A 62,005-nucleotide genomic window follows, 5' to 3' on the forward strand; every position below is an offset into this window, starting at 1 on the left:
CTTTGCCTGCTGACACAGATAAAGATATCTTAGCTAACTTTCCAGCACCATGTCTGCCTGTGTGCTGCCATGCTTCCTGCCATGATGATAATGGACTAAACCTCTAAACTATAAGGCCAGCCCCAATTAAATGTGTTCCTTTATAAGAGTTGTCATGGTCCTATTTCTCAGAAAATTAGAAAACAACCTTCTTCGAGACCCAACAATACCACTTTTGGGTATATATCCAAAAGATGCTCAATCATACCACAAGGACGTGTGTTCAACTATGTTTGTAGCAGCATTATTTGTCATAGCCAGAAACAGGAAACAACCTAAATGCCCCACAACCAAAGAATGGATAAAGAAGGATGTGGTACATTTACACAAAAGAGTATTACACAGCAGAAAAAAAATGACATCTTGAAAGTTTCAGGCAAATAGATGGATCTAGAAAACATCATATTGAGTGAGATAACCCAGACCCAGAAAGACAAATATCATATGTACTCACTCATAAGGTTTCTTTGTTGTTCGTTATGTTTTCAATGTGTAATCAACATACTCCTTCTAAGACACAAAAGTTGACATAAGCCTTGTAAGTACATACACTGCCATATGTTGTCCACCACCCACTTCTTGGGAACCTTCCATTCAATTCCTTTTTAAATATTTGGTTCTGTTTCATGTGGATGCTAATTCTACAGCCTTCTGAGTGTTAACCGGCATCCCTTACCTTCCCCATGTCCCAAGAGGTCTTGATTTGCACCTCTGAAAGAGCCCCTAAATGCCACTCTGAGGGAGGCCCTGGAGAGGCTCTGCTTCCTACCTTTTCCATTTTTAAGAAGCAGACAGGTCTGGGCCTCAGTTCTCTCATTGACTTTGTTCCTTTGCTCGTTACTATGTTACTATGACAAAATGCCTGAGAAAACAAACAGAAGACTTGGGAAGGGAAGGGTCTGTTTTGGCTCGTAGTTGGAGGATAGTCTATGGATAGACTATGGTATAGTCCTGGCAGCAGGAATGTCAGGCAGGTGGTCACCTTATATCCACACCCACAGAGCAGGAGAGATTAAAGCTGGAGCTCAGCTTGCTTTCTCCTTTTTATTACGTCAAGGCTCCTAGACCATGGCTTGATGCCAGCTACAGTTACCACAGTGGCTCTTCCTACCTCATTTAACCTAATCTAGAAACTTCCGCCTAGGCGTAGGTACCCAGTCATTTGCTTTCTAAGTGATTCTAGAGGCTGTCCAGCTTACAAGTGACATCAGCAATCACAGTGGGAAGAGTGTGTGGGTGCGAGAGGCTCTACCCGTGGTCGCAGGAATGTGAGGCAGCTGATCACACTCTCTTTCTCTTTCTGAGTCTGAGTCATCTCAATATAATTTCCATATCCATCAATTTCCTGAATTTTTATTATTTCATTATTTTACAGATAAATAAAACCCTCTTCTGTTTATAGATTTATCTGGCGAGGAACATCTTGGCCCACTCCATTTCCTTGATATTTAAGGACATCACATCTTGAGGAAGGTTGTCTATGCTGCAGTCTGGTTTGGAGATAATTCTGTATGACCCCCAAACTATTATCTCTCCAAACTGGCATTTGCTGAATACCTGTGTCCTCGTGTGCCTGCTCATCACAATCCCTTATGACTTTTGCATCATACCATCCCCTTATTATAACTCTTTAAGTAGCTGGTTATTTTCACTCCCCTCTGAGGAAGCACAGACATGGAGACAAATCAAGCTGTGGGCTGGGATGTAGCCGAGATGACAGAGTCCCTTACACGGCATGTGCGAAACCCTGGGTTTAACCATCACCACCACATAACCTGGGTGTGGCAGCTCACACCTGCTCTGAGGTGAAGGCAGGAGGATCGGGAGTTTAGAGTTGAAGGCAGCCTGGAGGACATGAGATCCTCTCTCAGAAAACAATAAGGGGGGGGGGGGGGCGAGGTCTGGTGAGATGGCTCAGAGATAAAGAACAGTTGCAGAAAACCCCAGGTTCGATGCCCGGAACCCAGACGGCAGCTCCCGATCATCTGGAACTCCAGTTCCAGGGGACCCAAAGTCCTCTTCTCAGCTCCTGGGACGCTAGGCATGCATGTGTGCAGGCAAGTGAAACACATGAAGTAAAACATGAATGCAACAATGAAGATGAAAAGTTTGCCTGTTCTCTGTAGCCAGCGGGGGCGCGCGGGGGGGGGGGCCTGGGGGAGGGGAGCTGGGCTGTGCTTCCTGGGCCTCCTCCGCCCCGTGCCGTTCCGAACAGGCGGTTTGGGTGCGACTACAAAAGACTCAAATGACAGTTCTCCCAAGGACTTGGTCTCCCGGTTTCAGGTGGAAATTGGCCTAAATCCTTTCTATCCTTAGATTACCCAACGTTTATCTCAGTAATCTGGAGCTGATCCTAGATAAAAAGTATGTAAGGTATTACCTTCTTACTTCAGATAAGGTTTGATCACATTCTATCTTATTTTCCCCGTTCTTAGGTCGCTGTTCAGCATGGAGAGTGTCTATACGGTGTTGTGGGAGGAATGGGACACAGTGAAGCTTTCCTGATTGGCACCGGGATCAGGCTTGAGTTCAGGACAAGACTTTGTCCTCTAACACTGCTGCTCTGAGATCAGACCAGATCGCAGATGTTAATGCTGGCCTTGAATCCAGTGACCTGCACAGGGACCATCATAGGACCAAAAAAAAAAAAGTCTGTGGAAAGGAAAAAAAAACAAAAAACATTGGCTAATATTTCACAATATCATATTGCTACATTTGTAACTATTTACACTTTGTAAATGTACTGGGTCAGCAAGGAGGATAAGAACCAGGGAGAGGGCTTTTCACAAGTACATCCTTATTAACTGGGTCAACTGTTGATTGCATTGATCTACAGCCAGGAAACCAAAATGAATGGCCATATAAAATGGGGAATATTTTGGTGTGGGAGGTCCTTCTGTCTGTGTGTGGCTTTTTATTGGTTAGTAAATAAAGTGCTTTGAGCCTATGGCAGGGAAGAACAGAACTAGGCAGGGAAAGCTAGGCTGTATGCTGGGAGGAAGAAGGGCGGAGTCAAGGAGATGCCATGGAGCCGCCATGGGCTGCGGGAGATTGATGCCTTGAAACTGCCGGTAGGCCACGACCTCGTGGTGATATACAGATTAATAGAAATGGGTTAAATTAATATGTAAGAGTTAGCCAATAAAAAGCTGGAGCTAATGAGCCAAGCAGTGATTTAATTAATACAGTTTCTGTGTGATTATTTCGAGACTAAGTGTCTGGGGAACCAACAAGCAGCGCCCTCCTCCAACAATATTTAGTAAGAGGAACTATGAGTTATAATAAGCAATTGACTAACATAGGTAGAACTCCAAAAACACCCAAACCTGTGCCTGAGTACTAAGGACACATTTAGTGAAGCCAGGGATCTTCCCCAAGGGTAGGATTTACACCTCACTAGAGAATGTTTGGCTACAGACACTCGTGGAAGCCCACAGAAGTGGATCCATTCCTCCTCAACTAAAGGTCAGAGAGTTTAAACCTGTTCTTGTGTCTTCGGGTTATTGACAGGAGATTTGACTTAAGGTGTGGCTACTAGCAAAGATATCTTGACCTAGGGTGTGGTTACTTGGTGTTTTTGGTATTTAGAGGGTAACCACTTTGTTCCTGTATCATGATAAAAAGATGTCTTTGGCTTTCTTCCCTGTCTTTGGATTGGGGTATTTAAAGATCTTAAGAAATAAACGTGGACAGATTCAGTATTCAGGTACTGTCTCTGTATTTTGTATCTTTCTTTATTCTACCTAACATTTCTAACCCACATGCCCCTACCCTGGAATGTACAAAACCATTGAGGCTGGATGCCAATGAATGTCACCCCCAAGTGTGGCCACGACAGACACTGGAAAAGGAAATTAGCCAGAACTCACTCAGAGGCTGGTAGGCAGAAAGTCATTGCTGGCAGTGATCACAAGAAATGCTTTCCTAAAATGCACTTAGGCTGAGATGGGATAACCAATGTCAGGTTGTCTGTGAGACTCAGTGGAAAGCCACCAACCAGGCTGCTACTGAAACCTGATTAAAAAAAACTGGCTCATTTCATGTCCACTCTCTAAGAGCTGCTGCCAACCACAGAGTAGGGGTCAGAAAAAAGAAAACAAAATCATGCAGATCTCAGAAGAGATGGTGTCTCAACTTTCCATCCTGTGTTCTACTGGCAATTCATAACATAATGCCAGAAGCAAAGGAGATGTCCTTATAAGGTTTTGTTCTACTATCTAGAGGCAATGAAATGTGAATTTGGAGCTGAGATGCAATAATTAATAACTGATGTGTGAAGTAAACTCAGCGTTAAATGTATTAGCAGAGTCTCTAGAAGAGTTTATTGCAGGGCTGGAGAGATGGGTTAGCATTTTACATCACCACACTGAAGACCAAGCTTCTCACACATGTGTCCTCAATGTACAAACCACACCCAAATCATAGCAGTCCTGATGAAGTTAATGGCAAGAGACTGAGGCAGTCTCTTCCTCTTGGTCCTATTTTCTTCCTGCTACTATCATGATGCTGAACCCAGGAAGAATTTAACCAGTAATTCTGTTCTCTCTCTCTCTCTCTCTCTCTCTCTCTCTCTCTCTCTCTCTCTCTCTCTCTCTCTCTCTCTCTCTCTCTCTCTGTGTGTGTGTGTGTGTGTGGTTTTGTTTTATTTGAAACAGGGCCTCACTAAGTAGCCTTGGCTAGCTAGTCCTGAACTCAGACTGATCTTCCCGACTCAGCCTCCCAGCTGCATAAAACCACAGTCAGTTCTTGACTATGCCTGTATCTAAAATTCACTCTAAAAGAACAAGGGCCAGTGATGAGTTGTAAACCAAGGAAAGAGCTTGGATTTAGAAACAGGTTGGGATTTTCATCCAATTTTATTACTTATGTCCTGGAATTTTAGGGTTTTTTTTTGTTTTGTTTTGGTTTTTCAAGACAGGGTTTCTCTGTAGTTCTTGGGCCTGTCCTGGAACTTGCTCTGTAGACCAGGCTGGCCTCGAACTCACAGAGATTCACCTGCCTCTGCCTCCCAAGTGCTGGGATTAAAGGCATGTGCCAGCACCACCGGGAGAGTTTTAGTTTCTTATCAGTAAGAATTATCTTACCCTGCTGGGTGGCTGTGATACACACCTTTAAATCTCAGAACTTGGGAGGCCAGAGTCAGGCAGATCTCTGTGAGTTCGAGGCTAGCCTGGTCTACAAGAGCTAGTTCTAGGACAGGCTCCAAAGCTACAGAGAAACCCTATCTCGATAAACCAAAAGAAAAAAAAAGAAAAAGAAAGAAAACTATCTTGCCCTAGTAGACTTAACTATATCCCAATAGCATTATAAAGATCACACCCAACATGTCCTGCCACTAATCCACAGACACAGGGTGCCCATGCAGCTACCAAGAGGCTCTCGGTCCTGTCCACCACTTTGGAAAGTCCAGCCCCTGCCCAGGCTGTCCCCACACCCATAGTATCTTAGAACACCTACTGGACCTGCAGGGTGGTTTGGAAATGCCCTGGAACACGCAACTTGGCCATCCACTGACTGCATCAAATACAGAAAAGTTACTGCCAAGACCTAGAAATGGTTTGCAGTGTGAAGAAGTTAAAAACTACCTTCTCCATGATGCCACAGCATAACCCCCTAACACCCATAAAAATGCTACAGAGAAAAAAGTATCACAAGATTACTAATATACTGTATATAGAATATAGCACTTGCTCAATAAGTCATGGCTATTATTAAATGGCAATCTCCATTGCCCAATCCAAATATAATAAAGTCATGGTTGATGTGCCATTAAAACCCTTTTGTATTTGAGAAATGCACTGCTGATGTATTTTTATAACAGATTAATACTTCAATGATAAAGTTACACAAACACCCACACACTGTTAAAAAAATTCATCTTTATTGAATGAACAATCCATAAACAGAAGTCAACTCTACATGGATCAATTTTCTCTTCACTTCCCACCACTTCATTTGGATTCTTGAAAACAGCTTTTATGTCTTTAGATACAATCTGCTTCCTTTCAGGTTGTTCAAAGCCAAACACAAAACACTGTATCATTTAAAGGTACAAAAATAGGTCCTAGGACACAACAGTGTCCCAGTGAAGAAGGCACAGCCCTGTTATCAGGTCTTCTGTATGGGCAATGAGAGGCTCGGAAGGTCCCTAGCAGTGGCCACAAAAAAAGTTTACTCCTTTTTGCAGAAATGAACAATTTGCTTACTTCTCTATGGTTTTTATGTACATAGTTTCAAATCTTCTGCAGAAACTAAAAAATGAAGCCCAACTACTGTGTCAACAGAAGCAGAGGTAGAGAGGAATATTTAGACATTGGCTCCCTAAAGCACTGAAGTTAGTTTCCTAGTATCATTTGTTAAAGCTGCCATTATAAAGTACTACACTCTAGGTAGCTCACAGCTAGGGAATTTATTGTGTCACTTCCAGAGGTCAGAGTTCAAAAGCAAGCATCGGGAGGGTCATGTGGTCTCTGTAGTCAGTAAGGAAGGATCTGTTCCAAGGCTTTGCTGGTTCCTGCTCATTCCTCGGTTTGTGGCCAACCATAATTTCCATCTTAGCATGGCATTCTCTCTATACGCATGTCTGTCTCTATGTTCAAATTTATCCTTTATTTGAGGACACTTATCATGTTGGATTAGAGTACACCTTAGAGATGACCTCATCTTGAATAGGTTGTACTTAAACACCTTGTTTCCAAATGTAGTCATTTTCACAGGTAAGGGGGTTTTGTAAGAATTTGAAGTAGACACAATTCAACCTGTAACTAGCACTATTTTCTTCCTCCTTTTAACTTTGCCAAACATGATGCCCAGCAATTCTTCATTCATTTGTTCAATTAACACTTAATTAACACATGCCAAGCTTTGTACTCGACATTGATGGCCCACAAAGACAAGCTGGACTCAGAGACCCTGTCCTTGAGAAGTTACACTTTGGAGGGAAGCAGAAACACATTTACTATATTGGTTAAGTATTGTTATTGAGGTAATATTAGGTATTGTAATAAAATGCTTTGTGAGTCTTAGTAACAGTGTGTCAAGTGATGTATCAGACACAGGATTGGAGGACTCAGGGAGGTGCTATATTTGTAGTAGAGGTAAAGAGTGTTTTCACAAATTCGGGAGCATTTTATTTGGATCCAAACAGGTATGATGAGATACATACTTTAGGTAGATCAAAGATGATTGCAGTGAACTATAGATCCCAAGAAGCATTCCTCTGTCAAAAGAAAATCCAGCACAATAAAGAGTAAGAAACAAATTGCAAACTCCAGGAGGGCTGGGGTTTTGTTGCTTGACTTAGCTGTTTCCTTATCTCCTTTGAACACTCCTGCTTCATTCAATAAGCAATCCCTATGCTGGCCCTAGTGGCACAGATGCCTGAAGTTGTACTTCTGAAGCTGAAGCGGGGTGTGTAAAGATATTCCTGGCCTACAAAGTAAAAGGCCACCGTAAGCAACTTAACAATATCCTCTCAATAGATAGATGGAGACTATATATATAGAGTATATGTATATATACTCTATATATAATATATATACTCTATATTATATATATATATATATATATATATATATATATATATATATATAATCTCATGAATAATATAGGACTCAGGGATGGGGACATGAGAATCAAAGTCATTCTCAATTCCATAGCGGGTTCAAAATAAACCAGTGCTACATGAGACCCAGCATGACATGTAGTCTATTGTTGGAAAGTCTGGCAAAGGTGCATACGTAGCCCTGTGTTCTAGTTAGATTTTAATTGTTTGGATAAAACACCATGACCGGAAACAACTTGGGCAGGAAGTTTACAGTTAATAATCCTTCATGGAGAGAAGTCAGGGCAGGGATTCAAAGCAGAAACCTGGGGACAGAGCTGAAACAGAGGCCATGGGGAGAGCTGTTTACTGGGTTGCTTCCCCTGGGTTTTCTCAGCCTGCTTTCTTACACAACCTGTCTAGGACCACCTGCCTAGCAGTGGCACTACCCACACTGGCTGGGTCCTCCCACATCAGTTATTAATCAAGAAAATGCCAACAGACTTCTCGACGGGCAACCTGATGGTGGCCTTTCCCAGTTGAGGTTCCTTTTCCCAGATTAACTCCAGTTGACAAAAAAAACTAATCGATATCCTCTAAATACACCTCGTGTAATAGATTAGGGTTGATAAACTGACGATGTACCGACAGTATTATGAAACGCCGGGAAGTGCTGAATTAGCTGGTACTGGACCAGTCTTGTCCGGAGCTTGTGCAAAAGTGCCCGCGCCAAACAGAAGAAAAGGCTAAAAGGGGGTGGCGTCCTCTCCTTCCCGAGCAGGGGACTCCGGTTCACGCCGGACTGCGTTGGTTCTCCTACTGTACGTACGACTCACCCAGCTCTGCCGGAACTCTCGGGGTACACCGCACTGGCCCCAGACCTCCCGCACACCGCTGGGCTGGGGAAGAACCCTGGGCGCGCTCCCGTGCCCCGGTCCCTTCGATCACACTGCCAGGGAGCCCGCGCTCCCGCGCCTAGCGGAGCGCGCGCTCGCGAGCTCCCCGCAGCCCCGTGCTCATCCGGGTCTCGGCGAGCCTCAGCCAATGGGAGCCGCTCCCCGCCCCCCGTGGAGCGGGGCCCACGCCTCCTGCCCCTCCCCCGAGGCCTGCATCCCGGGCGCTCATCCTGAGGGTGGAGGACACCCGCCGGGGCGGCGAGCCCGGCTCTCCGGCGAGCACTGAGGTCCGGAGCGCCCAGCGGCCTCAGCTGGTCCAGAAGCGCCCGGCACCGCCGCCACGCCGGGGTCCCGGGCCGGCGTAGTAAACACACTTCAGAAACGTGAGGTGCCGGTGGTCACGTGGGGCGCGTGCCGGCCAATGAGGAGCCGGGGGCGGGGCGGAGGCCGCTGACGCGGCGGAGTCACCCGGGCAGCCTCGGGACCGGTGACCGGGCCGGGCTGAGCGAAACGTCCAGCGAGCCGGCCTCGCAGCGCCCGCCGGCCGCGATCCGAGCTGCCTGCCCACTCCGGGGGCGCACGGGCGTGTCGGTCGGTCGGTAGGAGGCCGCTCGGGGCGAGCCACCGTCTCCCCCGCGGGCCGCCTCGCTTGGGCGAGGTCTCCGTGACGAGCCTCCCGGGGCGGCTGCGGCCAGCTCGGGCCGTCGTGGCGGCTCGAGCCCCGCGCGCTCGCTTGCGCTCCGGGGGTCGCAGGCCCTGGAAGGTATGCGTGTCCTCCGGACGCCGGACGCGGGCGCGGGCTCCTGAAGGACGTCGCCCGTGGACCACAGCGCCTCGGCAGCCTCCATTCATCTGCCAGCTGCGCGCTCGCCGCCTCCGCGCCCGGCCTGGGCGCCGCCTCCTCCCGTCCCCCCTCTGCCGTCCCTTCCCCGCTCCTCGTGTGCGGAGGTTCTCCTGGAAGCGCAGGTGTCGGTTATGAACCGGGCTTCCCTCCCTTGAAGCTCTCGGTAGAAGAAGTCGGGGTGACCCTCCGCGCCCCCCACCCCAGGCATGGGGGTGAACGCCGTGCACTGGTTCCGAAAGGGACTTCGGCTCCACGACAACCCCGCCCTGAAGGAGTGCATCCAGGGCGCCGACACCATCCGCTGCGTCTACATCCTCGACCCCTGGTTCGCCGGCTCTTCCAACGTGGGCATCAACAGGTGGCGGTGAGTCCAAGAGCGCTGGGGACACTGATCGCGGTGTACACGAATCGGGGCTTGATGAGTTAGTTACTAGCAGATCTGAGATTTGGTTTTTCAGTCCAGAGACCGAATTGCTTACGTCGTTTAAGAATCGTAGATGTGGTCATTGCTAAATGGTAGAGACTTCATATTAAATAGAACTCTCGACCTGGAACGCCATCGGTAAGTTATGTGTCTGATTTGTGAACTATAAGTCATCGGGAAATGAAACACTCCCAGGCCTCGATTCCTTTTGCCCATGAAAGGGTTGTAATCTTTACTGTTGACGTGTGTGTCTAGGTAACTCATAATGCGGAGAAAAGCCATTCATTTATTATAGCCAGTTCCAAATCCAGCTCTCTTCCCCCTTGAGGTTAGAGGAGGAAAAGCAAGGGAAAGGATTACCTGAGTTCTCTTTGCTCTGCGCGCGCGCTCTCTCAACTCCTTGTGGTTGACAAGATTAAGCACAGTTTTTTCTTTCGAGGTAAAATATAATCCTTCTAGGGAATCTACACTGGAAGAAACCCCTCAGGACTTTTTAGGAGATGTTCCTGCAAAAACAGGATAGATGATTGTGCGGCTGAAGGGCTTGGCAGATGTCTTGATAGCTTTGAATGGGAGAGACAGATATGGATGAAGTCAGCGCTCTTCAAGCATGTGTGGAAGAAAGAAAAAAATATATATAGTCCTTTAGGTGATGAGACGTGCTGCAAAGAGACGAGGTAAACAGGAGTAGAGATGGAGCCACAATCTAAAATACTGGTAGGTAGCTGGGCATAGAGCTCACTGGAAGAGTACTCGCCTAGGATGTGTGAGGTTCAGTCCTCAGAACCATGGGGAAAACTGTCAGTTGGTGTACAAATTGCAGAGAACGTGACAGCAGGTTTGAAACAAGTGATGGGATTGTAGCTGTCTAAGTGAGAACATTTCAGGAAAGGGGTGAGGTGCACTTGACCTTTGGAGGGAACAGCCAGTCAGAAGGACTGGAGCAAAAGGAGTGGGGGAAGCAGGGTAACGAGGTTGGAGCTGTAATAAGGGCCAAATGAATAGAGCTGGATTCGCAGTTGTGAGGTCTGCGAGTTTGCTCAGAGTGGAGTGGATTAGGAGCAGAGAAGTGGTGTAGTCTGACTCATTAGTGCACACTGCATCGGGCTGTGCACTAACCCCCAGCGAGGGACAAGGAGCGAGAAGACCTCTTAGGAGACTGAACTTATGCAGATGCGAGGAAAATGGCTCACACAGAATGTGCTGGCAGGTTGGCTGTGTGGTTGAGCAGAACAGAAGGGGCTTCTTCCATTGTCAGAAGATGACAGCAACCCAAATGTCCGTCAGCTGATCACTGGACTTCGTAATGTGGTGTATCCTTGTACTAGTTACTTGGCCGTTAAGGAAGAAACTATTGATAAATGCTGTAAAATGTGTAGGTGAACCATGAAAGCGTGCTAGGTGAAAGAAGCTAGTCATAAAATTTCATATATTATACGGCTGTGCTTATATGAAGTATCCACAGTGGGCGAATACACAGGGACAGAGGGCAGTTAAGTGATGACTTAGTTCTGGGGAAACTGGGACATTTAGACGGTGTAGCCATGGCACAGAGGTGATCAAAACATCCTGGGAAGTTACGGCTGCACACCTCTGCACAGCCATTGAACTGTACTGCTTCTCTCTCCAAGATGGAGCCCAAACGTCGCTTTTTCTGGTCTAGGGTGACGTACTCTTATGAACTCCACACTGTGTTTGGCGTTGCTTCTTATACATTCTTAGATGTACTGGTTTTGTTAATGAACATTTGGTATCATCTGGTTTGGGTTACTATAACAGAACACGTTACAGTGGGTAATTTACAAATAAAAGACATGCATTTCTCAGTACTAGAGTTTACTTTATAGATGGCATGTTCTATATGTTCTTACATTGTGACAGAAATGAAAAGGTTCTCACAGGCCTGATGATAGGATTAATCACACCAATGAGGGTAAAACTCTCCTAGATTGCCCCATAATACCATCACATTGAAGATTAGGTTTCATCATGAGAATTTGTGGGGATAGAACATTCAGACCATATCAGGTGTAATATGTGTTCGTTTCTCTCTTCCATTTAACAGATTGTACCTTCCTGAAGATAAGCTATAGTTTCATTTAATCAAAAACCAATTCCCTCTTCTTCCTATTCATGGAAGGCTCTTTTCCTAGGGGCTTTGCAGTGAATTCAACCATAGTCTCTGCTGTGAGGAGCTTCCATTCTTGTAGAGGACAGAATGTGTGTGAGGGGGTGTGTAATAGAGGAAAAATAAAGCAGAGTGTGAAAATGTAGACCTAAAGGAAGTGAGGAAACATGCTAGGCGGGGGTGTGGACTATTGGCTGAGGCTGTTTGTTTGTTTCCTTGCTGCCCAGACCCAAAATTACTGTCGGGGTTTTTGTCCTGCCCAGTTCCCACAGTCGTTATGTCCCAAAGAAATCACACAGAGGTCTACATTAGTTATAAATTGATTGGCCCATTAGCTCAGACTTCTTATTAACTCTTATAACTTATTATTCTTGTCTATGTTAGCCACGTGGCTCAGTACCATATTTTTGTGGCTAAGACAGGACTGCAGAGGAATGGGCTTCCTTCTTCCCAGAATTCTCCTGTTCTCATTGACCCACCTCTACTTCTTGTCTGGTTGTCCTGCCTATACTTCCTGCCTGGCTACTGGCCAATTAGCATTTATTTAAAATATATTTGACAGAATACAGATCATTGTCCCACACCACAAAATAATCACACAGAAACTATTAATTGTAACACTGCTTGGCCAATGACTCTAGCTTATTCCTAGCTAGCTCTTACATCTTAAATCAACCCATTTCTATTACTCTGTGTATCGCCACCAGGTTGTGGCTTACTGGGTAAGCTCTGGTGTCTGTCTCCTTTGGCAGCTACCTGGCTTCTCTCTGACTCCACCTTATTTTCTCCTCTATCTCTGCTTGGAATTCTCACCTAGCTCTATTCTGTGCTGCAATAAGCCCAAAGCAGCTTCTTTATTAACCAGTGGTAATAAAACATATTCACAGCATATGGACAGGAATCCCACATCACTGGATTGTAAGCAAAATTTCTATAAATTATGGATTTCCCAGTCTTTGGTGATCCTGTTATAATTGCACAAAATGTTCAAAAATGATAACTTTTTCCTAAAGTGTTTACATAGTGAATATTTTAGGCTTTGTAAACCGGAAGTAGAGTTTTATGTTTTACCCTTGAAAAATACAAAAATGGTTTTTATCTTACAAGCCATACAGAAGCAAGCAGTGGGTTGTTGGTGTGGACTGTGGCTTACAAATCGTTCTTAACTTGTTCCTTATTTTATTGAGTACTTTTGGCTTTGAATAGTGTTTGTTTTTATTTATCTGATTAATCTTTGCTTTTCCTCTTTCTTTGAGTAATGATTCCTCTTCCTGGTACTTTTCTTTGGAGGTACGGACAAGAGGTCTGCAGGCAGCATTAGGGATTGAAATCAGAGCCTCACACAGGCTACACATGTGCTGTATGGCTGAGCTACATTCCAGCCCGCTCTTTAATTTTCTGAGATAGGAGCTCACTAAGTTGCCGAGGTTTGCCTTGAACTTTGAATCCTTCTGCCTCAGCCTTCCAAGGAGCTGCAATTTCAAGCCTGTGCTACCTGGTCTAGCTTGTATGACTCTTCTATAGCACAGATGAAAACCTGCTTTGAGTTGTTAATCTTTGATAACAAAGCATGATCCCTTCACATTTATCATTGTCACTGACTTTAGAATTTTATTCTTGCCTTTTCCCCCTACATTTTTCTTTTTCTATTGAACATAAACAAGGGAGACAGAAAAAGATCTAATTGTATTGAACATGAGGAAGTAAGATACAGGAAATTGTTCAACTTGGAATAAATGAATATAAGTATCAGAATTATTATTTTATTGAACTGTAAAATTGGTGTTTGATGGGCAATCACATCATTACCTCAGTTGCTTAGCAGGACAAGTTGCTTAGTTAGTAGTGGAGCCCTTGCCTTATTTAATGCTCAGAACCACCCCCACAGTAGACACACACACACACACACACACACACACACACGAATACGCACCAGGAGTTTTACTCCTGAAAATAATAGCCAGGCATGATGGCACACTCCTTTAATCCCTACACTCAGGAGGCAGAGGCAGGTGGATCTCTGAATTTGAACCCAGTCTGATCTACAGAGTAAGTTCTAGGACAACACAGAGAAACCTTGTCTCCAAAAACCAAAATAATAACTAACTAAATGAATGGATGAATAAATAATACGCTTGTTCCCTTATCTACAGGGATACTTTCCAAGATGCTTCCAGGTGCCCCCAAAACACCACTGAATATATAAACACACACACACACACACACACACACATGCGCATATATCTTAAGAGGTTATTAACAATAATAAAACTGAGTAATTTTAGCAATATAGTTCAATAAAACTAAAAACCCATGAATTACTCATTTCTGGGATTTCTGTTTAGTGTTTTGAGGCATCACTTGACTCTGGGCACTAGGTACTAAAGCGAGAGAAGGCACTGATAGGAGAAACCTCTGTGGCCACTATTTCTTCTAAAGGTGGGTTCCACGTGAAAGTGAATAAAGCTGTTTAGAGAGAGAGAGAGTGGACAGCAAGAGAGAGGGGGAGGGTGAAAGAGAGGAAGAGAGATTGGGTGATTAATTTCTATAAATTTATAGTAAGAGCGAGCCCGGGATATCTGAATTCAGACAGATTTATTTGCCCAGGAGTCACAGGCCGTGTCAGTTAACCACCCTGATGTTCCGTCACAGAGGAGTGAGACTGCATATAGACCCAGCGTCTGAGAACCTGAGACAGGAGTGCTGAGATTTTGAGGCTGTCCTGGGCTACAAAGAGAAATCTAACTCCAAGAAAGAAAGAAAAAAGAAAAATATTGTGTTATGGGACAGTGGTCATTTATCCTGTCTCTTGTATTATTTTTAATAAAATGCTGATTGGCCAGTAGCCCGGAAGGAAGTATAGGTGTGACAACCAAGCAGGAAGTAGAGGTGGGGCAATGAGAACAGGAGAATTCTAGGAAGAGGAAAGCACAGTCTGCAGTCGTGACCCAGCCATAGAGGTAACAAGATAGCAAGATGTGACTGCCTTGTCGAAAAAGGTACCAAGCCACGTGGCTACCATAGACAGCAATTATGGGCTGATGTAAGTTCTAAGAGTCAATAAGAAGCTTGAGCTAATAGCCCAACCAGTTTATAATTAATGTAGACTTCTGTGTGATTCTTTGGGACTTAATGACTGTAGGACCGAGCGGGACAGAAACTTCTGTCAACAATAATGGAAGCTCATGTATTCTTGGTTTTCCTGTTATGATTATAAAATGATGGGGAGCTTTAAAAATTGCATCTGTCATTAAAAAATAGTTTTCACCTCAAAGGGAAGAAAAGAGTTTATTCTGCAGCCAAGTGTGAGTAATATGGCCTTGGAGCACAGATTCAAGTTGCCCCAATACCATGTTTTACTACGAAAGTAATTACACGAGATTTTATTAGTTACAGAACAAATAAAATCATAAATCAAGGAATTTAACAAGCACCGCTGGGGACCACAGGAAATTTCACAGTTGTTAGAAGTTTCAGAGTCTAGCTGGGGACATGCTTGGCTTTTGGGTCGATAGGAGCTGGTGGTCTGTCAACACATTTTAAAAGTTTTGGTGGTTGTAGGCAGGCAACACTGACTTTCAAAGAGACTGAAAATTGCCCAAGGTAATTTGTTTATGGCCTACAACATGGTCACTCTCTGTAGTAACACAGTTCAGCCACTTAGCCTTGTAGAAACTTTAACAGACATGGCTATTTTTCACCTGACATCTTTGCCATTGTGAAAAAACCACAGTGGGGTACTGTAGAGCTCTATCCACTTTTGCGCCTTGGGAGGCGGGCATTTTAGCACAGATTCCAAAGCTTGTTACCTTTTGCATCTCACTAACTTCATTTTGTTCACATTCACTGCTTGAGGTTAAAGGTCAGGGCAGCTAGGTGCACCTTTCCATAAAAGCTTCAAGAAACCTCTCAGTGGTGTGCTGGTGCACATACATCTAAGAAACCTCTCAGTGGTGTGCTGGTGCACATACATCTAAGAAACCTCTCAGTGGTGTGCTGGTGCACATACATCTGTAGCAGCATCACTCAGGCTGAGGCGGGAAGTTTGAAGCAATTTCCAGGGTATTCTGGGTAACATAGCAAGACCTAGTCTCAATAAACAAAGCAAGAAAGCAGTCTCGTGCTGAATAAGTAGGATGCGGATTGTTTTAGCAAGAAAGGGGATGGAGGTGTAGCTTTTTAAAAGGCACACAGCATCCACTATAGAATATATGCATCAATGTCTATTTGAAAACAACTAGAGAGTATCCATTACAGATAAATGCAGTTTTAAAAACATGTCACAGGGCTGGGGTAGCTATTAGTTACAGAATGCCTACCCAGGTATGAGGCTCTGGGTTTGATAATCAACACTACAAAAATAATAATGAAATGAAATTTTTTGAATTGTCATCTTATGGAGCTGGAGAGATGACTCAGTGGTTAAGAATGCTTGTAGATCATGCAGATCTGGGTTTGGTTTCCCGCAGCCCACATGCAGATCACAGAGTTACAGATCATCTGTAACTCTAGTTTTAGGGGATCTGATGCCCTTGTGACCTCCACGGGCACTGCTCACACCTGCTACACACAAGTGCAGGCGAACCATTTCTGCACACATAAATAGTTAAACCCAAATCTTTTGTGAAATTCTAATCTCTCTGCTAACATGATCGTAAGGGTTAATTAGAAATTGCTCCTTGCTCCCCCAACTTCTTCCTTTTGTTTTCAACCTCTCTATAATTCCTTCTGCAAAAGAGAAACTCCTCCTGAGTTTTCATCTAAATGGCTGCAGGAGGTCAAAGTCCATGTCTGGATCTGCCTGACTGTGTCACCGTGTCACAAGCCTGCATTCTAAGACGACCAGCTCCACCTCACTCAGCACTGAGGAGCCAGGTTAGAATGACCTTGCCACGTCCCAGTGAAGTAGAGTGATTACCAGTGTGGACTATAGCAGCACAGAGAGGAGCCATATGTACTGTGGATGTCAAAATATAGACTATAGCTACACGTGCATGCACACACACACACACACACACACACACACACACACACACATGATGTAAAGGTGTAGAATAATGTCCAGAACAGTTACTAAGTTGGTTATTCAAGGAGTAAGATGATGAATTGGGAGCTGCATTGTTGGAGAAGACTGTGTGCTACCCATAGCTGAAGGAACTAGGCTGCCAAGTGCATGACCTGAAACCAAATGCAGGTCTCTTACATTTGCCTGCGTCAGGTCCTAAATCTATATAATTTGCTGGCTTTTGATAAACTGATAATGTCCAGATAACAGCAATCCCAATTATAACAAACAACATATCTTTTTACCACAGAAAATTCACTCATAGCCCTCTTCAGTCTTTTGAATGTTTAAAACCAACCAACACTTTGTTTCAGTTTGTACTCCTTCAGTTCCAGACCTCCATCTGTCAAATAGTTCCTAGGGTGAGGCTCCCCCCCCCTTCCCTACCCTGATTAAAAACTGTGCCCCTAGGTGCTGAGGAGATGGGCCAGTGGGTCAAAGGATCTTCCACACCCATGTAACAGCCAGGCACATGTATCTGTATACCCATGGCTGGGGAGTGAAGAGACGAGGCAAGACAGACTGATCTCTGGACCTTGCTGGCTGGCCAGCCAAGACATGACTTTAGTTAGCTCTAGGGTCAAAGGGAGATTTTGTCTCAAACTAGGTGGAAGGCGGTAGAACAAGACACCCAGTGTTGATCTCTGACTTGTACACGCACATGTGCACATGTATGTATGTATGTATGTATGCACACATAATAAATAGCATTATTAACAATTTCACACTTAAAATTCATTTTTAAAATTCCTAACGCATTAAAGTTCTTGTTAATTTTACTTGATTATGAGCTGATTCTCTCATCTTCAAGCTTTGGGCCTATAAGAAAGCTCATGGGGATAGAAAGAGGTATTGTGTTACTTCTCTATCTCAACCAGTTTTCTCATTCGTAATTGGATAGACAGACTTTATCTTTTTAAGCTGTGTGTTGTACTGCTTTCTGATTCACCGGTTTATCCATCTTCGTGTGTTATATATTGCTATTATAAAATACTGGACACTATATAAAGGTATGGTGCTGTCCTCACAGGGCTCCTACCTTCCCTGCCTGGTGTCATAACCTGGGTGAAGAGCACAAAGGGAAATGACTACAGGCAGAAGAGACCACGTGTGTCAGGTGGCCTTGCTTTGTGACCGCTTGCTCTCATGAAAACCAACTTGATCTCACGAGAGCTAAATTAATCCCTGAGAAAGTGCAGGACCCATGACTTAGCTTCTAGCCGGGCCTTCCTCCTGAAGGTCTGCTACCACTTAATGCCAGCAGATTAGACGGCACGCTTCCAGATATAAACTCAGAGCATACACATATCTTACCAAAGCACATAACATAATTTTCATGTTTGCGTCGCAGGAATTGTTCCACTTGGCATTTTTTTGAGCTTTTTTATTCTGCTTTTATGATTGTCTCATCAATTCATGTTTTTTAGTCTTGTCTACAGAAGTATTAAATATTGTACAGTATTTTATAGTGTGTTGGGTGCTTTTGTAACTATTTCTTGCTATATTGTGAGTACTTGGAAGGTGGTTTTCTTTCCTTTTTATCTTTTCTTGCACACCTTATAATCATCTGTGATCTTTTTTTTTGTGAAAAAGATCTTTTTGTTTGCCTGAAACATAGAATTTAGAATTTCCTTCAATGACATCTTTTGAAGAAAAATGTTTTTTATCAAAATGTGTTATATTGTATTTTTTTTAATTATTGAAGGCTATTTTGATGAATATAGAGCTTTAAGTTGCTGGGTTTGTTTTCAGCTTATTAAAAATACTGTGTCCTCTCTTAAATTCCATTGTTACTATCAAGAATGATTACTACTTAATAGGTAAGCTGTCATCTGCGCCCAACTCATAGTCACATTGAAAATTTTCATACAGTGTTTGAAAAAATTTGGAACTATACAGAGGTACAAAGGGTGTTTAAACTGGAGAGAGTTTAAACTTTTAGAGGTAATAGAGTTACTGACTCCACTCCAGGGCATTTTAAGTTATTTTTATCTCTGTCTTTAAATTAAGTAATGTATATATTTAATTTTTTCTTTATTTTATTTTATTTTTATTTTTTTTAAAAGAAAACAAACTGAGCCGGGCAGTGGTGGTGCATGCCTTTAATCCCAGCACTCGGGAGGCAGAGGTAAGCGGATTTCTGTGAGTTCGAGACCAGCCTGGTCTACAAGAGCTAGTTCCAGGACAGGCTCCAAAGCTACAGAGAAACCCTGTCTCAAAAAAAAAAGAAAACAAACTATCTTTTTTCATTATAGATGCCAACCCAATTTCCACTTCCTCTCCTTCTCCCATTCTCTCCACTTATACACACACCACCCCCTGCTTGTCTCCCCCTCCCCTGTACTCCCCATCCACTCCTCAGAGAAGGTAAGGCACATTGCTTTGGGGAAGGTCCAAGGCCTTCCCTACTATGTCTAGGCTGAGCAAGGCATCCATCCAAAGAGAATAGTTTCCCAAAAAGCCAGTACAAGCAGCAGGTATAAATCCTGGTGCCATGGCCAGTGGCCCCTCAATCTGCCCCAGCCATGTAACTGCCACCCACATCCAGAGGGACTAGTTTGGTCCTATGCTGGTTCCTTCCCTGCCTGGCTGGAGTTGGTGAGCTCTTAATTAGCTCAGGCAGACTGTTTCAGTGAGTGTCCCAATCATGGTCTTGACCTCCCACTCCTCCCACTCTTCAGCTGGACTTTGGGAGCTCAGTCCATTGCTCCATGCGGGTCTCTGCCTCTGTTTCCATCAGTTGCTGGATGAAGGTTCTATGGTGACATTTAAGGTATTCATCAGTCTGACTACAGGACAAGTCCAGTTCAGGCCCCCTCTCCTCTATTGCTTAGTTTCTTAGCTGGGGTCATCCTTGTGGATTCCTGGCATTTTTCTAGAATCAGGTTTCTTGCTAGAACCATAATGGCTCCCTCAATCAAAATATCTTTTTCTTTACTCTCATCTCTGTCCTTCCTCCACCTCAACTATCCCGTTCCCTCAAGTTCTCCTCTCACCTCCCCTTCTCTCCTCCTCTTTCCCTTCCACCCTCCCTTCTCTCCCCACCCCTATGATCACAATTTTGTCAGGTGATCTTGTCTATTTCGACTTTCCAGGTGGACCTATCTATGTTTTTCTTAGAGTTTAACTTGTTACTTAGCTTCTTTAAGATCATAAACTATAGGCTCCATGTCCTTTGTTTATAGCCACTTATGAGTGAGTACACAACATACTCATCTTTTTGGTATCTTCTTTCATTTTTTTTCTTCAAAGACTTAAAGTTCTTGTCGCACCCTTAAAATTAAATTTTGGGCTGTAAATCCACTCAAGAGTTGGTCAGTGCTTTCCAGTTTACCCCTCCCCCTTGATTCAAAGAGCCAAGGAAATTTCACCATAAAGCATGGAGACATTACTTCTGCCTCACCCTTCCCTATTGTGTATGTGGGGCTTTTAGAAGTGTTGGCTTAATGTTTCAAATGCTTTCATTTAGACTTTATGTCTACTGTGGTGCTCAGTCTTGACTTTGTCCCCCTTGTGTTGTGAAGCCTTCAGAGCCAGCAGTTCAGGTCCTCTGGGATCAGCACCGGTCAGGGCAGACACTGACTGCACACACTGCTCACTCTTTGTTTGTGACCCCTTGTTTTGTTAGCTCTTAGCTGCCATTAGGAGGTGTTTTATGTATCTATTGTCATTTCTGTTTCAGTGCCAAGATTGCCCTAAATCACGTGGTTAATATTAAAATTGAATACATTTGACTTTTTAATGTGTTTGACTTAAATGTATTATCTATACTTATTTTCCCTTTTCATTTTCTTTTTTTTTTTTTTTTTTGGTTTTTCGAGACAGGGTTCATTTTCTTTTTTATTATAAAAATTTTAATTATTTCTTTTATTTTTTGAGATCATAATATAATTACAACATTTTCCCCTTTTCTTTCCTCCAAACCCTCCCATACACCCTTTTGTTGATGTCCTTCCTCTTCCACACTTATAGCCTCTTTCTTCCTTCTTTCTTTATGAAAGAATTTGTTTGCATTTATTTTGATCATGTTTTCCTAGTCCCCAATTTCCCCCAGATTCTCCCCCATGGCCTCTTTATTTCAGGAATTGTTGTTACTTACATCTATGTGTATGTGTATGCATGTGTTGTGCGTGTTTATGTATACACCCATTCCTAAATACATAAATACTGCTTGCTCTGTCTGTGTCATGTTACCTGGATGTAGATTTTTAGGAATGACCATTGGTACTGAGTAACCATGGGTGTGCTCTTCTTCCTTGGGTAAGACTGTTTATCCCAAACTCAACATTCCTTAGTTGCCTGTAGTTCTTAGTGTAGGCCTCGTGGCTTTTCTTAGCATGTCTGCTGTTGTTGTTGTCCTTGTTCAGCTCATATTTAGGAAGTCACCATGAAACTCTGGTTGTCCTGGAACTCACTCTGTAGACCAAGCCTTGAACTTACAAAGATCCACTTGCCTTTGCCTCCTGAATACATTGCTGGGATTAAAGATACGCACCACCAGCTTGGCCCCTTTCCATTTTTAGTAATTTTTATTTGTTTTTTCTCTTTGTTTTGATTTGATGTTAGTTAAAGATCTTTTGAAAACTAAATTCCCTGTTCTTTTCTATTGGGTTTTTTTGTAGTGGTTTCTTCCTCATTTGTTTCCTGGGGTTAGGGATTGAATCCATATCCTCGCATCCCTAGGCAAGTAGGATTCTACCTCTGAGCTGTAGCCATCAGCCCCATGCATTTTGTTATTCTCAGTAGGCTCTTCTGTCTTACTTCCTTTTGGTACTCTGATTTACTGAAATGCTGTTAGGATTAAAATAGCCTATTGTACTTACTAAGATAAGTTCTTAGCCTTTTCATTTTTCTAGGGTCAGCATTAAGTGTTCTTCTGCTTGACTTTATAACTGTAGCTCACAGTCTTTTTATGTGAGTTTCATTGTTAAGAATTTCCAAATAACTTTGTAAAGTTTATTATTCTTGTTTCTTTTGATTAGTGATTTAGAAACATTGATTATATACTTAAAATTTCTATGACATTACAGATTTTTTTGTTCAAGAGAGGGTTTCCCAGTAGCTATGGAGCCTGTCCTGGAACTCACTCTGTAGACCAGGCTGTCCTCGAACTCACAGAGATCCACCTGCCTCTGCTTCCCAAGTGCTGGGATTAAAGGCATGTGCCACCATTGCCCTGCTCATTACAAATTTTTCTTTTTTTTATTACAGATTTTTCTAGTTAACTTTTTAATACGATTTTTCAACTTAAGTACAAGAAATTATGAAATTTGCCATGTATTATTTCAGTTCTTTAACAAATGTTTTGCTTTTAATGATCTAACATATACTCAGATAAAATGGCCTATATGTATACTTTATTCCATATATATGGAAATATGCTCATATATTCCAGATACACACACAGAGAGGTTATTAAGGAGGACCTGCTTTGATTCTTCCCCCACTAGGCCAGGGTTGGCGTGTATTGTCCAGATCTTCTCTACCTAGTCTTGGTAGCTTCACTCAGTGTTATCCTCACTCTCTCACTGTTGTGACTGCCCCAACAGAACAACTTCAGAGATGTCAGTCCATCGCGGCAAGGGGGTGACTCTCAGAGCAGTTACATGGTGGAAGCCAGGAAGCGAGATAGGAGTGCCACTGCTTCTTTCCTCCCATTCAGGCTGGGTCTTCATCATCATTACTAAAAGTGCCTCACAGACACACCAGATGTCTCACAGTCTCCCAGGTGATTCTAAATCCAGTCGAAATTGGCATAAAGATTAGCCACCTCTGCAAGAGCAGCAAGTGCTCTTACTGCTGAGCCATCTCTGCAGCTATATGTCAATGATCTTATTTCATATTTTCTTTTTTATCATTCATGTTCTGTTGTTTTATCTCTGTTATTTTAATTTTATTGAATTAAATTTTATTAATCTTTCTACTATTTTAGAAAGTATACATTATCTTAACTATTCACTGTTAATATCAAATTCATATCAATCCATGTCTACAGTTAAAAAATAATTTGCTCCTTTATTGGGTAATAAAATACGTTTAAATTGCGCATTGATTGGCCTCCTTCTGATGGGTATGTATTTCTAGTTATTTTGATCTGCTCCTTGTTTATAAAGCCAGTGATGACTTCTGTGTGCATTTACCATGCTCTTCGTTCTTCTTTCTCCTCACATGTCAGACCGCGAATGGAAACCTGGGATCACTTTCCTTTATCTGCACCAACTGTAGAGTTCCCTCTAGCGGAGGATCTAGGGGCACGCTCCTTCATCTTTTGTCTGAAGACACTGCCCTTGAGTCCATCATACCAGCACACTGAGAACCAAATTAGCTGAGGGAATTTTGCCTGTAGTTCGTGGTTTCAGACACTTCAGGTCATAGTTGTGGTCCCAGGGATCAGACCTAGGTCAGTGTAGAATGGCAGGAAGGGACTGTGTGTTAGAGCAAAGGGGTCAGTGACCGTACAGTGTCTAGGAGACCACAGGAGGGAGAGGGAGAGGAGGTCAGGTCACAAGTGTCCCCTTTGTAGGGGAGAGGAGGTCAGGTCACAAGTGTCCCCTTAGTAATCTTTACCTATAAAAAGGCCCAATATCCAAAAAAGTTCTCCCGCCTCCCAATAGTTCCATAAATTGGTAATCAAGCATTTAACATAAGTTATGGGTGGTCATAAATTTCTCACCCATACCAGATCCCATCTTTTTTACAGTATGATATAGGATAAGTATAAGATGACAGTTATTTTTTTCCTGCATACTAGAAGTGTGTGATCAGCTGTTGCTCCCAATATTAATTCTGTGAGGTCAACATACCATCTTCGTCTGGCTTTAAAAATTCCCTTTGTCTGATGCTGTACAATATTTTAAATGATAATTTTTGTATTACTCTGTTAACTCCGTATGGACATGTCCAGCTTTCTGAAACTTTGTGTCAGTGTCTTTTGTCAGGTAGAACATGTTCCAGGTATCGCCTTTCTGATACAACCCTGGTGGTTCTCTTTTCTCCTTTTAAACATCCATTTGTTTATGTTAGATGTTTTTACTATATTTTTCATGTCTTCTTTACATTTGTGTCTCATTGGCTCTATTTTGTTTTGTAAAATGTATGCCAGCCTCCTTCAATTAAGAAACTAAATTATATAAATAATAGCACATAATCACTATACATGCATACAGTATGTAATGACCAAATCGCATTAACATACTTACACTTTCAACACCTATTGTTTCTTTGAGAGCCTTTAAATTTTTCCCCTTTGGCTCTCTATGACCTGTACAGTAATTACTGTAAGCTATAGGTAGACACCTGACTGCACGCCGGAGCTGTCCTTCTATGGCCATCGTTCTAGCCTGCTCTTGTGTGAACCAACTGTTGAGCCCCCACATGCATCTCAGTGTGTCTGGATCATCTCACTTGATGCTTCTTCCTTGTCCTTGCCAGAATTTGTTATTTTTATCTTCTTGATAATAGCGACTCTATTTAGGGAAAGGAGATATTTTTCTTTTTGGGGTGGGGGAGGGTCTCGAGACAGGATTTCTCTGTAGCTTTGAAACCTGTCTAGAACTCGCTCTGTAGACCAGGCTGGCCTCAAACTCAGAGATCTGCCTACCTGTGCCTCCCCAGTGCTGAGATTAAAGCTGTGTGCCACCACCACGTAGTAAGAAAGATGATATTTCATTATAGTTTTGATTTATATTTCTCTGATGGAGAACTTTTTATTATAAGATCTTGGCCATTTGTCAAATCTTCAGCAAACCAACTTATGCTGGTTTTGGATTTTTAAAGGTAGAATTTTTTTTTTTTTTTTTTTTTTGGTTTTTCAAGACAGGGTTTCTCTGCAGCTTTTTTAGAGCCTGTCCTGGAACTAGCTCTTGTAGACCAGGCTGGCCTCGAAAGGGTAGAATATTTTTATTATTATTAACCTGAAGGCCAGAAGTTTCAAGTCAGACAGAAAGCATCAGACTTAGATCTAGGGCATCATGCTTTTAAGCACGATAGGCAGATGCTATTTAGTACTAAGTCCTCTAAAGCCTAGAAGTGCATGTTATACTTGCTGTAACCTGACTTTGGAGTCACAATGCAGTGGTGTCTAAAATTAGACAAGGAGTATAATTTCTAGATTATAAATAGCTGTGTTGTTTTTTGAGATCACAAAGGAATAAGAAAATTTTAGTTTTTTTATCTGTCCTCTGTATGAAACAAGAACCTCTATAAAATTAAAAATATCTATTCCTTGAATGTTTGATTGAAGTTTGCCTATAAAGCTGTGATTTCTTTGTAACTTTTTAACTATTGATTTTTGTTTAATTTTTCCCATTTTTTTGAGATGTCTCATGTAGGCCAGGCTGACTGTGAATTCCTAGTCGTTCTGTCTCTTCCGTCTGAGAAACGGATTGAGGCACAGTCTACCATGCCAGCTCTGACTGTTTGTTCGTTGTTGTGCTTGGCTATGGAATCCTGTCCACACTGTCTAGTCTCTCACAATTCTCTTGCCTCATGTGTGCCACCACCCCTGGCTTCAATGTCCTTTATAGCTACTGGGGCCATCTTACATGTTCTTTGTGCACTCAAGTCCGTTTGGGCAAATTTTATATTTCTTCAGGTCATGTTTAGTAAGGAACTTATTCATCTTAAGTTTTTTATTTTTATCCACGTGTTTCTCTCTCTCTCTCTCTCTCTCTCTCTCTCTCTCTCTCTCTCTCTGTGTGTGTGTGTGTGTGTGTGTGTGTGTCATGTGTGTACATGTGCATATGGAGGCCACAGGCCAATGTTGAGCATCCTTTAGAATTGCTCTCCACCCTGTTTTCTGAGACAGGGTCTCTCACTGAACCTGCAGCTCACCAGTCGGGTTAGACAGGGTGATCCTTGTGTTCCCTGCTCCACAGCACTGGGACTGCAGACTTAGGTCTTCATGACTGCTGAGTGAGCCATCTCCCACAGGCCCTTAAGTTTTTAATTTATTTGCATAAAATTTCTTCATAGTATCTTTTAATTTAAAGCCACCTGTATCTGAGATTATGCCTTTTTTTCTTAATATTGCTTATTTTGCCCTCTCTTATTTTCTTAATTACTTTTACCATAAGTTTATTATTTTGTTTTGTTTTTCTTTTCTTTCTTTCTTTCTTTTTTTTGACAAGGTGCCCTCGAACTCATAGTAACTGTCCTGCCTCAGCTGCCCAAGTTCTGGGATTATAGGCATGAGCCACCATACTTTTTATATTACTTTTGTTTTACTATTTATATTGTTTCTTCATATGATAACTTTGACCTTTTTTCTATTTTTATAAATTTGTATTCTATTTTCACATCTTTATAATTTCCTTTTTCTACTTTTTAAGGGATTCCTGGTGTTTTTCTAATGTAATTTAAAATCTTTTCTAGTTATCATTTAAACTGATATATTTCTTTCCTTCTGCTGTGATGTAGACATTGGGTTATGTGTTCCCCCCAAAAGTTCCATGGCTGCAGACTTAGTCCACACACAGGTGCTGTTGTGGGGGGAGCCTTTGGGGGTAGCGTCTATAGGAAGTCCTGGGAGGGGGCGACTGTAGGGCCACACCCATGTTTTCATCCTTTCTGACTCCCAGCTCTGACTCATGGTCCTCTACACTCCCACCACGGTCCATAGCGCAGAGGCCCAAACATTAGTGCTGTCCCTCCAAGACTGTGATCTAAATACACCGCTTCTCTTTACAAAGTTAGTTGTCGAGGACATTTGCTGTGGTGAGGTAAGACTGACCAATACATCACCACTTATGGTACAGTCAACACGTTTTAGGTGTATCTTCGTTGTTTTTCAGATCTAGGCCTTTTCTAAATTACCACCACATCCTCCTCTCCATATCTTGCTTCATTTTCTATATTGATTTTATTTCTTCTAGTTCTTCCCTTCCCCAAACACCTTCATAAATCTTTCTCTGTTACCTTGCTTGAGATTCATGTGTTTCTTAATTAGTACCTTTCATGAGCTCCAAAAAGTTCTCAATTATTTTCAGATCTCTTATTTGCAAATCAAGTGATTCTCCTCTATTTTGTGATCGATCTTTTCTTTGTGTGGAACTTTTGATGGGATTTCTCTGTAGCATGTATTGAAGTTAGGAATTTGATAAGATATGTTATTTGTGCATGCATGTTTGTGGAAGGGAGAGGTCTTGTGTGTTGATGTTTGGGGCATCACAGAGAGGCATAGGTAGACTTTAGCATTCTAGATTACTACGAACCTGTTACTATTAATGCAATGCTTGAAGTGTTTTCTAAGATATAAATTCCTTGAATTTTCTTTCTTTTTTAAAAGATATATTTGTTACGTATACAGTGTTCTGTTTGCATGTATGCCTGCAGGCCAGAAGAGGGCACCAGACCTCATTATAGATGGTTGTGAGCCACCAAGTAGTTGTTGGGAATTGAACTTGGGACCTCTGGAAGAGCAGTCAATGCTCTTAACCTCTGAACCATCTCACCAGCCCAATTTCTTAAATTTTCAATCCAATAACACATTCTCAGGGCAAATATTTGTCAATATAACTTATTTTGAATTATTTTAGATGACGGAAGTTCTTCACTCTCCCTTTACCTTACACCTCTGTGGCTTAGGTGTTGAACTGTTGGTCTCTGATGTGCTTTTATACATGGATTAGTTCATTGTTGGATTGATAAGTTGATGGCATTATTGGAAAGTAGTAGAAGCTAGGGCACGTGGTCTGGTTGGAAGAAGGACGTCATGGAGTAGGGGTGGGATGTGCCCTGAAAAGACAGTTCTTTTCCTGGTGTCTTCCTTCTTTCTGCCTCATTTTGCTTCACCTCATGCTGCCTACCATGATGTTCTAGCTTAGGCAAGGTGCCTGTGGACTGAACTCTGTGGAACTGTGGCCCAAATGCAGCCTTCATATCCTAAGTTGTTTTTTGACGGTATTTTATCACAGAAAGAAAAAGTGAACTGATACAGTGCCCATCTTCCTCGAGGGGAAAAGAAAACTGTTGTAGTCATCTTATGTCCTTAAAGCTGTCAGGTCAGTCTTTCTGATGTATTAGAGAGATAAAGACAACACACTGGCTAAGCCAGCTAAAATTATATGAGTGCTGTGGGACAGTGGTCCTCTACCTGTAAAGATTTGTCTCTTGTACTTGTTTAATAAAATGTTGATTGGCCAGGAGCCAGGCAGGAAGTCTAGGTGGGGAGACCAGAACAAGACAATTCTGGGAAGAGGAAAGGCTCAGCAGCAGTTGTCACCCAGACACAGAGGAAGCAGGATGAGAATGCCTTACTGATAAAAGGTACCAAGACTTGGCTAACACGGACTAGAATTGTGGGTTAATGTAAGATATAAGAGTTAATAAGAAGCTTGAACTGATAGGCCAGCCAGTTTATAATTAATGCAGGCCTCTGTGTTTCTTTGGGACTAAACAGCTGCGGGACCAGGCAGGACAGAAACCTCTGTCAGCATATGAGTTTTTAATTTACCAATGACGAAGAACAAGCTTGCGCCTCAGAGTCTCTTGGTGCCTATACTCAGGGATTTGGCATTTTTAAAGCCAAAAACCACATGACCATAATTATATCAGAGTTAGATGAGAGTCAGAGTAACCTTGATACGTTCATGTCTGGCAGAACATAGCAAGTACTTTAGATATCAAATGACAATACCTTCTTTAGTTCATATAAAGTTCTTTTAGTTTCATATACCTTCTTTAGTTATTTTGGTTTGCATGAATTATTTTGGTTAATACATTTGGACCCTGGCCAAAGTCACAGAAACCTCAGGTTGCTGCCTAGGTCTAGAGCTGTCTGGGTGGACACAGATGGAGTCAGGGTACGATGTCCTTGCCTCAGTCTCTTCTGTGTTAGTGCATGCTCTATAGAAGTGGTGCTGTGCAAGCAGAGAGCATAGCTTTGGAGTCAGGCACATCCATAGTAAATTCTTTTTTTGATTCTTTTTTTTTTTTTTGGTTGTAAACTTAGCTTTTAACTGCTGGGCCATCTTTCCATTCCTTAAATTCTTTTTTTTCCAGCCAATTTTTTTAACATTTCTTTGTGTGTACACACACATGCACATATACACATGCATACACTGCATAGCCTGTGTTAGGAGACCAGACGATAACTTAGGAGAATGAGGACACCTGGAAAAGAACTGTCTTTTCAGGCACATCTCCCCCATACCCTGCAATCTATGGTATATTTCTTCCAACTAGGCCACATTTCCTAGTTTCTACCACTTCCCAACAATTCCATCAACTTATGAATCTATCAATGAACTAATCCATTTATAAAAGCACATCATGTTCGTTTTATTTGTTTGTTTATTTTGGATTTTCATGACAGGGTTTCTCTGTGTAACAGTCCTGGATGTCCTAGAACTCACTTTGTAAACCAGGCTGGTCTCGAACTCACAGAGAGCCACCTGCCTCTGTCTCCTGAGAACTGGGATTAAAGGCGTGCGCCACCACCACCAACTCCACACATGGTGTTCTAATGGCCTTTCAACTGTGTCACAATCCATTGTCTCCTTCTCCCATGTGGATCCCAGGGGTTGAACTCAGGTCCTCAGGCTTGGTAGCAAGTGCTGCTACCCACTGAGACATCTCACTAGCCCCAAACTAAAGTTTTTATTTCATTTCATAGCTGAGATTGGAAAACATACATGATGAGTTTCCAAATTTGTAGTTACTTAATGGGATATTTTATAGGGTTGTATGACTAGAACTTAGCAAAATAGACATGGAACAAATATTCCCTCCCTGCCATACCTCTCCACTGACTACTGAGTCAAGCCTTTAAAATCCTTCTCATTACTTAATGTTTGATGATTAATTAGGTAGCTATGTATGGTACTTCTACTATATGTCAGGAATTATCTGGACATTGGAAAGTGGTAAACCTGGCCTTTGTTGAAATCCAGGTTTTTCTTTCTCTTTCTCTGCCTCTATTACTGTATTGATACTAAAAGGTTCTCCTCAACCATCACTAGATTCTTGAAATTTTAATATCAAAAGCTTCAGACTTTAATAAATCTTTCTTAAAGCTCCAGGGAATCGCGTCACCAATAATGATAGTGCTCATCCTGTTTAAGATGCCAGTGATACAACTGCATCAATCTGGTGTTGCGGCTTTTGAACTTAAAATTGTTATGTAATGTCTTTGTTCAGTCAAGGTTTCACTACGTTTCCAGGCCCTGAATTTAAATTCTGTCAGTAGCCTGTATGCCACCTTCGCGAGTGTGCGCCTGTGTGCCTGTGTGCCACCATCGCGTGTGTGTGCCTGTGTGCCACCATCACGTGTGTGCGCCTGTGTGCCACCATCGCGAGTGTGCGCCTGTGTGCCACCATCGCGAGTGTGCGCCTGTGTGCCACCATCGCGAGTGTGCGCCTGTGTGCCACCATCGCGAGTGTGCGCCTGTGTGCCACCATCGCAAGTGTGCGCCTGTGTGCCACCATCGCGAGTGTGCGCCTGTGTGCCACCATCGCGAGTGTGCGCCTGTGTGCCACCATCGCGAGTGTGCGCCTGTGTGCCACCATCGCGAGTGTGCGCCTGTGTGCCACCATCGCGTGTGTGCGCCTGTGTGCCACCATCACGTGTGCACCAGTGTGCCACCATCGCGAGTGTGCGCCTGTGTGCCACCATCGCGAGTGTGCGCCTGTGTGCCACCTTCGCGAGTGTGCACTGCAGGCCTGGCCTTCTGATTTTCATTCATTACTTTAATTTCTTCACTTTTGATGTTTGAGAACTGAACCTGGAGCCTGAGCGTGTTGTTCCCCTGTTGCTGTGTGGCCATAGTCGTCTTGGTCGCCTGACCACACACCAACGCCCTGTTCTGCCTCTGTTGACCTCTTTGTAGGAAGGTCTGAAAGGGGTAGCTATAAATAGTTTTGTTTTAAGATTTTAATCAGGGCATTTAAAAGTATTTGTTATAAAAATAGCTTTGGGTTCTTATAAGAGTCTGTGGATGTGTGCTCTTAATTCTGAGCCTAACAAGGGCAGAACTCACCTGCATGATACATTTTATCTATATTAGGTACTTAAGTGTTATCCTTGGGGAATCAACCTTCATAATATGTATTTTTGGACAGACTAAATGAAAGCACTAGTTTATTAGAAAGCTCTGAAAATGGAGCATATAAAAACCTTATTCCATACTTAGAGATGCAAATTATGATTTTTTTTAATTTTTTCTATATTGAACTTTCATTTCATATGTAGAGGAGATGTTTATATTCTGTAAGGTCAACACTATGGTTTTGTTTAGGAGTTCTAAGAGTAGTTTGTACTGACAAGTGTGTAATACAGTGTGGAAACACCAATGTTAGCAGATGGCTTTGTACTGGGTGCACACGTGACTTCATAATGCCTTGTTTTCAGCAGCAGTGGGGTTATGTTTATCTTGCCCTTGCTTTTTTCAGACTATTTTATAGACAGAACTAGAAATACTAGTTATATAAGCTATTCTAGCACAGACTAGAAAGTAGGTCATTGTGATGGGAGTATGCTAAACCACCCACTGGTTGCTATAGCAATGACCTACTTTAGAAACTATTTCTGTTGATTCATGTTGAAATCATCTTTTGGAAGTGGCATAAGGACGTTACTACATGTACGCTTCTATAGTAGTAAAAGGTAGTGGTTTTTAGAGGGAAAATTCCTTAAAACATTTAAAACAAGGAGGTGCATTATTGTCTCTTTATTTCAGAGTGGTTCATTCAGTGTTATAGTTAAGTTGTGCCTTTGTACAGTGAAGGGTTGTAGTGAGTTTACTAACAGTTGGCCTATTTAAAAACCAGTCTATTTTCAACCAGATCTTCCAGTGGGAGCACATGGCTGCAGTATATGTCAAATTTGTCTGCTCGGTGTTCAGTGCTGTTTTAAGGCACTTATCTTTATAATGTAGGAGTGTTTAAATAATGTGTTCTGTGGAGCACACAGTCTGAACTCTTGAGTAATCCTGTTCCAAGCTAAGGACAAAGGGTTATTTTATGTAGTTTTCAAATACTGGTTTTCATTTATCACGAAAGAGAAACTGTTCTATTCAGTGACTTGTTGCTATGAATCTACACTGTTTATGGTTTATTTTTATATAGCACCACCACAGACTTACAGGCTCAGAGATCAGTCGATTTGAGTTTTAATTGTATCGTCCTTTTTTAACAAATAGGTATTTGTATAGCAGTGACTTTGTCACTGGGGAAGATAAAACCTTGGTTCACAGTCACATTCATGTGGAGTTACACATTCAGTGAGATTCTGTATAGGCCTGGCGTCCAACTAATTTATTCTTCCCTGTTGCCATTCCCAAGTGTTTATCTATGTATATACATGGGGTTTGTTTTCAGAAATAGATATTACTCTCCTTTTTCTCTCTTTTCCTTTAAGGCAGGTCAGACAGACTGCCTATGTAGCCCTTGGCCTTGGGATCCTTCTACTTCATTTCTTGAGTATTGGAATTACAAGTGTATGCCTCCCTGCCCATCTTCAGAATAGAAACTATTCTAAAGGGAAAGTAACAATGACTTTCATTTAATTTATATCAGCCATGTGCTACCAGTTGGTTTTATATATTTCTAATCCTCTCAGGACCTGTGTAAAACAGCTGTACTGGCATCTTATCCTACTTCCAGTCTTCTCAGTAGACTGCAAGACATGAGGTGATGGCATTTGCCAGGTACATAAAATAAAACCTCGGTTAGGGAAGCCACGGCATGAAAAATTAGATACAGGAGATGCACAGAAAAGAGGTGTGTGTGTGTGTGTGTGTGTGTGTGTGTGTGTGTGTACATATACATGTTTGCATGCAGGTTTTTCTGCTAAAATGAATGATTTGAACTTTGCTTGTGATGAAATACATTCTTCTGGACAGTTGAGAGAGGAGAGAAAGTGACTTCAGCTCTAAGACTTCAGACTTTGTATAAACTTGAGATGGGAATTGGCAAAAATCCTTCAGAGTGAGGAAAGATATCACATGTTCAAGAGAACAATTGTGTACAGAAGAGTAGTAGCTTGGTTTAGTGCATACAGTAGTGGCGTGGGATAGAAGATGAACCTGGAGCCATTGGATGGTGACTGAGAACATACTTTGCTTTTTATTGGATAAAAAATGAGTCCCAAAGACCTTTGTACAAGAATCTGTGCCTCAAAGCGATCTGATAATGTGTACTGAGATGGATTATGATGGCAGAGATTGTTGGTAGGCAGGGCTATTTTAAGACCGCAATAAATACAAGCAAGAGATAAAACTACCATTATTGTAGTAAAAATAGAACACCAAGTATTCAGTAACACATAATAATGTTCACCATGTAACAGACACTGTTCTAAGAGCCTCACATATGGTAATTTACTCAGCTTCCACAAAAATTCCCATGTGTGTCCTATTATACTCCAATTTTATAGACAAGGAAATTCAGGATTTTCTGCAGGTGATTAGTATATAATACATACTGCTAGATTTGTGAAGAATATGGAACATCTGTGCAATGCATGCTGAGAAACGTGAAATTACCTCTTGCTCTCTAAAGGTGTTTAGCACCAGTAAGCCAGGTACAGGAGATCAGGTCTCACCCTTCCTACCCCGAAGGAATGTGTGCTGGAATCAATTTTGATATTAGTGCATTTTTATCTCTACTCAAACTCCATTTCTCAAGGGTAGATATAATAAATACCCTGGTAAGTAATGTTTCAGTTACTTCCTTATGTACAACTAAACATAAATTGATACATATAAGTTTTATTTAACCAAAGAAATACACATATAGTTTTTTCTGTATTTGTGGTATATACATGTTTATCATTTTCATATGAGTGTATGAATATGAATTCACATGCATGATGTTAATCTAGACTCGATTGTTTATTTTATGAGTTAATTATATCCTTTTGGTATTTTTCTTTCTTTTCCCACCTTGCTTGTTATAGATATGTTCCCATCATTACATTCCGTATGAAGAATACTTACTTCCAGTTTTGGTAGAAAGTGTGGGCTCAGTGATACAGCAAAGATTTAGAGATCCCCTCTGCCTTGGATTGTCTCTACGGGATAGTTTGAGCTTTCTGTTGTTTTTACTTAAGCAAACTTCATTCCATTTATTTTATCAAAAAAATCTTTGATGATCTTTATTACATCTAAGATATCTCAAACATACCTTGGGAAGTGGTGAGCTGGAGACGTGGCTCATTAGTAACTTACTGCACAATTATGAGGACCAGAGTTCAGATCCTAGCAACACATAACAAGGTACCCCTCAAATACCAGCCATGCCAGTGCTTCAGGGAGGCAAAAACAGGATTGTTGAGGCTTACTGAATGCCACCAATATAGCAGAGTTAAATGTGAGATCCCATTCAGGGAGAGACCCTGCCTCAAAGGAATAGGAGGAGACTTTGGGGGCGGGCACTGACACTCTCTTCTGCCCTTCATGGGTATGAACAGGCTGTCTACTCACAGAGCCATATACTGCAAATAAATAATCTCTAACCATTGTTGTAAAAATTAAATATCTCTTCTGGGGCTGCAGCTGTATCTGAATTGATAGAGTGCTTGCCTCACATGCTGGATTCAATCTCTAGCACCATATAAAGAAGCCTAGCACTGTGGCACGCACTTAGAATCCCAGCAGCCAGGATCAGAAGTTAGAAGCTATCCTTGACTTCACAACAAGATCAAGGATGGCCTGAACTACACAAGACCACGTCCTCCCAAACTCCAAAACAATCTTGCTAAGAAAACACAAGAAATTGCATGACTACCTGTGAACACTTCTCACTTATTAAATTATGCATATTTGTGAATAATATGAACCTCAGATGTTTTTGTATCACTGCATCTACTAACAGCAATCTTTTCTCAAAATAGTAAGACATGTAGTAGTGCGCAGGGGTGGGGTTCAGGTGTTAGGAAGTAAGTCCAAACCAAGACAGAAAGGGGATAGTTGAAATTTTAAAAAAGGAGAACAATGTTTTATTTCCTGTTTGTTTAACAACACCATGAGACTTGTTAAGATGAAATGATAAGATTATCTTTCATATCTACATGGGTATACCTGTGGATATAGAGAGCTCTCCAAAGTTCTCCAAAGCTATGGGAGGCTGCTAAAGAGGGCATATGTCAGACTAACTAGTCACTTATGTCACTCATGGCTAGTTATAAAATACCAGCAAGACCAAGGTACTGAAGGCAGAGAGTGCACAAAGAGTACAGACAGTCCCCAGTCGGAGCAGTCTTCAGCACAGCGCCGTGTGTGTGACCTTTCAGAGGTAGAAATGTTGTGCTGTGTTGGGATGTTGGCTGCTGGCCGCTGGAGATTGGATCCCATGGCTCCCCTTAGCCCTTGGCTACCGTCCTGTAGCATTTGTTTCTGCCGTGTGTTCTTCCTTTCCGCCTGGCTTCTTCCTCACAGCTGCTTCTCAGTGAGGTTGTAGCTCATGGGGAGGGCAGACAAAAGAAACCTTAACCCGAAGAACATAGAAGGAACAAAGTAGAGACAAACTGAGATCTGCCCAGCTGAGAGGAGCAGAATCTGGTGGAATTAAAGGATAATGAGCTTGGGCTTTCCAGAGTAGGCCTCCCTTTTGGATGTGTCCTGAGAAATGCTGTGTCCTCGCAACAGAAGATGTAGAGTAAGCAGTTTCCCTACTGCTCCAGAATTTTCCCAGGTGTCTGTCATTTGTAAATCTCATTTCTGCTTACTTCGCTGAAGAAGTCTGTGTGATCCCACCCACTCCATGAAACCTTTGTTTCAAATTAACCTAGTATTCTCTATAGTCACGAGTTAATGGCATATGATTTAGCATCTATCTATTCCTTTTTCTTATATTAGAAGCTTTATTAGATTTAGAAAAGGACATTATAGTTTCTCCTAGGTGATTGCAATGTCCTCTAGCAAAGTATTCATTTTCTCTCATTTGCCTGTTTTGTTTTTTGCATCAGGGTCTCCTATAGCCCTGACTGACCGCAAACTTGTTACATAATTGAGGCTGATCTTGAATTTGTGGCTCTAAGGTCATCTCTCAAATGCTCTGTTTACTGCTGTGTAGCACCATACCACACCCCAGATGCTTAAATTATTCAGACATCCAGAGTTACCAAGTAGAGTGTTTCCATTTTTCCCAATAAAAGATATTCTAGATTCCTTAAAGTAACTTTTCCATAAAAAATTTTCATTTTATTAGATTTGAACAATGAAACTAGTTCATTTAATTGCTTTGATGTTTATTTATATATTTTTTATGATTACAAGTTAATTTTTTACTAGATTATTTAGTGAAAATTAGTGATTTAATCAGGACTTGCTTAAAATGTTGGAGATTATGATGTAATAAAAAACTCTTGTCAGTATGGCATCTGAGAATACTGAGTCACCAGTAAATAAAATGATGAGTCCACATTTGCCATTTGTAGAATGTAGTGTTACAATATTTTATACGTTGTAGATACATATTTTAAGGTTTATAATATTTTCTCTCTAGATTTTTGCTTCAGTGTCTTGAGGATCTGGATTCCAATCTACGGAAGCTGAATTCTCGTCTGTTTGTGATTCGTGGACAGCCAGCTGATGTGTTCCCCAGGCTTTTCAAGGTAATTTGAAAATATATGCATGAATAATAATCTTTGCCAGAGCAAATATTTGACAAATAAGACTTTTTTAGCGAAAGCATGTGAGGTAGTATTTTTTTTAAGCTTTTTATTGATTCTTCGTGGATTTTATATCCTGTATCCTGATCCCATTCATCTCCTCATACCTTTGTATGCATCCTCTGCCCTTGCAACCTCCCCCTCAATATAAAATAAGAAAAGTTTTAAAAAAAAAGCTTTCATCATGGAAGCTGGAGTGTGACACAGAAGCCACAGTACCCTTTAGTCCACACAGCTTTACTTGTAAGTGTTCATTGCAATGAAGCCTCTGGTTTCTGTTGCATTATCAATACTGGATCCTCACTGGGACCCTTCGTGGAGATCCTGTTGTTGCCCTGTGTCATGGAGATCCTGCAGCTTTGGATCTGCAGGTCCGGCCCCTTCATGTGCTCCAGCAGTTCACAGATGGGGTGTTTGTTGGGTGGGTCAACTCATAGCTCTGGTTCTGGGCCTGGGTGGTAGCTGGGTTGGTCAGCCCACCAGCTCCCCCTCTTCCCCACCATCAAGGTGAGCTCTCCAGCACTGCCCCGGGCAAACTCATCAGTGCAGCAGGCAGCAAGGGGCCAGGCCAGTTCTCCCGCTCTCTCCTGAACCCACACCACCAGGGCCAGCCAGCTCCAGTGTGTTGCCCTGCTCTCCCCAAGTGCTGCAGCCCGTGAGGACCAGAGCCAGCTCTCTGCTCTCTTGACACCAAGGCTATCACTCCCATGTGCTGCAGGGAGGGGGTTGCTGTGCCAGGACCACATGGGTGGGGCCAGCTCTCCCATGCTCATGTTCTTGAGGCTGGCTCACCAGAGCCCTGTCAACAGGATCAGCCCTACTGTGGTGTCCAAAGGAAATAGTATTTTTAAATAAATAAAAAAAATGTGGCTTTTCTTTATTGACAGTGCTAATATAGTAAAATTAGACATTAGAAAGGTTAAAATGAAAAGTTCCTTTTTGGCCTCAGACTATTAGCTCTCCCCAAAGCAGCACTATTTCCATTTCCTGCATGTGCAAATACAAATACCCTTTGTATGAACAAGAATTTATGTGTGTTTAGACATCCATGTGTCTGTGTTCATTGTTCTCTGCTTTAATAGTCAAATGAGAACATGTTATACACAATCTTCTGTTCTTATTCATATGTTGGAGGACATTTCATGTCAGCTCCTGGTCTTTTATATGATTCTGTAGTAACATGTATGGGTGTGTTAGGTTTCTTCTGCTGGTTTTCTATTGAATGTTTAGTTACTCTTCACAGAGGCCTCTGGCTAACACAGTGTTGCCAGGGAACCTCCTTGTCCACATTTATGTTCCTTTGTGAGGGTTTTTTTTAAAGAGGGCAGTGACAGTTAATCTCCATTGTCACCTTGATGTTTAGAGTCACCTGGGAAATGGGTCTCTGAACGTGACTGGGATGGGATTGTCCTGACTGTTACTCGAGGTGGCCAGACCCACCCACTGTGGGCGACACCATTGCTTAGTGGGGTCCTGGACTGTCACTGGAGGAGGGAGCTGAGAAGCAGCGTGGCTCATCACTCCCTGCACCCTGACGCTGGACTCTGAGCCCCAGGCAGCCGTCCTCAGAGAGTCCCAGCACAGCAACAGAAAAAGAGTTAACACTCACATCTTATCAGTAGTGTCGAATTATAGTGTTGGGGGATTTTGTTTTGACTTGAGTTGGAAGAATCTTCCTAATTTCCTCGTCTTACTGCGGTGAAAACTTCTCAAGGTCTGAAGGAAATTAATGAATTGCCCTAGATCAGACGTTGAGCTGATCTGAGCATCTCAGACAACTCATGTTCCTGCAACCTTAAATTCTTCCCCTCCCTCTTACTACACATAGATTTCTAGCTGTATATCTGCTTATGTTGCAGCTAATTGATACATCTTAATTTTTAAAATGGCTTTTTTCCTGGATTTTCGAGGCAGGGTTTCTCTATGTAGCCCTAGCTGTCCTGGAACTTGCTCTGTAGACCAGGCTGGCCTTGACCTCAGAGATCCATCTGCCTCTGCCTCCCCGGTGCTTGGATTAAAGGTATCTGCAAAAATAGCAATATTTCTAATGCAAAAGAGACGTTGCTTTCCCTGAATGAGAAGGTCTTCAGTGCTGGGAAGTAAATCAGTTTTGCCTAACTTTCCTAGTATGGAAGAAACATTAGTGCTTACCTAATGCAGCAGTCTTAGCTAGGGACTGTTTACCCCTGAAGAATCCTCATTTAGTCTAGGTGTGTGGAAGAGCTCTGACAAGAAAGCAGACTGAAAGTCATGATGCCTCATCCACAGCCACACAAGCAGCAGTGTGTGGGGATAAGCACCTCAGTCCTGTCTCCACATCTACTTGGTAGAAGTGAAATGTCTTCTAAGATTTTGGTATTACAAATACCATAGTTTTTTATTTTGTTTTTAAACAGACTTTTTCTCAGGCCAGTGACTTTTTTGTATTGTATTGTATTTTCCTCACTGGGACGGGAGAGGGTTCAGTGACTGACATACTCACTGCTCTTCCCGAGACCTTGACTTGGTTCCCAGCACCCACATGACAGCTCATGGTCGTCAGTAACTCTGGCTCCAGGAGACCCAGTGCCCTCTTTTGGCCTCTGAGGACACCATGCATCGTGAAGAACTTCATATATGCAGGCAAAATACCCATACACATAAAATAGAAATAAACTTAAATATATAATTTTAAACTTTAATTCTGGATAGAATAGCATCATATTGTTTCATGCTGCCTTACACAGAGTCAGTGAGATGGCTTAGCAGGGAAAGGCACTGTCACCAGATCTGACACTTGAGTTTGGTCTCTGCACCCATGGTGAAAGCAGACTGGCTCCTGCAGCTGTCCTCTGACCTCCATGGCACTGAGACATGCACATGCATCCTCTCACACATCTTAGAATACATTTGATAGTTAATGTAATGCGGGTACAGGATACACAGAGAGAGCCATTACTTATTCTGACTTTTTTATTCAGCTACATAAAAAATAATCTGTATTAAAGTGCCAGTTGTGAAGAACTCGCTTGGGTTTGTTCACATATCATCAGTCAGTTTGGTGTAACTGGTGTTTGTAGAGCAGGGCATTTTTGGAATTACAGAATGAATAGACATGCATTTCTGGTGCACAGAAAACATTCACCTAAGCGGACCACCCTCACTCATAAAATAGATATCAGAAAGTACAGACAATTGAAGTCTCACAAATTTCACTCTCTGAGTCCAATAGAATTAAATTTAAAATAAATAGCAACAGAATACCAAATATGGATAACCGGCCCCAGCAGTACTCGGGAAAGCTCATAGCTTTCTATATTGTTATAGAAATGAAGGAGACAAATAAATAACTTTTTGCCTCAAAGATGGAAAAGGAATAAATCAAGCCAATCACAAAGTAGAGGAAAGGAAACGGTAAAGGACTGGATATGAGTTAAACAAAGCAGCCCTGGGAAGGCATCCGCGCAGGCATCGGCTGTTGTGCCTGCTCTCTGACTCTGCCCAGCACTGTGACATGAGCTGGGCACTGTACACATGTCTCCTTTACTTGTTGCCATGACGTTAGTCTTGCCATGACAGTAGCCACTACTGGTTGTTCTTTTTCAAGGATATTTCAGAGGTGCTTCCTAGAAGAAAATGGTGTGTAAATTAATACATTTAATGTTCAGGGACTGTTACCCCTGGCTTTTCAGTTTTTCTTATGGAGAATGTTCACTAATTCATTCCCAGGGAAGAGATGAGTGATGTGTTGAGGAGTTGAGGAGAAAGAGCTGGGTGAGTATGGTTCAGTCAGTTCCTTTTCTCTTTCACATACATTTTACCCTCCTCTTCTGCATACTGTCTTAGAGCGAGAGCCCATAACCTAAGGCAGGCGCTCCGTATTGTTGGCAGAGTAGGGAATGTTACGTACCACTGTCCACTTCAGTAGTAACTATCAGCAAGCTGATTTCCCTTAAACCTACTGATACTTTCTCCAACTAAACTTTACTGATAATGCTGCTTATATTTTTACCTTTAGCTCTTGACTTATGTGCCTGAACTCAAAAAGCAGAAATAACAGGGAGTATTATTTATTAACTCACCTCAAACACTTAATAGCTAAAATATTATTTCTCAAAAAATACACAGAACTAATTGTAAGATACTCGTTAGGCTAAATGTCTTCATGACTTACACAATGAAGGGTTCTGTTGTTAAATTACAAGGAGCTCTAAGAAACCACACAGTTACAACAGAATCAAGAGGACATCAGCTGCAATGCACAGAAGCACACACGTGGAAGCCGTGATGCTTAGGGTTCACCATGCTCCCCCGTGCTCTCTGCTCACTAAAACACGATGCAGGCTAGGAGAGCAGTGTGTCTGCAGTGTGAGTTGTCTTCACTGGGAGACTCTCAGCTCTCAGTCCTGTGTGTCTGCAGTGTGAGCTGTCTACACTGGGAGACTCTCAGCTCTCAGTCCTGGGGTGCTTTACTGCTAGACTGTACACCTTAGCATGAAATAAACACATAAGCGTGTATACACTATGGTTCCTACTCTCATTCACAGTATATCCTTAAATTTCAAAAATGCCCCATTTGTACTAGCAAATACGAACTAAGGCAATCATGTTAACTGCTGTTGCGTTCCAGACCTTCAAGAAAGGAAAAACTTGTAAATGTGTTGTTTTTCTCCTAGTAGTTTCAAAGACGCCTTTGAACGATAATGAATACGTGCAGCTGGCAGTCACTCTGGGGCGGTGCTGATGGGAACTTAAGGCACAGCAGCCGAGAACATGCCCAGCATCTAAGCTTAAAATGTGCTTGTGTTTAACCCATCGTTTTTCTCTCAAGGACTTATTTCTAGGAAAATATGATAAATGACTAAATACGTCTTAAATGTATGTACTGGGCTAGAGAGGTGGCTCAGCCACTAAGAGAGCTTCCTGCTCTTCCAGCACACTTGACTTCAGATCTCAGCACCCACATCGACAGCTCACAGTGGTCCATAACCCCAGCTCCCGAGGTTCTGATGCCTTCTTCAGCTTCCATGGCACACACGAGCACAAATATACACACTAAAAAAATTAAATTTCTTTATCTGAAAGATTAATTAAAAAAATAAATCTTTATGAAAGGTAATCAATTGCCAAATGTATAATGTACATTGTACCATTGGTGACACCTTTGGTCTGTTCATGTGGTATCATTTAGTCAGTTAAATAACAGAATTATAGGATTTCTATTCCTTTTTGAAGTAAATCAGAATAGATTTTAGAATTCAATAAAAGTTGACTACCATCCTGAGATAATCATTTAATTCCCTTAAGTCAGTCTCCTTATTTATAGCAACTATAAAGACATGTAAGTTACTGATGCAATAGTAGTCAATAGTTGCTGTTTTATTGCTCAGTCCAAGTTTTCTCGTGTCAACTTTTTGTTGTTGTTGCTGTTGTTTTCAAGACAGGGTTTCTCTGAGTAGCTGTCCTGAAACTCACTTTATAGAACAACCTGGCCTAGAACCTGGAAATCTGCCTGCCTCAGCCTACCAAGTGCTGGAACTAAAGGGTGCACCACCACCACCACCCAGTTTGCTGTCAACATTTTAATAGTCAGAAATAAGTCTTTCTAAGCAAAACAGTTCATACCATATCAGCTATCAAAGGCTTTTTAAAGAGAAGTTCTTAGAATCACCAGACATAAGTTCATATGCCTCTGTAAACCTGAACATGTCCCTTTTTAGAAAAAAAATAATAGCTTTATCTGCAATATAGCAAATGGAGGTGGTTTTCATTCAGAAATAAATAAGGCAATAAAAGCAATTGAAATAAATACTACCTAAACACTGTAGTATAGATCTGCTCATGCCTGGCACAGTGCCTAGAGTCTGGTTAGCATATGTTTGTCATATTTTCACATTGACAAATGGGTTATTTTCCGCCCACATTTTTGAAGTTTGGTTTATGTAGATTTTGAGCTTTTCATTATTTGATGTTAGAAGAAGAACATAATTATAAACCATAATGTATTGTTGCCCCCCTCATTATTTGATGTTAGAAGAAGAACATAATTATAAACCATAATGTATTGTCGCCCCCCCCCCCCCTCTCTGGCTTCAGGAATGGAGCATCACTAAACTGTCCATTGAGTATGACTCGGAGCCTTTTGGGAAGGAACGAGATGCAGCTATCAAGAAGCTGGCCACCGAGGCTGGAGTGGAGGTCATCGTGCGCATTTCACACACCCTGTATGACCTGGACAAGTAAGGCGAGCTCCTAGACATTGTTAAGTACTCTGTTGGGTGACAGTAAGGACATAGCTGAGCAAGGTTATGAAGTGGAAATGACAGAACCAGAATGTACACCGAGCCCTTAGCATTTTACTCAGCTGCTGTGATTTCATTTGCTCAGTTGTGATACCAAAATTATAGACATAGTGCATAAAAGTATTTAGCCTTTCAGCATTAAACTAAGAAATGTTATTTTCCCATTTTTATCCGACTACTGACTCATCCCAGTATTGCCTTTCTAGGATGTCAGTATTACTAAATTTACAGCTGTGTGTTTGACACATAGCCATAATTTACGTTTATATATTTTGTGTTACTATGTGGGTACTCTTTTGTCCTTTTGTTTAGCTGAGATGAAAACAGAAGTAATATAACTACCCAGCTAAAGCCCTCTGAACCATGGTTTCATACCCTATTGGTCAGTGTTTACTGAAACACTGTCCAGTCCCTGGGGCGCTTTGGCCAGCAAAGATTCTGTGGCCAAATTGAGCTTAGCGTGCAGCATGTGCTAAGATTCTAGGGAGTTCATGAGCTGTGCAAGTTTACAGTAACTGTTGGCATGAAATGGTCTATAAATATGAAAAGATCACGATTTATATACTATCAAATGATTTCACCTTTTAAATTATGTACACATTTTACCATTAACAAAATAATTCTGTAAGTCACATATCAAACTAAATTAACTTCTGTTTGCAAGTTGATGAATAGAATCATGGTTTGATTCAGACAAATGTCTTACCTTGTTATTAACCTAGGAGTGCCCGGCCCTTTGGTTAATAAAATGTGCCTTCTAGTTTACCAGTTTTCTTAACTGCAGCGAGTGATTATAAGGAGGCAAAGGGGATAAGAGAAATTGCTGCTAACTGGGAGACTCGGCTGTGTTGTGAACTTAATTTTTATTGGGTTGTGAATGCATATTAAAGGTTATCATATTTATGTCATGTATAAAAATGTTTCCTATGGGTTCCAGTTTTCTAGTAGATAATTAAGAGACATGGGATAGTGTCATTGTAGCACCATTGCATTCAGCAGAATTCATGATAGTCCCGTGTGTGATCTCAGGGTACTAAGCCAAAACAAACTTTACTTACAGCAAGACTAGTTTTCCTGATGTTTTTTCTGTAAACATAATTGATAATAAGGTATAAAGAAAAATACATTATGTTTGGGATGAAGAAATACTTGATTAGCAATGTTATCAATTATGTGATCTTTGCTCATCTACCTAAATGATAAAGCTGCTTTAACCTGTAGTTGTAAGCAAATAGCTGGAATGAAAAAGCATAATTAATTATTGTGAAAGTGTCTGGACAGCAGACCTTCAAAGGTGCTGCTGGCTGGCCTTTTCCTGGAAGTGTGACTGGATTGAGGCATCGAGTGGGCAGCAATCACTGCATAATGTACTTAAGTCTAAATGCCTTGGAAAAAATGTAATGATTTGGAATTTGGGGTACATATATCTTTGGTATTTCTCTTTTTATCCATGAGGATGACATTCCAAAAGCCCTGGTAGATGCCCCCAAACCACCAGTTCAAGCCCTGCGTACCCTGTACGTTCTGTTTAAATATCACACAATGATGAAGCTTGGTTTGGAAATTATAAACTATAGGAAGTTAACAGTAGTATTGAACAGTTAAAACAGTATTCTACAATAAGTTATATCATCTAGATGTAATATTTTGCAGCACAAGTGAACATAACTGAACCACAGACAACAGAAGCTCAGAGAGGGTTACTGCTGTGTGACAGACACGTGTGCGTCTAACAAAGGCGCACACAACAGAGAACACCTAGATAGTCTTGAAAACAAGAAAAGATACAGGAACAGATACACAGAATGAGAATGTCTGGGGTGGAAGACACGCGTGCGGCTGTAGGTAGGAAGTGCTGATGGCTTGGGAGCTGTGATTTTAGCTATTGTAGCCACAGAACAGGAACAGTGAGATCATTTCAGTAAAACTAGTATCTGTATGCTTCCTGCAACATCATGGTGTAAACCTCAAATACACACAGCAAATTTTATTTTTACTGACAATTTCCTGGTGTAATCATCAGCCTAGGTGAGTTGTATCAGTGCCTCTGAGATTCCTTGAGCTCATTTGTCACTTGTCCATTGATGGTAGTTTTTATATACACATCCTGTAGGCTAGTTGAACCACTATTATTTTTAAAAATTTGACATCCATGTTTTGATATTTGCATATTCTATTATTTAACACATAATAAATATCTAAGAATTTGAGAGAATGATTTTTAGATTCATTAACTATTTTGAACACGTTTTCTGGTCATACCAAAGGTCTTAATTGATAGATTTCTGATGTTAAGTCTTTGAGCTTATCAAAGTCTGTTGTCATTTCCTGTGTTTTACTCGCTCCTGCAATAGGATCATCGAGCTCAACGGTGGACAGCCGCCTCTCACTTACAAAAGATTTCAGACTCTCGTCAGCAAAATGGAGCCACTGGAGATGCCAGCAGAGACCATCACTTCAGATGTGATAGGAACGTGTGTGACCCCTCTGTCTGATGACCATGATGAAAAGTATGGAGTCCCTTCCCTGGAAGAGCTAGGTGGGTACAGCTCTTTATAAACATGGTGCTTAGGGGTTAAAAATCCACCCAGAGTAAATGGGCAGCACAGAGTGGACCTGATGGCTTTGTTAAGAAAAACAAACAGGAACACGAAGTCAGGATGGGAAGCTTTAGGGGGATGGAGGATAAGGGAAGTGAGTGTGATCAAAATAATTGTATGAAACTCAAATAATTTAAAATATATTTTAAAAAAGTTAATATCAGAAATCATTTGGAAAAATTTACTTTTAATGCAATTTTAATTAGAAGAAAAGTAAAGGGGAAAATAAAGGGAAAACCTCAGAATCTGAATATTTTGTATATTCTGTAACATGTGACCTGCTGTTCTATGAAGAAGTACATTCTGAAGATAAGTGTTGGGGGAGGGGCTTGTTGGTTCCCGGCTGTATTGTGGTCTCTGGGCAGGAGTCTCACATTTGGTGAGGCCAGTGTAGGTCTTCATGTGCAAGTCTAAGCAGTCCTTGCAGTCCTGTGTACTCCTGTGCAGTCCTTGTACTCCTGTGCAGTACTCTGTAGGCCCATGCTCTCCTGTACAGTCCTGTGTACTCCTGTGCAGTCCTCTGTAGGCCCGTGCTCTCCTGTGCAGTCCTGTGTACTCCTGTGCAGTCCTCTGTAGGCCTGTGCTCTCCTGTACAGTCCTGTGTACTCCTGTGTACTCCTGTGCAGTCCTCTGTAGGCCTGTGCTCTTCTGTGCAGTCCTGTGTACTCCTGATACAAATTATTTTTGTTTCATGATAACAATAATCATGGTGATTTTCTTTTCTCTCTTTTCCCGTAGGCTTTGATACAGATGGTTTGTCCTCTGCAGTGTGGCCAGGAGGAGAAACTGAAGCACTTACACGTTTGGAAAGGCATTTGGAAAGAAAGGTACAATGTCGATCATGTACCCAGCTCGTACTTTCAAATGAGCTTTCAGAATGATTTTAGTATTGTTTAGGTGGCGTCAAGGTGGCTCGCCTACAGGCTGAAAACAAATCATAGAGCGTGGGAAAGGACCCACGGCTGAAACAGCACAAACGTAACGGTTGTGAAATCGCCGTCAGCCATCACTTAAATTCATTTTTCTTGTTGATTATTCCTTCTGTTGCTAGTGCCATGGTGTTGCTTCTGATCCTCACTCCTGTGTCAGGTGACCTCACTGGAGCTAGAGCAGGGTTGTACCCATAGTCACACTCCCCTGTCCAAGACTCCTGTGTTCCTGAGACCAGATAATAGTACAGATTCCTGTAGTTACCGTGTTTGTGCCTTTATGGCTGTATCATGATACAGTATCACTTATTTGTTATTGTTACTGTCAACACATGCAGATTATACAAATTAACGACTCACGTGTATTGATCATGTTTATTCACCCCCCCTTATAATCCCTCACCCATAAACTCTCAGAATACTTTTAATAAAGCTTATTCATAGTTAGACACATGAGGAGATGAATGCAATCACTAATGGTAAATTAGAATAGTTATGATCCATACTGTAGTAAGTCAGTTAGGACCTATAACTTATTTGTGGAATTTTCCTTCTAATGTTTTCCAATTCCTTCATTTGACCATAAGCCTCTGAACTCTTGGGAAAGGCAGCAGTGGAGAGGGGCACAGTTGTAGCCCACCTGTATGTCGACAGAGACACATGGAGGTGCCTCACGCCTGATGCTGGGAATCTGAAGGTTGTGGACGGCTTCAGTGAAGGAAAACTCACCTTTCGAGTCCCTTTCTGAAATTATTAAGTCAGAAAAGGGGAGGTGGGGGACACACACAGCACAGGGATAGGTCCTCTCCTTCCACGTGGGGCGAGATGATTGAGCTCACATCATCAGGCTTGGTGGCAGGTTCTCTGCAAACTGCTGGGCTATCTCACTAGTGTCGTTCTGACGCTCTGACGTGATGGATGAAGTTATGTGCTTGTCCCTTGTTTCCAGGCCTGGGTGGCAAACTTTGAAAGACCTCGAATGAATGCGAATTCCCTGCTGGCAAGCCCCACTGGACTCAGCCCTTATCTCCGATTTGGTTGCTTATCCTGTCGACTGTTTTATTTCAAACTAACAGATCTCTACAAAAAGGTATTATCTGAAGTCAGAGCCTATATTTTGAAATACTTTTAACATTTTTTTCTGATAATACCTCTATGCTTTTTAATTGCAGGTAAAGAAAAATAGCTCCCCTCCCCTCTCTCTTTATGGGCAACTTCTGTGGCGTGAATTTTTCTATACGGCAGCAACAAACAACCCACGCTTTGATAAAATGGAAGGGAACCCCATCTGTGTTCAGATCCCTTGGGATAAGAATCCTGAGGCTCTGGCCAAATGGGCAGAAGGCCGGACAGGCTTTCCATGGATTGATGCCATCATGACACAGCTTCGTCAAGAGGGCTGGATTCACCATTTAGCCAGACATGCGGTTGCATGTTTCCTGTCGCGTGGTGACCTGTGGATCAGCTGGGAAGAAGGGATGAAGGTGAGTATCCTGACTAATGTAGCCTTTGAAGGAGCCTGTAACTATTACAGAAGCATTTGGAGTCTGGTCTACACCTAAATATACATGCTAGTACACGTCTGAAATCTGAGCAGCCTGGGAGGCTGAGGACGGAGAAGGCCATCTGGGCTGCAGTGTGAGGTGGGGAAGGGGTTGGTGGGGTGGTATGTGTCTGTTTTGTAGTTTGGCTTTTCAGCGGATAAAGCATATAATAGCCACAGCGTAGACAGTTCAAGAGCATGGTGTCAAACTCAGGCAGGACCTCGTTAAACTGTAGCCCAAGGTCGTCTCTGTGGCGGAGCCAGCCTCCCATAAGAAAGCTTACTGTTGAGCGCTCACGCTCTGGCCTTGTGCGGTAGTGCACGTCTGTTTTCTGTGATCCCACGCAGCATGATAGACATGAGAATGTCTGGAACCCACGGCCAGCCTATGCTACTGTCTGTCTTTAAGAATAACAAAAGCAATTTATTGGATAGATGTATTTATAGGTGAGAGTTTCTGTCATACTCATCCGTGAGCTCTTAGAAATAGTGAATTCCTGTTACATGGAATCATCAGCCATCTTACCTCATCTTAGTACATACATTGAAGCCTACCGCGTTTTCTGACGTCACCATGGTAACCGTGCCTAAGACTTACATACATGCTTTAATACATACATTGAAGCCTACCGCGTTTTCTGACGTCACCATAGTAACCGTGCCTAAGACTTCCATACATGCTTTAATACATACATTGAAGCATACTGCGTTTTCTGACGTCACCATGGTAACCATGCCTAAGACTTACATACATGCTTTAATACATACATTGAAGCCTACCGCGTTTTCTGACGTCACCATGGTAACCATGCCTAAGACTTACATACATGCTTTAACTGTCACCACCTCATAAACTTTGCCAATTCAAAGGCTGTTTATTTTAAACAAAAAAAGCAAAAGACTTTTAAAGTTACCATTTATTGTGTGTGTGCGCGCTTGCATGTGTGCATGTGTGTGTGTGCACGCATACTTGCATGCATGCTCCCCTGTGGGGCCATTCTCATTCAACCTTCACAGTTACAGAAGTAAATTCTATCCAGAAAACTGTATTTATAGTATATTCTTTCCCTGAAATTGCTTGTTAGAACATATATTTTGGAATGTTTAATTTTATAGTTCTATTCAGATTTTCTTGTCTTTTAATCTACAGTGACCTTAAAAATGCTGATTGGTGGGCTGGAGAGATGGCTCAGTGGTTAAGAGCACTGGCTGCTTTTCCAGAGGTCTTGAGTTCAATTCCCAGCAACCACATAGTGGCTCACAACCATCTGTAATGAGATCTGGCACCCTCCTCTGGCATGCGGGCATACATAGAGGCAGAATGTTGTATACATAATAAATAAATAAATCTTTAACAAAAATGCTGATTCGTTATTGTTACTTCTGCAGGTCTTTGAAGAATTGCTGCTTGATGCAGATTGGAGCATAAATGCTGGAAGTTGGATGTGGCTGTCCTGTAGCTCCTTTTTCCAGCAGTTTTTCCACTGCTACTGCCCTGTTGGTTTTGGTAGGAGGACAGATCCCAATGGAGACTATATCAGGTAAGGCAAGGGTGATGTTGGTACGGTTTGAAGGAGCTACTCCAAAGAAGAGCTTTTCCTGCTTATGCAACACTTGGGGGCATGGTGGCACACACTTTTAATCCCAGCACCTAGGAGGCAAAGGCAGGCTCCTCTCTGGATGAGCAGCAGAGAGAGTAAACACGTCATTCATGTGACACTGATGTGCTTTGTGTCACTCATGGTTCATGTTCTGTTACAATGTGCAGTTCATTAAGACATCTCTTCTCCCAAAAGACGTTATTTGCCTGTCCTGAGAGGCTTTCCTGCAAAGTACATCTACGATCCTTGGAACGCACCTGAAGGTATCCAGAAGGTCGCCAAATGTTTAATAGGAGTGAATTACCCCAAGCCAATGGTGAACCACGCCGAGGCCAGCCGCTTGAATATTGAAAGAATGAAGCAGATCTATCAGCAGCTTTCCCGGTACCGAGGGCTAGGTATGTCGGTCACGGGTTACGTTTGGCTTGTCTCCTTCAGCTGTGCAGCTGCCACTGGATTTTGCCTTAGTCATAAGTTTAATAGGAAAATATTTTATTTTCCCTCTAGGTCTTCTTGCCTCGGTGCCCTCTAATCCGAATGGGAATGGAGGACTCATGGGCTATGCTGGAGAGAGTGTCCCAGGCTGCAGCACTGGAGGAAGTAAGTGGGAAGTTTCTATGCTGCACTGTTTAGTGGCCTTACTGGAATAAGCATCATTGCTTAGAAACTCTCTGAAATTATGGATTGTTTGTGTCCATGCATACAGTGCATGCAGGGTCTTAGACAGAGTTCTTGTTGCTGTGAAGAGACACCATGACTCTGGCAGCTCTTACAAAGGAAAACATTTAATCAAGGCTGGCTCACTCACAGTTCAGAGGTTCAGTCCATTATCATCATGGTGGGGAGCATGGCAGTGTGCAGCAGCCATGTGGTAGAGAGATTGCTGCTACATGCTGACATGCAGGCAGCAGGAGGCAGAATTAGACACTGGGTGGTTTCTTGAGCATAGGAGACCTCAAAACCTGCCTTTACAGTGACACTTCCTTCAGCAAGACCACACCTGCTCCATCAAGGCCACACCTCCTAATAGTGCCACTCCCTGTGAGATTCCACCTACCACACATAACACAGTCCCCTCTGTCCATTGGTAATGTGTTAAAGATGCAAGAGTAGCTGAAGGATTTAAATTATGGCTGCCTCATGCTTTTGCACACGAGTTCTTACAAAGTCTGTCTGTGATGGTGATTAGTAATTTTAAATGTATGTAACAGTAGTATCAAAAAGAGCACTTGCTGTTCTTGCAGAGGATACTAGTCAGGTTGCCAGAGCACATGCTAGATGCTTAACAGCTGGCTGTGTGTGACTCCATCTTCAGGAATCTGACACCCTCTTCTGGCTTCTTTAGATACCTGCACACACATTCTGTGCATAAAGACAAGCAGACACAGACAAACATAAATTAAAAATACGTATCTGTATATTTTAAGTCAGTATCTATTGGAAATTTAAGGCATTATATTAGTTTTCTAAAGTTACAGCCAAAAATCACATGAGGCCGAGTAAATAGATTCAAAAGAAAGCATCTTTTCAGAAGTGCTTTCTTTTTAGGTACATGTTCTAAACTGGTATTAAAAGTAAAGCTTTTTTCTGTTGTTTGTTTGCTTTGTTTCTTTTGTTTCTTTTTTTTGTGGTGCTGAGAATCAAAGAGTTTTCATGCTGGGATGAGGTGTTCTACACACCGAGCTATTTTCACAATCTGATAATAAAATCCCCTTAAAAAGTAAATGTTTGTAATCAGAAAGTTCCTATGTCTCTATAAAACCTGCATTTATGCTGTCTTTCTAAGATTATATTTTAGGGAAGAAAAACTTATTTTTAGGAAATAGGGGTTTGGCTCCGTGGTGACCATGATCTCATGGGGGATGAGTGGTGGGGTCCTCACTTGGTATTTGAGGAAACCATCTTTGGAGGGTTAAGCAGCTTAGCCAAGCTCTCCCAGCTCGTAAGAACTGCAGGGGATTGTACGGCCACTCTCAGCTCTCCCCCACCTCCTTTGCAGGTGTGGTATTGTATGCGTTGTTTGTGGGGTGAATATTTCATTACGGGGACATGACCCACCCCCAAACAGTTGCCAAGGTGACAGTCCACTTCAGAAAGGTTCCTTGGAAAAAAGTCTTGGTGTGTCATTTTGAAAGTCTTTCAGATCTCTTGTTCAGCTCACAGTGTGAGAGACAGCCCCTGGGGAGCACTGTGGTGACAGGCAGGAAGCAGAGGGACGCAGGTCGGCTCCAGGTGCTGCTGCTGAGCAGTGGTGCTGCCCTGCTCCAGCTCCACCTGAGTCTCATCACGGCAGCAAGTTGAGCGAGCTCCTTCTGCTTCATGAATTTATAAAATAAGATCATCATGAAATTACTATATTCATGTAAATGGTGACCTTCACCATTTTTTGGGCTCATTCTCTGAAACATTTAAAAGACATGCAGAATATACAACCTACATAGTGCTTTCTGTCTAAATGAAGTATAGAGGAGAAAGAGTGATGAACTACACACACACACACACATACACACACACACACACACACACACACACACACACCACACTTTCAGCCACTGGTTGAGTGGGTGCAAGGGAGGAATCCCTGAGTGAGAGCTGACAAACCTAGGGCCAGTTTCTTTAGAAGATGGTGGATTGTCAGGTGGAGACGAAACCGTTTTAGAGCGAGACACTGGTATGTTGTGGGGAGATCTCTAGGGTTTTGCTCATGCCCAGCCCCTATCCTTTCTGTGGGCTGTTTTCTACAGTGCCTCACCAGGCTCATCCAAGTTCATGACTCTTAGTGACATTTTGATTGTGTTCTACCTCTGAAGTAATAGGCAGCTCTCTTTGGGGGATTGCTTTTTTCCTTTTTTTTAATGACTGGAAAATTCTAACTCTCTGAAATGCAAATAACTCTTTTTTGTTGTTTTTACATGTTTTTATGCTCAGGAAATTAGCTATAGACCCAGAGTGAAGTAGCTGCCACCTGTTTCCTAGTACCAAACTGGTTTAATTTTAGTTTAATTTTTGATACAATTTTTTCTATTAAAAAACTACCTTTGTCAGAAAAATGCAGATTGAAAGTGTTGTGAGGTAGTGCTTGATGCACACCTGGTAGACTGACAGCCACCAGGCCGACTGGGCAGGGTGGGTCCTCAATGCCTGCAGAGCAGGGGAGAAATCCTAGCGCTGTGAAAAAGACAACCGTGCCCAGAGGGAACCCTGGCAGCTGTGGAGAGAGAGCGGAGTTTACTGCGCAGCCTCAAATCCCAGTCCTAACTAGTTTCCCAGAAGAAAACATATGTTCCCCACAGGCTAACCACTGATTGTGACAACTTGACTTGTGTGCTCATGCAATCAAATGTTATTTATAAAAGAATGAACGTGTGTTAACATGTGTTATATGTGTGACCTCAAAAACACTGAGCTAGACAGGAAAAATAACATCTTGCAAATGTTATTTTTAGAGCAGTGGCTCTCAGCCCTCCTAGTGCTGTGACCCTGTAAGATAGTTCCTCATATTGTGGTGACCTCCAACCATGAAATTATTTTCATGCTACTTCATAACTAATGTTGTTACTGTTATGAATCATAATCTGTGTTTTCTGATGATTTTATGCACCACCCCCATGAAAGTATCATTTGGACGAAGGGGTTGCAGCCCTTTGTTGAGAAGCCCTGCTTTACAGTAAGGTGTAAGTTAGCATTCACTCTGGACTGATGGTGTCTACAGTGGGTGTGAGGACCTTCCAGGTGGGAGGAGGTGTGGCTGTGGCTGCACAGAGCTAAATTAACTTTAAAACAGGGCCCTGGACATACTTAAAACAGTTGAATCCAGTGACACCGAGGTGCACCTAGATCTCTGGGCCTGTGAAGCACTCACCTGCTGCTGGCAGCCCCCAGGGTTAGGGCAGCAGTGCTGTGCACTTACAGCCTGATCTTCTGAGCCAGCTTACTCTCAGGCCATTGTTGCCCAGAAAACTCAGAATTTCCTGGGGCAGTCCTTCCACCTGCCTTTGAGCATAAACCACCCAGCTAGGCAGACACTGATATACGCTTATGTAGCAAGAACTCAAGCTGTAAGTTGCTCAGAGTCGTGCTGTATGGGAGAGTAAGGAGAGCCTTTCTCCTCGGCAAGCCCTGCTTGTGCAGTAGAGTCACCTCAGCCAGATAAGTAGTGTGTCCGTGCCCCAGACTCAAGGTGGACACACGTGTGGTTGGCATCTTATTTCTAGATGTGTCCGTGCCTCAGACTCACGGTGGACACGTATGTGGTTGGCATCTTATTTCTAGAGTGTCCGTGCCCCAGACTCACGGTAGACACGTGTGTGGTTGGCTTCTTATTTCTAGAGTGTCCGTGCCCCAGACTCACGGTGGACACGTGTGTGGTTGGCATTTTATTTCTAGAGTGTGCATGCTTTTGTTTTATTTTGATGTGCTTTTAAAAATAGGAGCTAGGGAAATGAACTTAGCATCTGGAAAACTGATTAACTGATAATATATTCCCTATAAGCAGTTGTTTGTTGGGGGAGGTTGCCTGTTCATTTTCCAGCTGCCCAGACTCCCAAAATAATCACACAGAAACTATATTATTTAAATAACTGCTTGACCAGTCACTTAATCACCAGTATTGCTAGCTAGTTTTTACATCTTTGCTTAACCCATTTCTATTATTTTATATTTTACCATGAGGCTCCTGGCCTACCGGCAAGGTTCCAGCTGGCAGCTCGCGCCTTTCTCCTCTGGCAGCTCCATGGCTTCCCCTGACTCTGCCTACTCTCTCCTCCTCTATCTGCTTGGAACTCCTGCCTTGTCCTGTTCTGCTAAGCCCCTGGCCAAAGCAGATTCATTCATTAACCATCTAACAACACATGGACAGGACTTCCCACACCAGTTGTTTCTATGTGTTCAGTTGAGATGGATCTGAACAAGAAGCCATGGTTTTAATAACTTGTGCTGCTTAAAGCTCAAGAACCATTGTCTCAGGGTTTCTCTGTGTAGCCCTGGCTGTCCTGGAGCTCACTCTGTGGACCAGGCTGGCCTCAAACTCACAGATCTAGCCTTCCAAGTGCTGGGATTACAGCCACATGCCTAGTTCTATGAGATGATGAGGGTTAAACCCAGGGCTGCCTGCATGTTGGCAAGTGCTCTACCATCTGAGCTGCATCCCTGCCCTGTCTAATATTTTACTTGACACAGTCTGGCGGTTGGTCTTAGGCCAGCCTCAAATTCATCTTCCCTCCAGAGAGCTGGGGTTATGGACATGATAAACAGTTGGCAGGTTTGGTGTTTGTTTGCAAAGGAGATCTCATAGGAAACTGGATTTGTTTAAAAATCAGAACCTGTTCTCTCCCAGAGCCTTATGAACTAGATCAGTCCCTGGGACCCACTGGGAGAAGGAGGAATCCTAAAGGTTGGCCAGTAACCTCTAGACAGGTGCATGTGCATGCATGCAAGTGCACACACACACACACACACACACACACACACACACACACGCCACATATATACAACACACTGCACATACATAGACATACATCTCAAAGTAATTTTTATTAATGCAAAAACAAAAACTGGAAACTACATTCTTAGCCATTAGTTGCTCGTTGTGTTGTGAACAGTATCTTACAAAAGCAATGTGAGGGAGAGAGGGTTATCTTAACTCATGGTCAAGGAGAGGATCTACCATTGCCAGGAAGCCGTGGTGGCAGGAGTAGAGGCAGCTGGTCACGTGACTTATTCGGTTGGGACCCCAGCATATGGGAAGGTGCTGCCCACAAGGGTGGGGTGCTCATAGACTTGTGTCTTGGGTCATTCTAGACCTGTCATATTGACAGTGTTAACCACCATGGCCTTTTACAGGCCCTTTTCCCAGACTGCACATAGACCTATAGTGAACAGTAGGCATAAATGATTCATTTTAGGGGGAATGATAAAACAATAATTCTCAGTGTAATTTAGAAAGCTCAGAAAAATATAAAACAGAAAAAATGACTTGTATAGTTCCATTTAACATAGACTTATTACAATTTCAGTGCATCTTTTCAGAATCTGAGAATTTCATACATGCATATGTTTTAATCAAATTCACCCCTTTCCCCTCTCCTCCAGTCCCTCACCCTCACACACGCTCTTCCAAATCCCTGCCCTCTTTTTTAAAAGACTCACTGAGTCCTTCTGCTGAGTTTCTTTGTCGAGAAATGTGGTGGTTTTGTTTTATCTTATCATACTTTGTCGTGTTTGGTTGTTATCTCTTAGAGGCCTGTTCCTTTCTTTTTTAATATTTATTTATTATGTATGCAATATTCTGTCTGTGTGTATGCTCGCACACCAGAAGAGGGCACCAGACCTCATTACAGATGGTTGTGAGCCACCATGTGGTTGCTGGGAATTGAACTCAGGACCTTTGGAAGAGCAGGCAATGCTCTTAACCTTTGTGCCATCTCTCCAGCCCAAGCCTGTTCCTTTCTAATGAGAGACAGAAAGGGAGTGGATCGAGAGGGGAGGGGAGGTGGGAAGGAACTGAGAGGCATAGAGGGAGGGGAAACTGTAATCAGAATATATTGTATAAGAAAAGAATCCATTTTCAATAAAACAGAAAAAGAAATAAGTAGTCTTTTTGACATTTGTTTATTTCTTTACTAACCAGGGTTTTGCTATTTAGTCATAGCTGGCCTGGAACTTGCCGTGTAAGCCAGGTTGACCTCAGACTTGTGGCAGTCTTCCTGCCTTGACCTCCTAGTGTTGGGACTGCAAGTCCACACCATATGCCCAGCAGAAATAAGTGTAGTCTTGGGCTGACTACCCCGTGGGCCGTGTGGCTGTATTTTCTTTTTCTCTCTCTTGTATGTTTTGAGTTCTTTGTTTGTTTTGTTCTTGTTTTCAAAGTCGGGCTTTGATGCAGTAGAGGAGGATGCCCTTGAACTTCTTATGCCTTCTGCCCTGCCCTCATTCTGGGCTTACCAACATGTAGCACATCTGGCTTGCATAGACTTTTCATAACCTGGGCACAATGACAAAAAAAATAACTTTATAAAGCTCCCCTGTGTTAGGAAGTCAATTTCTTTTTGAAAGCATTAATAAAATTGCTTATGGAACTTTTCGTGTCTGTGTCTTGTCTTTGTGACCGGAATTGTTTAACTCTCGTCGGGAGACCCTTATTCCCTTGTCTCCAGTGAAATACATTTTAAAGGCTCTGACAGAGATGGACAGGAGGGCAGGGCTGAGGAAGGGCATCTGTTCTCACCGGGGCCCTGTGCTTTGTTCACGATTCCAGTTACCACCCAGAACTGATAGACTGCGCTTGCTAACAACCCGAGTTTTGTCCCCGACTTCCACTTTGGGTGACTCTGGCCTCTGTGGGCACCTGCACTCATACGCCATCCCTACATACAAACACATAACTAAACATAAAATAAACCTTTAAGGAAATAATGAGAGGCTCACACATGTAAAAACCAGGTGTGGCGATACACAGGCCGTCCAGTGTCGCCAGTTGGTGAGCTCTGCGTTCAGTGCAAGACCCTGTCGTAGAGAAAGACACCTGACAACCTCTGCTCCGTACATACGAGCACATACATGACATGTATGCACACAGAATACATACATGTAAACACTACGCACAAAATGAAAATAAAGTACCACCAGTAGTTGAACTGTCAGTGGTCAGCCTGAACTTCAGTTTTCTGGAGTTTAAGATGTGATTTCTGGCTCAGAGTTAAGATTGAGAAAAGTTAAATACAAATATTAAAAAATATAAAAAGTCTTTATAATATACATCTTGGGTTTTTAGATATTTTCTTTTGTTTGAAATGCAGGTTGCTCTCAAGGAAGTATTTTGCATTACGCTCACGGAGACGGTCAGCAAGGTAAGGACGAAGCAGTCGGGCACACTGCGCCCTGCTCCTGGCCCACCTCACACGCCTTTGTACATGTGCAGGGAGAAGCTCCGTGGGCCCGGGCCTCGGCAACGGGAAGCGCCCTAGTCAGGAAGAGGACACACAGAGTGCTGGTCCCAAAGTCCAGCGACAGAGCAGCCACTGATGTGGTAAATACTTGGGAGGCCAGTCTGGTCCCTGGGATGCATATGCAGCTGTTATAACCCAGTTAATGGCTGAACAGGAGGCAGCACTGCACTCGGAGTCCCGCTCCCTGAACCCGCTGTGTTTCAACTTGAAAAACTTGAGATATGACTGTGAGCCTAAAACACAGGAGCCTGCTCATTTCAGTAACTTTAATATGCTCTCTCTAAACCTTTACTCTCAATATTGATCATTAAGGAGGGAAGAGGTTTGAGACACGGTCTCAGTGTGTAGTGCAGGCTACCCGTGACCACATGCACAGGCTAGCCCCATACTGCAGTGATCCTTCTGTGTCATCTTCCTGCGTGCTAGTGTTGCAGACACGTCATATGCTCAGGTCATGCCTCTGCCTTCTCGGGTGTGCTGGTTAAGAAAATATTTGCATGCTACTTTTGCCAGTTTTGAAAGATCTTAAGCTGTTCACATTATCACGTAGTTTTTATGCCACCTAGTTATAATTTAAAGTCAGTAAATGCTCATCAGTTTTTTTATTATCTAATTCTTTGCAGCAAGTTTTAATTGATTTTTTTTCCCTTTTAAATCACAGAAAGCATGCAGGAGGATTTCTGGCGCACCTGAAATTGGCGGGGAAGTCACTTCGCTTCACTTAGATTATTTAAAATGTCCTTCATTTGTGGAAAGCAGTTAGATTTTGAACATATTATTTCTAATAACATTTCTGTGGTTTTTAACTTTTTAATGAATATCACATAGGACAAGTGCTAATTTGTATATAAAGAACTTGGTAAAAGATTTGCTTAATGTAAATATAGTCACAGTTAGTATAGACTCATCAGTATATTTTTGATAATTTTTCATGTATGGTAAAAGTTAAAGTTAACAGATATTCTGATATAAAACTCAAGTTTTGAGAGCCATTGCAAGAAAATGGGAAGTTTTTAGACTTTCTTAAAAGACTTTGTTAAAATTTTAGGACACATTTTTCTTGACATCATTGTTTAACCTAATTTTGCAGTGTTTGATAGCAGTGCTTTAGAGAGTACATGAGATCCAGTGGGTAGACAAGCCTCTGTCAGCGCAGACAGTCTGCCACAGCCGCGTGCAGCTGCTCGGACTCACCAGTGCGTGTGCTCACTTCTTTCTGTCTCCCCATTTTTTTGTTCATTTATAGCTAAAGTGACTTTTGTTATTAAAGTATATGCAAATATGGAATCTTGTGTACTTGGTGTCTATTTTTTCATTTTGTTTTGGGTAAGAGAATTGTTGTGTGACATGTGATACAAATTACAGAGACAAATGATAAGAGCCATGTGTCACCATTTTGAATGAAAGAACAAGTATTATCAATCTAGCAAACTGATATTTTTCAGAATTCTCTAAAAGATTTAAAATCTCATTTGTTTGTATCACATGAAGGGTCTTGTCACTATAAGGCTGTGTGAGCAGCAGTTAGGAGTGTGGCTTTGAAGTCAGAGCCTGAGATAATGGGCAGACGCTCGCCTGTCCGTCTTCATTTTACCATCTCAATGGGAATGAGACTAGTATCTGTTTTATAGTCCCGTTTTATACACAGTGCTCATTAGCACTGCAGGACAGCCCACGCCAGCAAATGTTAGCCTGTGTGGGCTAGGCGCCGCTCCCAGTCACCCCTTACTGTGTTCCACTAGGCACCTTCAACTAAAGGCTGTTAACAGCCACTGGCTTTTCCTTTTCCTCAAACACTCCGCATAGTGGGGGTGTGGGTCAGTAGTAGAGCATTTACCTAGAATGTGTAAGGCCCTGGGTTACATCCTCAGTACCACACACACATACACGCACACACCATACACACACACGCGCGCACACGCACAAACACAAAGTCAGTGTGATTTTATTTTAAAGGTAACTAAAAGGATAAATTTGAGTCAAGATGCAGAAACATGATTTTATATGACAGGCCTTTTAAAAATGTATACTGGATAATAAATTAATGATGCTCAATAAATTTCAATAATAATAAAAAGCCAAGAAGGCGAGGGCTCGGCTTTGTGGTCACTGCTGTCACAAACAGTAGTATTCCAGTTGTCTTCACTAAACCCTCCTGGCCCTGCCTGATGAGTGTACTCGGCAGAACTGCAGAAGTCAGCGGCCTGAGAGTTATCGCCATCCTGTTAATATAAGTCAGTGAGTATCTTGGCATAGGAACGCTGCCGCCACGTCGTGTTTCTCAGCAATCTATTTTCTCCAGAGGTTTTCGAAAGCTGCTCAGCTTGGTCTACACTGTGGCGAGAAAGAATCACTAAAGGGAAGGCCAGTTCGCGCTGTCCTTGAATAGAGTTCCCCACACACACACACACAAAAGCAGAGTTAAGTCATCGAAACCCTACCAGAGATTGAAGTGTTAAAACTCTTTTATTTAAGCCAGGTGGTGATGGTGCCCGCCTTCAATCCTGCCTCGGGAGGCAGAGGCAGGCGGATCTCTGATTTTGAGGACAACCTGGTCTACAGAGCGAATTCTAGGGCAGCCAAAACTACACAGAGAAACTCTGCCTCCATAATAATAGTTGTTATTATTTATTTGGTTTCCTGAATTATTCTTTTAGCTTGAGAACAGCTTTATTAGAGTTTAGGAGAAACCATAGTACAGGTTAGGTGAAACCCCTGGCAGTGCCAGGAGAGGGAGAGAGAGGAAACCATGCCTTTTGAGCTGGATGTAAACAGGACTGAGGAAGGAAAAGGCACACCCAAGGGCACAGGTGGCCCAGTGAGCAGAGGAGAGAGCCAGCTTCCTGAATCCCGGAATTCACTTTGGAAAACTGAACTGAGGGAACCAGACTTTTAATTCACAAAGTTTCCTCATTTCCTTAATTTAGTGTTCTGCTACTATGATAAAACACCATGACCAATGCAGTTCATAAAGGAATGCATTTAACTTGGATTATGGGTCCAAAAGATTAAACTCCATAACAAAGCAAAGGAACAGCTGAGAGCTCACATCTTGGTAAGATTTAGCAGAGAAAATGTCTGAATGTCTGGGAATGTCAAAAGTCTGAAACCTTAAAGCCTGCTCCAACAAGTGCACACCTCTTTATCCTTCCCAAACACTCTGCCAGCTGGGGCCTGAGTGTTCAAACGTTGAACGTGTAAGGGCCGTTCTCATTCGAACCACTGTAACCATTAAAATTTCCATGCATTGCTTATATCCTAGAGACCTCAGAATTGTCTCATTTTTGTAATTTTCTTGAAAATATGCAGGGTAGTAGTCCCATCATGGTGTTCCTCCTAAGGCTTTTTCTGTGTGCACTGTACTGTCATGGCAAAGTCTGAGCGGCATTCATTTGATACGGTTGGTGCAGTTAGTGTCCACCCTTGATTGCAGTGTGCAGGGTACATACTCCTCCAGCACTCGTGCAGAGCGCTGGTGCAAACTTCCCGTGCCCTGTTACTCTCTTCTGCTCCCCACCTCCTGACTGACTGCATAGGGTGGGATTCCAAGTCTTGACTTCACAACCTGTAACTGTTTCTTTTTTGTTTGAGTTTGTTTGTTTCGTGGTGGTGGTTTTGGTTTGTGTTTGTTTTTTGAAATCTTATACTGCAACTCAGGCTGGCCTGGAATTTACTGTAGCCCAGGCTGTCCTTGAACCCACATCAATCATCCCTCATCCACCTTTTGAATGCTAGGATTACAGGTGTGAAGACTGTTTATTCCTTTTCTATGTCTTACTGGAATTTCCTATTTCCAAATGAGAATAGTACATCCAGAATTCTTGTAAAAAAGACTGTAATAAATTCGCAAATAGTGTCGATGTACCAAGAAGGGTTATTGTACATAAATACCCTACTCTCTGTAATAGCTGCTCAGTTAATTCCAGTGACCTACAGAACAGAATTGATCTTGAGTTGAGAACTCACTCTGCTTCCGTGAAACTCAAGAGCAAGTCGTTGGTTCCTCCAACTAAAGCCCAGAGCACAAACCTCAAGAGGGGCAAGGCTGCAATCAGATTTGATTACCATTTCCTGAGTCCTGACTGTGGGTCAAGTTTTGCTCTTGGGAGCATAATCAGTAACCACGGGCCTCTGCCCTACAAGAGGGGTGGGGAGGGGCAGCAGCCTCAGTACATCCCAGCCTAGTGTGTGAGGTCCTGGGAAACACCATTTTCCTTGCTCCGCTGCAGACACAGAGTGGGCACAGGGTGCTCTGCCCGGGGTAGCGCTTAACTCTCATTGTGATTGATAACGTTGTTAATGTGATTCGTTTCTGGCCCTTGCATTGCAGTTCCACAGGCTTGGCGCTGAGGCGGCAGGCCCATAAATGTTTGCTGGTTGGGTGGATCGAAGATTCTGGCTTTGTTGACTTTATGAGTTCGGGCATCACGAGTGAGAGAGAGACCGTGAAGCTCTAGGCCGTTTGTCAGTTCACAGCAGCGATGGAGCGCGGCAGGGAGGTCAGGTTTCAAAGTTTTAAACTGTTCTGAGAGTTCTGAATGACTACAGCCTCTGGTA

At 42.5% G+C, this 62,005-nt stretch overlaps 1 protein-coding gene across 1 annotated transcript; it reads left to right on the plus strand.

Annotated features, from left to right (window-relative positions):
• Positions 1–8,927: 8,927 nt before the first annotated feature.
• Positions 8,928–58,735, plus strand: Cry1 (cryptochrome circadian regulator 1). The gene is made up of 13 exons (XM_038314736.1): positions 8,928–9,686; positions 36,383–36,491; positions 42,624–42,766; positions 45,184–45,368; positions 46,168–46,256; positions 47,308–47,448; positions 47,531–47,842; positions 49,291–49,442; positions 49,698–49,900; positions 50,010–50,102; positions 57,299–57,349; positions 57,421–57,528; positions 58,110–58,735. The coding sequence occupies exons 1-12, from the start codon at positions 9,529–9,531 to the stop codon at positions 57,522–57,524; spliced, it is 1,740 nt and encodes a 579-aa protein (XP_038170664.1). The 5' UTR covers positions 8,928–9,528; the 3' UTR covers positions 57,525–57,528; positions 58,110–58,735.
• Positions 58,736–62,005: the final 3,270 nt, after the last annotated feature.

This window comes from Arvicola amphibius, chromosome 17 (genome assembly GCF_903992535.2).
Source record: "Arvicola amphibius chromosome 17, mArvAmp1.2, whole genome shotgun sequence".
Classification (NCBI taxonomy): domain Eukaryota; kingdom Metazoa; phylum Chordata; class Mammalia; order Rodentia; family Cricetidae; genus Arvicola; species Arvicola amphibius.

Excerpts from the sequence above, each read along its gene's own strand:
- Cry1 (XM_038314736.1), top strand. The coding sequence starts at position 9,529 with ATGGGGGTGAACGCCGTGCACTGGTTCCGAAAGGGACTTCGGCTCCAC. Across the intron at positions 36,492-42,623 it reads TGTTCCCCAGGCTTTTCAAG|GAATGGAGCATCACTAAACT; the intron begins GTAATTTGAAAA and ends CTCTGGCTTCAG. Across the intron at positions 42,767-45,183 it reads ACCCTGTATGACCTGGACAA|GATCATCGAGCTCAACGGTG; the intron begins GTAAGGCGAGCT and ends CTCCTGCAATAG.